Source organism: Nicotiana tabacum, chromosome 22, assembly GCF_000715075.1.
Source record: "Nicotiana tabacum cultivar K326 chromosome 22, ASM71507v2, whole genome shotgun sequence".
Lineage (NCBI taxonomy): Eukaryota > Viridiplantae > Streptophyta > Magnoliopsida > Solanales > Solanaceae > Nicotiana > Nicotiana tabacum.
In genome coordinates this window covers 176146204-176218292 of record NC_134101.1, presented here as the reverse complement: position 1 = coordinate 176218292, position 72089 = coordinate 176146204, and the positions used below count along the sequence as shown (strand labels likewise).

Here is a 72089-nt window from a genome sequence, read left to right as displayed (position 1 = left end):
CACTACCAACACTGATGTGCTTGATACTCCCGGCAGCACTACCCTGACTGACTCTGGCTTCTTCGCATCAATAGACGAACCTTTCCCCACTACCACAAATGGCTTATCATCTAACTTTCCCAACTGTATCACTGCCCTTTCACTGGTCAACGTTTCATTTGGGCTGGCACGAACCATCATTACCATTTGTGAGGGCTTTTTGGGTTTCCCTCCTTTGTGCACTAGTTCGATCATGTGGGCCTCATGATGCACCAGTAACGGGTTTTCATTGATGTTGGGTTCCTCTGGTGCCTGAACCTTGATCCTATTTGTGTCAATAAGATCTTGTATGGCAGTCTTCAACTTCCAACACTTCTCGGTATCATGCCCGGGAGCCCCCAAACAATATTCGCAGCTCACTGAGTGGTCCAGATTTCTGGAAAGGGGATTTGGCAATTTGGGTTCGACAGGACTTAACAAGCCTATCTGCCTCAACTTGTGGAACAGAGTAGTATAGGTTTCTCCCAACGGAGTGAATGTTCTCGGCCTCTGCGTCCTTTCATTCCTGAAAGCCTGATTTCCGCGGAAGCTTGGTCCTGAAGGATTCCTATAGGCCCTTGGTGGTGGATATGTGTTTTGTGGAGGTGGATATGTGTGTTGGGGAGCCGGTGCACGCCATTGCGGGCGAGCCGGAGGCTGGGTGTAAGTTTGAGCGTGATGGACGGCGAAATGTGGCTCTTATGGTGGATAATAGGATTGTGGAGGGTTGTATGGAGTGGGTGAATAATTTGGGTAATTGCGTCTGGGTTGGTAGCGAGGAGAAGGACCTTTTGATCTGGACCAAGTACCTGCTTCGACTGTTGCGACCTCCTCTCTCTTCTTTTTCCCGAGCGCACCCCCGAGCCGTTTTGGATAACCTGAGTTGTGGCCTTGATCGCCGAATAACTCATTATCTTGTTGGACCTAAGTCCCTCTTCAACCATGCCTCCCATTTTTATTACTTCATTAAAAGATTTACCAACTGACGTCACCAGGTGACCAAAGTAAGTTGGCTCCAAAGTTTGTAAGAAGTAGTCCACCATTTCACCTTCCCTCATTGGCGGATCGACTCTCGCTGCTTGTTCCCTCCAACGGAATCCGAATTCCCTGAAGCTCTCTCCAGGCTTTTTCTCAAGTTTTAACAGTGTGAGACAGTCTGGGACGATCTCAAGGTTATACTGGAAGTGACCTGCAAATGCTTGTGCTAGATCGTCCGAGGTATACCACCTGCTAGGATCATGCCTCGTGTACCATTCGAGTGCGGACCCGCTTAGACTTTGACCGAAATAAGCTATCAAGAGCTCATTCTTTCCACCTGCTCCTCTCATCTTACTACAGAAACCTCGTAGATGTGCCATGGGATCACCATGTCCTTCGTATAGATCAAATTTGGGCATTTTAAAACCTGCCGGCAATTGAACATCGGGGAAAGGACACAGGTCTTTGTAGGCTACACTAACTTGGCTGCCCAATCCATGCATACTCCTGAAGGATTGCTCCAGGATTTTCATTTTACGAAGCATTTCATCCTGCTCTGGATTCTTAGCCGGCCTCTCAGTTTCTACCGGGAGTTGGGGGTGAGGGGTGTAAGTGTATGGCTCAGGTGCTTTAAAGGTTGGTTCAGGGGGATAATACTGGTTATCGTGAGCCTGAAACAATGGTTCGCTGGAGGACCTTTGCAGTGTGGCGGGTGGAGGTGCCCCGAAGACAGGGACAGTTGGCGGAGGAGGGTTTTGTTTGGGTGGTGGAGCTTGGGGATTATAAGAAGTTTCCCCTTAATAGTATTGGGCAATGGGGAAGCCCGTTGATGGACCAGTGGGAGGGTGTTCCGGAGTCCGAGCCGGCAAGAGGGTAGAAGTAGGGGGGAGGGTTGGTGATGTTTGTCCCCTAGCCCAGGCTAGGTGCATCCCCGCTATCTCCTGTCTCAACCTGTCTACCTCTTCTTTCATTACTTGTATCTCTGTCTTTTCCTCCTCAACACTTTTGTCTAAACCAGACATACTTTTCAGAATGGGCCTTTTAGATCTTGTGTGGTAGTGGTACTCTGCCAGAACGTCTAACGAGCTAACTGTTTCAAAACTTCTTTCTCTGATATTAACAACAAACTTGTTAGAGTTAGAGTTTAACACATAGTGTAATTTCACATTGGGGAATGCAATGTTCCTAGGCAGTTTCACCATTTCTAACATGTTTTTGCTCTGACTGTATGCGTCATTCCGGCTTATGTCCTTTCTTTATTCACTTTGCCCCTTTTTTTTTCTTTTTTTTAGTGGTGGTCGAATCTTATATGGATTGCCTACGTATCATGTCCCCGCATGAATCAGACCGGGCGTAGTTCTGTCACAAGTAAAATAAAGACACAAAAATTTTCTTCGTGTTTTTTTTTCATTTCATTACCCAAAATATGCTATTACAAGCTACTCATTTGAAAAAGACAATCAAAATACAGACTCCACTATTAACATTGTTCGATATGAAAAGAGAACAGAAGGGTAGACAACGGACTCTTAAAAACAACAAGTGCAGACTTGAATTAGGGATACATTAAAGCCTTGAATCTTGGTGCTCGCGAGGCATCGTTCGGCCTTTCCGCGGGTTTTGGGGCCAGATCTCTTTGCAAACTTTTTAATTCTTCCATAATCCGGTGGACATTACCCATGACTGAGGCAAAAAGGGTGTCGCGGGGCATTTCCTCGCATGCTAAGCACTTCGTGGTGATGTAGTGCCCAATCTCATCGATCCTACCCCTGATTCTATCCCTTTCCATACACAGCTGTTCTATTTGTTGATTCTTCAGTCCCAATACTTGAGTGTTGTCAACGAGCTGATCTTGGAACCTCTCCATTTGTTCTTCCATTCGGGCTATTGAATCATAGCAGCGCTCCCTGTCCGTTCTAGCATCTCGGGCTTGTTTAAAGACCCGATCTCTGAGAGTGGAATTTGTTTCTCTCAATATTGAAATTCTCCCTTCATAATCCCTTCTCACCTGCCATAGGTGCTTTTTCCACACTGCTGCACCTTTTGCCCATCTGGCCCGCATTCTTGCTATGCTAGCCTCGGATCTTTCCAAGTCTTTTCGACTCTCAATGACCTGATTCCTTAACCCTGCTATCAACCTTTTATCGGACCGGCTTCTCCGCTGGTTGTTGGCATCCATTTTCATCTTCCGGATCTGAGCTTTGAGGATCTCGCTTTCTCTGGCTAATTTGTTCTTTTCCCCTTCATCGACAGCAACCTGCACTTTGTTCTCAAATTTTAGATCGTTAATCTGTTGTTTCAGCTTGCCTATTTCTGCCCTGTAGCTCTCTTCTTTACCCAACCAATCCCACTGTTCTTGTGACGCCTGAACGAACTCTTGGAGATGGGGTCTTTTGGCCGGTCTCCCGAACTCGATTTCTTTCCTAAACCAAGCAAGGTATCCCGACGAAACTTCACCCTTGGACCGATCACGTACACATGTATTTGTTGTTAGGTATTGACATTCGCTCCAAATTTGTCGGACGGCTGCTTCAGAAAACTGTCCGCCGGGCCCGATCTCGACTACTTGGCCACTAAGATCTTCATCTTTCGGAACTATTTGGCATCTCCCCAGCTGTCTCAAAACTCGATACGGGGCGTAGGGTTAAATACTACGGAGTCCCAGCAAAAGGAAATGGGGTCCCGTGGCGGGCATATATATGATTTCATTCGTAGGCAACCATCCAAATGTCCATTCTATTCGGCCCGTAGTAATAGAACGGAGGCGGGCTATCCATTCTGTGACCCCCTCTGGTAAGTTGATTCCGTCAATCCTTGTGGAAAATTCCTCTATGCACGTTTTCTCTGTCGATCCATAACTTATAAATTGGGGACGACGACATAGGTGTTTGATCATCCACATCTGCAGCAACACACTGCACCCCTCAAAGAAATTTCCCCCGGCTTTGCAAGCCGTGAGAACGCGGAAGATTTCAGCTACTACCATGGGTACGAGGGTGCTACTGGCCTGAGTGAGTAAAGTACTAACAACCCCAGACACTCGTATGTCAATGTTCCCGTCTTTTCTAGGAAACACCAGGAGTCCTAGAAAGGCTATCATGAACGCAACACACCTATGTTCTTCCCACTTAAGGCGGTTTCCTTTGCTACAGATTTTGTTTTCCGGCTTGTTGAACCCTCCTATGTGGCCATACCTGTTGTATATAAATCGCAAAGTACAAAACCCAGCTGCCAAGTCTAGATTGTGGACCCCCCTGCTTATTTTCAGAGAGTCTAGGAACCTGTGTACGGCTACGGCCCTTGGAGCGATCAGGTATTGGTGTCTCAAAGGAATCTTGGGGCTCCCGATGTACCCGGATATTTCTTCCAATGTTGGGGTAAGTTCAATATCCGAGAAGCGAAATACGTTGTGAGCCGGATCCCAGAATGCGACCAAGGCCTTTATGATGTCCCCTCTAGGATTAATCTTCAGCAACCCAGGAAGGCCTCCCAGGTATAGATTGATTGTATCGCGTCCTGACTCGCCCAAGTCATCCCACCACATGTGCAACTCCAAAGCGCTCTCTCTCTCTCTCTCTCTCTCTCTCTCTCTCTCTCTCTCTCTCTCTCTCTCTCTCTCTCTCTCTCTCTCTCTCTCTCTCTCTCTCTCTCTCTCTCTCTCTCTCTATATATATATATATATATATATATATATATATATATATATATATATATATATATATATATATATATATATATATATATATATTATTTTGTATTTTCCTTCGAGATTTAAAGGAAGATCTGGTTCCGGACACGGCCTTCCAGCACTTCGAAAATGAAGATTTTAAGGCTGTGAGGGTCAACCAACCAAAACTCTAAAGGATAGTCAAAAGTGGCCGTTTATGCAAAGTTAGCCTTCCGGTGTCCCCTTCGAGAATATTCGGCTATTTTTGACAAAACGGCGTGACCTAACTTATTTATGACTCTTTTTTTCAAATTAGAATAAAAGACCCGGTATTGCAAACACGGCCTTTCAGCGCCTCTGGGACGAAGATTTTTAAGGCTATGTGGGTCAACTGGGCCAAATCTAAAAAAATGACCCAAAGGTGGCTGTTTATGCAAAGTCAACCTTTCGGCATCCCTTTTAGGAACATATGGCTATGTTTTGACAAAACAGCGTCACCCGACTTCTCTATGATGAAATTAAAATTTGACATATATTTTTTTTTGGTTATTTTAGCAAAAATGGGAGGTTGGACCCGACGAGGGTTGCCTACGTATCTCACGCCCTGTGAGAATCAAACTGGCGCAGTTCGCCCGCATAAACTAAACTTGTAGACAAGACTCCTTTCTTTTGTTTTTCAAATAAATCAACTAAAAAAGGACAATTTTTTTCATTTTTTTTAAAATTTCGGCAGGGTTTTGACACTACTTGGGCATTGGTTTTATTTTTCTAAAAATAAGTAGTTATCTCCCTACACTGCTATTTTTCTTTTTCTTTCTTTTTTCACAATTTTTCAAAAATTCCGGATTTCAGAAGCCGGTCAGCATGCAGATCTGAAGCAAATAACTGTGCAAAACAAACAGGATGCAGCAGGATGGTCTTTTTTCATTTCAGGTTGCTTGTCCTAGACGGACCCAACCCCTGTGTTGAGTCCCCTAAGCCAAATGCAACATGATGCAAATAAACGTTCCTACTAGGGATCCGGCATGAAGTCAAGTTATTCTAGGTTCAACCTGGGTATATGTTCTAGACTGTGTACCCGAGTGGACAGCTCGAGTCGAGGAGGGGGCTACGTATCGGGAACCAAAAGGCCATCCGGCTTAGTAACTTGTCTGGCCTCTTTCTTATTTCGGGTATTGACACTAACAGAATAGGGAGTCTCGACCAGCAAGCACATCCCCGGAGATAAGAAGAGAAGGGTTTCGGCACAGTTTTATATACAGTTCAGATAATATCAAAGCGGTAAAAGCAGCATTTAGCACATTGGGCGCAAACATGTAACAAAATCAGATAAAACCAAATATAACAATTTATCTAAGCTCGAATTTCTAACCCTGAACCAGAGATTCTGGGTTACGTCCCCAGCAGAGTCGCCAGAGCTGTCACACCTCATTTTGGCCCGCGCCTGCAGGAGCGCAGAGGGAGTTTTTCCAATTAAAGGACAATCGAATGGGATTTGTTCACTTATTTTTCAGAGTCGCCACTTGGGAGATTTAGGGTGTCCCAAGTCACCAGTTTTAATCCCGAATCGAGGAAAAGAATGACTCTATATTATAGTCTGCGTACCAGAAATCCGGATAAGGAATTCTGTTAACCCGGGAGAAGGTGTTAGGCATTCCCGAGTTCCGTGGTTCTAGCACGGTCGCTCAACTGTTATATTCGACTTATTTATCTGATTTTTACAATTATGTACTTAGTGAAATTATGATTCTTTTACCGCTTTTATTATTATTGTTGTTAGTTTTACAAAGAATTGCAACATTGTGAAAACGTATCTCGAACCTCGTCACAATAAATATACCCGAGGCTATCGACATGTCTCGACTCCGTTGAGATTTGGATTTGGGTCACATAAATGCACACCCGTATTTAAGGAAATAATTTTATTAAAGACGCGCCCTAAGCGACTAGCGTAGTGTTATTTTGGGCGAGGCCGTGAAATTTTGCTAAACAGCCTGTCCCGGAGTCTAAGCAACTTCGCAAACACATATAGAGGGCCCCACAGCTTGTGCATTTTTTTGTTTGGCGAGGCTCGTCTCATTTGTTATTTTGTTTTAAAGAATTGCAACGTCATGGAAATGCATTCGAACCACGTCACAATCAATGTACTCGTGATTGGTCGACGCATTTCGACTTCGTTGGAATTTGGATTTGGGTTACATAAATGCACACCCGTATTTAAGAAGGTAAGATTAATTAAGGCGCGTCCTAAAGAGACTAACGTATTGTTATTTTAGGAAGAGGTCGTGAAAATTCGCTAAACGGCCAACTCCGAAGACTAACCAATTATTGTATACGTTTATTGAGGGCCCCGCGATTTGTAATTTATTTGGCGAGGTACGCCTCATTTTATTTTAAAGGTCGTCCTATAATGACTATGTTTTCTATTTCGTTTGTCTCTAAAATAAATGAAGAAAAGGTCCTACTTTATTTACATACTTACGAGTTATTATAGTTTAGTTTCGAACATGATTCGTTAAATCTAAAATGAACGTAGTAAGAGCAGTCCGTTTGATAGTTATGGGCCCAGGCCCAATGTGCGTGGCGTGAAACTGGGCCTGGGCCATCCTTATTCCAATTGGGCCTAGTTAACTTATTTTATATATGTTTGACATTTACAAGGGGCTGAAATGTGAACCCGTGCTATCTAATTAAACAATGTTCCTATAAGTTTCAAAACAAGCCTTTTGTTCCATGAGGTAACTATTAAGTATTTAGAAATAGTCTAAGAGGCCTAACAGGCTTTTGAGATATACTATTTAACAAATAATACTGAAACAACAGAACATGTTTTCTACAACATCAATCCATTTTAACTAAGCATACAAGGGAGGAAGTTTACAACTAAACTACTACAAAACATTGTTCAGTTACACATAGCCCACAACTACATGATTCTAGTAGAAGTCATGAACTATTATATGTATATCGCTTAATGTTCAATATACAACTAAAAGGTATTCAAAACAACTTCAACTCTTCATTTTTCATTCATGCTTCAAATTTCAGCTTACATTGAACTAGTAGATCAGTTGTGTACCTGATATTGGAAAGAAAAAGAAGAAGAAAAGGAGTGATCAGTGCAGCAGTAGCATACACAACAACAACAACAACAATAACAACCAGCAATCAACAGCAACAAGGACCTAGTGACAGATTTTTAAAGCCAAACAACAACCCAGGACACTCAATGAAACAGTAACAGGTCACCCAAGTAGCAGACCCAGCAAAACCAGTTTGAAAAACCCAGCAATATCGAACAATCGACAGGCCAATGAAGCTATAACAGTATTGTATTCAGCAGTAAAGAAAAGACCTCTCTTTTTCAGTTTCTATCTCTCAATATGCTGAAAATAACTGTAAGAAAGCAGCCTAGAACCACAGATCTCTAACTCTGGACTTTTCGATTCAAATTCCAGCCTATCTCACACTCAATATCCTCTGACTTATGAAGATTCAAAACCAGCACGGTTTATTTTTGCTTTTTTAAATTCTGAAATCTTAGTGTCCGGTCCCCTCTTACTTTATTCTAAATGAGCCTATTTATAGGCAAAGTAGGGAAGCACAAGGCTGCCTTGATCCCTTCACACCTTAACTCTGCCCATACCCCTTAACTTCTCATGCCTAAGTGTCTTTTCTTGATGCAAACTATTTGGTTCCCCACACTTGTTCCCTTTGTTTTAATCAATAGTTATGGGGGCTTATAGTATTAATTTAATTCCCATTCCTGTTGTCTGGTTCCCCACTGACAATTATACTAATGTTATCTATTACCACTTGACATGTTCTTAAATTAATTCCAATTAAACTCTATCAAAACAAAATTACCCTTAACCCCCTGAAGATTACTGTTATGCCCTAACTCTTAATAGTCAGTATATAAACCTCTCTAAATTCAACTAATCATTGATTACTAACTATTAGATTATACAGCTGTGACCAATTCAATCCTATCCAAACATACAAACTAATTTCAGGCAGAAGGGATGAGGGAATGAGGTTCATGTGGCATTAAAATGAGCGAGCCAGTTTGGTTCAAAGAAGCAATTGGATATGTTCAACAACTTCAACTCAATCACATAAGAACAGAAAAGAGGCAGAAATGATAAACGCTGGAATGAACAATTCGTGGTTCCCTAGTTTCTTTCAGTGAATTCAATTGACGACATTCATTTACTTGACTATATGAGCTACAACAGATAGCTAACAATCAATAACCAAAATATCTCAAACGGGTTACCAAATTAGCTTAAGTGATTTTACCAGGGAACCTTGATATGAACTAAACTATTCTACGACTCTAAACAGGATAGACACACAACTCACAATAACAATGAGCAACAAACAAACAAAAGCTAATTTGAACCAAACAAAAGGTCTTATGAAGCCGGAGAAAATTGAAAGAAAAATAACAGAAAAATCAAACAAATCAACTAGACATGCAGACAAACACAAATAGAACTCAAACAGAAGGAAAGAAAGGAGAAATTACCTCGGAAGCTTAAGAACCAAAATGACCCATGCTCGAACTGGACTCGACCTCTTTGAGGTCGAACGGACTTTAATCGAAGTGTCCTCGACTGAGAACACCTCGATTAAGGTCTATTAGACCCCAACTCTTTCTTTAAACTGGACAGACCCCCATGGTTTTGAGTTCTAGGGTTTATACGGTCCAATTTGGGGCTCGAAGGTCTCTACCTAAATTCGAACCAAACCAAGCTTGGTTTGGTTACGAGTGAGTCCAGGGGAGTGACTAGTGTGAGTCTGGGGTCGGTTGGTGTAGATCAGGTTTTTGCTCGAACCTTCAAATGAAGATTCGAGACGTTCGGGGAAGATTCGAAGTAAGCTGAGTGTGGATTTGTAGAGGGGGGATCATGGTGGTTTAAGGGTGTTAGTTTCACGGCCAGCGACGTCGTTGCCGCTGGCTTTCAGGCGAAGGGGTGGGGTGGCGGCTAGGGTTTTTCATGGGAACCGGTCTCTGAGTTTGAGAGAGACGAAGGAGTGAGAGAGGGGGGGTTTGGTTTGGGGGGCGTGGGGTGAGAGATTGCAGCTATATACGGGGTAGGCGGTTTGATCCTGGCTGTTGGATCTAGTGAGATCAATGGCCAGGATCTTTTCGTCAATGGGAATGACGTCGTGTGGTTTAATTGTGAGACTGGGTCGGTCTCAAGCGGGAATGGGTCGGGCTATGAGGCGTGTTTGAGATCGTTGGATCAAGGAAGATGAACGGCTCAGATCAAAGCTCCTGAAACGACGTCGTTTCTTTCGTCTGAGAGGCTGGGTCATGGACTGGGTCAATGTATAGCTTTGGGCCTGATTTTCTTCGGTTTGACATGAGCCCAATCCGAATTTCCCTTAATTTTTCAACCTTTTCTTTTCCTTCTTCTAATTTAACAATTAACAAAATTCCTAAAAATGTGAAACAAAAAATTAAACTATTAACTAACACATAACAACAATTAACATACAATTTAGAACATTAAAATAAAATCACACAATGACAACAAATAGCATAAAAATGCATATTTTTGTGATTTTTCTTTTAAAACCAAATTAAGGTTTAATTAATTCCTAAATGCACGATTAAATTGTAAATGCACATGCGACACATATTTTTGTATTTTTCTTAATTAAAGTAGAAATAAACATGCACAGACAAATATGAATAAATCACGGACAAGTCAAAATTATTTTATTTTGAATTTTTTGGGAGTAGTCCTTGTAGGGCAAAAATCACGTGCTCACACGTATCCACACCGAGACCGACCCTTGCTATCAACCCTTTGATCAATGAAACCCGAGAACAAATTGAATAAAAATTACTATGCTGAAATTTTCTCAAAACCTTCAGCTAATAACTAGAAAAATATCTCCCTTCGTTTGCGGCTCTCGTTTGCGGCTCTCGTTTGCGGCTCTTTCAAGAGAACTGTCTCAGATCCACATTATTGTTTGTTATGTGTATATATATATAATAAATCACCAACTCTTTCCCTATTTGGTTAGGGAAAACCAAAGGCGGTGATTTACAAGACCAATTCTCAAGTGGACCTTTCCATAAATTGTTTACTTAAAAACATAAATCCTATTCTCAATAGGATGAGGCGGCAGACGAGTCCTGTAAGAACTTCTATGACAATCCAATTTGGATCTTTAACAAACGAATCTTTTTTAATTATGAGTATCAAATATATCATATATATTTCAACTAAGAGATTTAATTTAATTTTCTATTCCAAATAGAAAACTTCAATTTGTTCACAATATTAATCATACCCTCTGTGCTAGCAAAGAATATAATAATATTTCATTTGGACTAATAACTAAATTTATTTGACTAATTAAATTCCTTAATTTAATTATCAAATAATAAGTTAATTAATACTTTAGCAAAGCTCGTTAGTGTGCGACCCCATAGGTTCAATACTAAACCGGTAGTAAATTGATCACATCAATATACTAATCAAGGGTGGCGTCTAGCAACACTCCTTAACGACCGGATAGCATGAAGTATACAATTTACTCTCAAGAACCAGTAGAAGAATAATGTAGTAATTCCTTCTGTCCTTATAGCTCTGGATCACCCTAGGATATGGTTCAACTGTCAAATCCTAATAGGCGACCAACTATGTGTTCATGTCAAATATAATCGACCATTGAATGACCTAAGAAACTCATTTCTTCTTTCATTCAATTGTCTTGGCCAAGGTCTTAATTTGGTCATTTATAATTCATGATAACATGGAGCTTAAACTCAGTACCAAGAGTTGACAAATTCCATCTTGATCAATCAATAATTTTACAAACATTTAATCGTACCCAATATCCTTTCAACTATCGCCCTAGGGCCATAGGTGTCTAGTATCAAAGCACAATAAATAACTTGTCAATTACTATGACGATCTCAGATCAAAGGAAACGGTTACATCACATTCTTCAAGAGAATATCTTATTGACAGTTTATGGTAATTCTAACCATTAGGAATTATCCAATGAGTCGGTTCAATGATCATATCTCTATATGCATCATCTATCTATGTAATTTAGTTAATGAGATCAACTAATCTTTATCCCATAAAGACGATCACATAAATATTGATCTAACCGGATTACTAATGTCCAAATTAATAATCCTACGATCAAGAACAAATTTAGATTAAATTATAAGAAACTTTACTCTCATTATCATGATCTCCATCACAATGTCAAGTCTCAAAATTTAATCAAGGACCTTATCAAATTAATCAAGCAATTAATAACAATAATAAAAGAATATCAAATGCCATATATATTTTATATCAAATAACGTTCACAAAATTGTGTTCAAATCATCAAATATGATATTAGATCTAGGGTATACCTACTATATCCCTATGTATACATTTAATTTTCATTAAATCACTTTCTCCTTCCATTCCCTGATCATCCAGTGAAATAGATACTTTTGTTTAAAAATAAATAAATAAAAAAAGCACCTAAGGAAAAGAAAGGACTTAGAATATCCCTTTCTAAGTAGAATGCATAAAAACTTTTTATGCTTCTTTCAACTTCTCTATATATGTTTATCATGTTCTGGGAGAAAGCGTCCCCTCTATAAGGCATAACTTAGGTTTTCACAACGTGAGACTTTAAGTGGGCGTTTGGGCATTAGTATGGTAAAATTCCGGGAAAAAGTAAAAAAAAAAAATTTAAGTGAAAATGGTATTGGAAAGTTAGAATTGTGTTTGAACATAAATATAATTTTGGGTTTTTTTTTGGGTGATTTGAAGTGAAAATTTTGAAAAATAGGTTTTGGAGTTTTTCAAAAAATTCTGAAATTCATTTTCATGTGAAAATTGAAAATTTCATGACTAAACACCAATTTTGAAAATAAATAAATATTTTTTGAAAGGTAGGAGGATTCTTCAATTTGTGTGGACATGTAGCAACGCGACAACTTTCCTTTTTTTTATCTTCTTCTTTGATTAGGCAATTAATCTGGCAATACAATCGAATAAGCTATTGTAATGGCAATTACTGTAACCACCCCATTTTATACCCTTTTCGTCATACTTCCTTTTTCTATATTCAATACAGGATTTTGCTAATATTTTTTTTCCTATGGTTCCTCGAATGTTAGTACTAGAACTAGAATGTGCATGGACACAATATTTTGCAGCTAGGCACTGGTTAGTTAACGCAGAGTTATCACCATCCATCAAATATTCATTTGGTACATATACTGGCTTAAATATTAAGTCATGTTATTGGTGGGGGGAGTTATTTGAGGATCAAATTAGGATGTCACTTCAGTCATCTGCATTATGGTTAGTGGTTACACCAAATAGTACTCATCAAAAAGAGAAGTACAAACATCCATTTTTTGGACTGCTATTTAGTATTTAGCCAATATTTATTTTGTCATGAAAATTTAACCAAAAAACCTTAACTTCAGGACTTTGTGTCCTGGAAAATTGAACTGAAAAACTGAAATTCAGAACACACTCACTAATTTCTAAATAGTAAATAGCAACCCTCTAGAATGGCTACCTTGTGTCATTCAATCGCAATTTTAGGAGAGCAAATATTGCATTGCCTGATTAATGATCTTATATTAATAAATTTAAGATATGGAGTTGAAGACTGGAATATAATCTGATTAATTAATATCTTACATGGTGAAACAATTGAAGTGTGCACAAACTAATCTAAACATCATTATTATAAAAAACAGTACATATAATTATTAAATACTTTAAATAATTCTACTTATGATAGGTCCATATAACTACTACAACCAAAGGCGTGGTGGTGAGCCTTACTTAAAATAAAATTCTAGATCCATCATCTCTTGAACTAACTTAATTAAAAAACTTTGATAAGTTAACACAACTAAACTGCGAATGTAAGTAAGAAATTAGTTAGAAGTTGCTGCATAAGGCTATTCTATAGCTGACAATAATAATTGATAAACTCAACGCCATACATAGCTCGTGATTAATGCCTCATATTATGTTAATAAGTACCATACAAATTTAAAGTCAAGATGAATGCCAAGACCATTTTAGCAGACAAAAAGGAGGACAACGTAATGGGATAGTTAGAGATAAGAATGTTGATTATGTCCAAAATTGTGTACCATCCGTTGCTGCTAAGGAATCATCTAATATTTATTTTAAATATGCAAGTATCAGACTCAAAGATTTGTCAACTATAGACCAAATTTTCAATGAGTATAAATTTATGCTCTGATGGTGTATAGATTTTTCACGTCCGTTTACTTGTAACAAGATACAGTTTTTCATAACAAATATAATATGTAACACAGAAAATAAATTACGATACTATATTTAGTGATAATGAAAAATTCTTTACTTTTGTTAGTGTCTATTGATGTGTGGCTATAATTCCATAGTTTCGTACATTATTTGCCTTGTATTCTACATGCTTTAATGATAAATTACACTTTATATGCGCGTAATGGAGTCTATTTTATATGTAGGTGCATCGGAAATGAAAGTAGAGCTAAAGGGATGCTTAAACGTCGAAAATGCGCTCGAGAACGGTGAAAAGGAGAAGCCGGACAAAAGCCAGCTTGACCAGGCTTTATCCAGGTGAGGCCAACTTAAAGCCAGGCCTAACCAAGCTTTATCCAAGCGAGGTCAGCTTAAAGCCAGGCCTAAGCTGGCGTTATCCAGGCGACGCCAGGCCTAAGGCCAGGCCCAATCCGAGTTTTGAAGGTTTTAATTATTTCCGGCTTGACTAGGAGTTGACCTATACGTTTAGGTCTTGTCCTAAACATATAAATAGACCTAAAAACGTCACCTTTGGGGGATTTTAGTCAGACGGAGAAGGGGGGTCGAGTTTGGACACACTTGAGACCTACGGAGGCAAGAACACACTAGGAGCAAGGCGGAAAATTCTTCTACGAGTTTTTCACTTCCTTATTCCTATTTTTATTGTTGGTTATGAATTTGAGTATTGTGTTTTCACATACTTTTATGATTAGTTAATTTATTATCTAGAGTTTTGATAGAACCTATTGGAGGATGAATTCTTGTTATGTTTTAATATAATTTAACCTTTGGTTTTATCTACTTGTTCAATTACGTGCTTATTTCAGTTGATTGAATGGCCATCGATTGACTATGCCTATTTATTATGTATTGCTTGAGAAAGAGTGCATATTTAGGTTGTTGTTGAATAACGTCACTCCCACGGTATATGAGAGATCAATACGACGGGTTTAAAAGCAAGATTAGAGATAACGAAGCTTTGACGTGATCATAGTGAGCGGTGAAAAAGTGCGAGCTAGCGTAATTCGAGAGAATATAACTAGTACATTATTGTAGTTGCTCGAGAGAGAATTACGATAAGTTGAGTGCTCATGATCAGTAGAGAATACTTAGGCGAAATTATAGAAGACGAAGCGGGAAGGATTCCGATAATTGGGAAAATCATAACTCTAAACTTCCTAATCTTTTCTCCAACCCTTAGTATCCCTAGTTTTAATTTACATCTTTAATTTGTTAGTTAATTAGTTAGACATAAAAATCTTAATATTATAACTTAGGAATTATTTGAGCTTGTCTTCCGAGTGATATTGAACAGTTATAGTGAAAGCTTAGTTCTCTGTGGGATTAGACTTCAGACTTTTAGACCGGATTATATTTGCAGCGACCACTTATCCTTTTTAGGACTAGAGTTGGGCGTGATCAAATTTTGGCATCGTTGCCGAGGAACTAACGATGTAGTTGTAGCTGTATATATTGCTAGGGTTCAAGTTTGAACTTTTTTTTTGTTTTTTTTTTTGTATTTTTTTTTATAACTGTTGATTTGAGAAACATGACATCCTGGAATTATGAGAATTTTAATGTTGGTAATTCTACTGTTGATTCCTTGTGTGAATCGTGGCGGAAATCACTTGGGTCAAAATAGTCTAAATATTTTCGAGAGCGAGTTATGTGCACTAACTCAATCTTATGTGTGGGATGTGTGTGATATGTGTGGTGGTCAAGATGATCACTTTCATGGTTGTGCTTATATTTCTTATCTTCCCCAACCCCTTACTTTGATGGTTCTTCTTTTTCTTGTGAAGTTAATAGGAACAAAGAACCTGGGGATGATAACCTGAAAGAGATCAAACATATGCTAAAGTACCTTGTGGAACAAAATGATGAAAGACAGATGCACATACAAAGGCAAGATGCTACTATTCACAATCTGGAGGCACAAGTGAGTCAACTAGTTGAAGCATTTAATGCTCAACAAGCCAATATTGGGGATAGTAGTCAAGAAGAGCATGAATTAGACACTGAAATTGAGGTGCTAATGGAGGAGGTCAGAGTAGAACGCCAACAATCTATCCAACTAGAATTTGAGGATGTCGATGCTCAAGAAGTAACACTAGAGTCAGTCAAGGACATTGAAGATACAAAGTTAGTTGACTCTAGTGTGATTGGTGTTGAGGAGGTCAAAAATCATGAAGTTCATGTATTTGAGCGCATTGGACCTCATTCCAAATACTTCTCTACATTATGTACGGATGGTGAAAAGGTAATGGATCTTTACGAGCATAAAAAAAGAGTCCAAGGAAGAGGTAGATGAGCCTTATATTTTGAAATTCTCAAGGCCGTCTAGGCAAGGTGACACTCCTCTGTCGAGAGCCAAAAAGTGCATGAGACTTTATCTAATTTTTGGCTCGCAAGAATTTGTACCGCCCCAAGAGCATAATCATATGCTTGAATCAAAACTTGGGGTTCAATTCATAAGCTCGAGGTGAAGGCAAAAAGTTATTCACGTCGTGCCGCGATGTTAAATCACGCGCTTATTTGGAGGCAACCCAGCTTTATTTTTTTATTTTTAATTTAGTTTATTTTATTTATTTATTTTTATTATTGTATTATTATTGTAGTGTTGATTCTTGATTTTTAGGAGCATGGAACGCAAAGCCATTGGAATGAGGCAACAACAAACCAGATGGTTGGAACTAAGTGTGAGGTATCTGCACGAAGGATCAAGCTTGGGAGAAGTCTGAGTACCCCATGATATGCTAGTGCTTCGGCCTTTGGCCTACCAAAGAGTTCCTTTTACCCTCTTGTATGTATGGATGTGCATTGGGGACAATGCACAATTTAAAGTGTGGGATGAGGAGATTGTCTAGGTGACTTTTTATGCTATTTTAGTTGTGTTAGTTTAGTTGAATAATTTATTTTTGTAAAATAGAAAAGATGGGACTTTTCCCGACGATGGATCTATTAGACAATTTTCTTGACGGATTTAAGTCTAAAGAAAAAATAAAATAAAAATATTTCTTTTGTTAGGTAGTGTAGCAATTCCCCTTGATTTTTCTTTGTGTTGCGGTTCTTTTCAAGGGTTTTGTTTGAACTGGGTGTAATTAGTTTTTTTAAGGAATAGGAGCCATTGTGTTGTATTTTGAATTGAAGCAATATCTCTTAACTTTGTTATGTCTTGGGAATAGTGATGTTTTGAATTGAAGCAATATCTCTTAACTTTGTTATGCCTTGAGAATATTGAGTACTTTGGTTGTGACGCTTAGGCTCAGTTTTTCGCTCTTGTATAACTACCTTAAATTGTATGATCTTAACTTTGCTTAACTGCGTTGACTAGAGTGTCTTGATGAAACCAATCCTGAGTGAGTTGTGTGCCATGTGTGTGTGAGGTTTGGGTGTTATTCTGTACATTGCATTTGATGCCTATAACTTGCCCCGTGTGTTTGCAAACTGAAATAATGGTTTTGTTCAGTCTTGGAAGTGATATAAGCGTTTTTTGTTGAGCCAGATATGTATATTTTACCGGCCTAATTGTTATGTATCGTAGTTTACCCCTTTGAGTCTGTAATCCTGTTTCTTTGGCAACCACATACAAGCCTTACCCATTTGTTTGAATTAACCATCTATTTAAATCATTGTAACCTCTTATGAGCACTTGAATTGTTTATGAACTGTGTGAAAGTTAAAGTGTGAGGGTGGTTGGTTTGGCTTTTGAGTGGAACTAATTAAATAAGGAGAAAGGTGCACTATTTTAAAAAAGTAAGAGCCACTTGAATTAAAAAATAATAATAAAGAAAAAAAGTAGTTGTATTGTTATGAAGAATATTCCTTGTGATGGTGACTTTTGATGTGATTGTGCTTAAAGAAGTATGAGATAATATACATTGAGGTGAAGGTGGAGTTTGGTTTGATATAAGTATGAGGTTTGAATGTTAAAGTATATGTATTAAAGTTCTTAGGGAGGTGTAGTCACTCTTATATCTAAATGTATCCTACCCGTCCCGCAACCTACATTACAACCAATTAAAGTCTTACTTGATCCTAGACTGATAAGCTCGATTAGTAGAGTAGTATACTATGGGCAAGCCTATGGTGCATCTTTTGTGGCATATGAATGTTATTTCTGACAGTGAGTGAATTCTTTCTATCTTGAGTTCCTAATTGTTCTTAAATTTCATTGTGTGTGGAACTACTCTCTTTTGTTGAGTGAGGGCACGTGATTCATGAAGGAAAGGTAATATCATTAACCTCCATATTAGAGTAAGTGAGTGAGTTGTGAATAATGCATGGTACTTGCGAGTCAAATTTTGAGGTAAAGATGTTACACCCTTGTACTTAGTCTATTTTAAAGATTCTTGGTGTGATGAATTAGGAGAATTGTTTTAAAAGGTCGTGTCTATAAGTGTAGTTTGATTGCTTGAGGACGAGCAAGGTTTAAGTGTGGGGTATTGATGTGTGGCTATAATTCCATAGTTTCGTACATTATTTGCCTTGCATTGTACATGCTTTAATGATAAATTACACTTTGTTTGCGCGTAATGGAGTCTATTTTATATGTAGGTGCATCAGAAATGAAAGTAGAGCTAAAGGGATGCTTAAACGTCGAAAGTGCGCTCGAGAACGGTGAAAATGAGAAGCCGGGCAAAAGCCAACTTGACAAGGTTTTATCCAGGTGAGGCCAGCATAAAGCCAAGCCTAACCAGGTTTTATCCAGGCGAGACCAGCTTAAAGCCAGGCCTAAGCTGGCGTTACCCAGGCGATGCCAGGCCCCGTCCGAGTTTTGAAGGTTTTAATTATTTTCCGGCTTGACTAGGAGTTGACCTACATGTTTAGGTCTTGTCCTAAACATATAAATAGACCTAAAAACGTCACTTTTGGGGGATTTTAGACAGATAGAGAAGGGGAGATCGAGTTTGGACACACTTGAGACCTACGAAGGCAAGAACACACTAGGAGCAAGGCGGAGAATTCTTCTACGTGTTTTTCACTTCCTTCTTCCTATTTTTATTGTTGGTTATGAATTTAATTATTGTGTTTTCACATACTTTTATGATTAGCTAATTTATTATCTAGAGTTTTGATAGAACCTCTTGGAGAATGAATTCTTGTTATATTTTAATATAATTTAACCGTTGGTTTATCTACTTGTTCAACTACGTGCTTATTTCAGTTGATTGAATGACCATCGATTGACTGTGCCTATTTATTATGTATTGCTTGAGAAAGAGTGCATATTTAGGTTGTTGTTGAATAACGTCACTCCCAAGGTATATGAGAGATCAATACGGCGGGTTTAAAAGCAAGATTAGAGATAACGAAGCTTTGACGTGATCATAGTGAGCGGTGAAAAGGTGTGAGCTAGCGTAATTCGAGAGAATATGACTAGTACATTATTGTAGTTGCTCGAGAGAGAATTACGATAAGTCGAGTGCTCATGATCAGTAGACAATACTTAGGCGAAATTATAGAAGACGTAGCAGGAAGGATTCTGACAATTGGAAAAATCATAATTCTAGACCTCCTAATCTTTTCTCCAACCCTTAGTATCCCTAGTTTTTAATTTACATCTTTAATTTGTTAGTTAATTAGTTAGATATAAAAATCTTAATATTATAACTTAGGAATTGTTCGATCTTGTCTTCCGAGTGATATTGAACAGTTATCGTGAAACCTTAGTTCTCTGTGGGATTCAACTCCGGACTTTTAGATCGGATTATATTTGCAGCGACAACTTATCCTTTTTAGGACTAGAGTTGGGCATGATCATCTATAATTTAAATTCAATTTTCACATTGATGCATGTTGGTATTAATAACATGTTTTGCCAAGCTTCTCCAATCCTAGAAGTACCTTTTTTCTTCCAAAGAGTGTTTTTTTTTCAAAGTTGAAGTGTTTGACCAATCTTTTGGAATTAAAAAAAGGTGCTTTTGAGAAGAAGCAGAGAAAATAGCTTCTCTCCAAAAACACTTATTTGAAAATCACTTTTGAGAAAAATACACTTAGAAGTAGTTTTTAAAAGCTTGACCAAATACTAATTGCTGCTCAGAAATGTTTTTCAATTAATTAGCCAAACACAAACTGCTTCTTACCAAAAGTATTTTTGAAAAAAAAAAACACTTATCAAAATAAACTGATTTTTGCAGTTTGGCCAAACAGGTTTATAACCTGGTTTGATGCAGCGGGGTTGGCATGCAAGTATGACGAAAATTTCAAATGTTCCGCGTAACACATTACCTTAATTATGGTTTCACGCGATGTGCAAGAAAGAAAATAAATTCTAATAGTTGACTAAGAAAATAAAAATACCTGATCTTCAAAATTAATTTGGATAGTTTCATTTACCCCTACCGCATATTTCTAAATACTTTTGCAGAAGCTTCTTAGGGTTTTATGTAATTTGTGTATTGAGAGCGAACAAGTTATTTAGAAAGACAATTTGAATATAAATTCAATATAATAAAAATGCAACTTATACCTATAGTCAAACTTTATTTATTTTAACTTTCTCTTAGACAATGCTAAATAGAAAATGAGACTATCAAAATGGATACTTGTAATACTACACCATTATTGAAAGAGGTAGATTTCGATTATTCATACAGAAATGAAATATATCAAATAATTTGTTTTCATATGTCTAAACTTCGATAGATTGAATTATTCAATATTTATCCAAATAAAAAATAATTGATATTTAATGAAATAGTTAACTAAGTAGGCATAAGTTGATCCGAACTAATGTTATAAAAAAGATATTGTAGATTTCCGTAATATATTTTTGGCATCGAGCCATCGACTCTTGCAAAGTTTCACCCAAAGACCATGAAATGAAGAAAATAATAAGGCTTCTAGAAAATACATAGAGTATACCTGTAATACTTTTCTCTTTCAAGTATTTGACAAAATAATCCCAATTTGACCAAATGCGAAGAAAATAAGTAGGAATACAAAATTTAATGTCCTTGTTTAACTTCAAACCGTGTGTAATCAATACCAAAAGAAATTAAATCCGTTTCAAACTTTACAACAAAATTTATTAGTAGCCGCATAAGTTTGGCAGGATCACCGTAGCATAGCATCCGGTGCAATGGATGAGACTGCTCCTCCCTTAACCAGATATTTTGGGTTCGAGCCCTGATACGGAAAAATACTTGGTAGGGAGCACTTCCCCCGAATGGGGCCCTACACGGCGCGAATCCGGATATAATCGCGCTCCAATGCGGGTACCGTACACCGGGTGTAAAATAAAAAAAAAACATAAGTTTGGCAGGGGCAAATCCGTTAATTTCCTTGCAACAGAAGGGACTGTTTTTTAAGAAATTTTCAGCCCCAAAAGCCCCAAAAGCAAAGGCTTTTCTTCACAAGGAAAAATAGGAAGTAGGAAACTTCCCATTCCCAAAAATCAAAATTCATATCATCCCCCGCATCATCACGCTTCCCCTTTTTATCTTTTGCCGTTGCCTCAATTGCTTCATTCACATCATACGCATTTTCCATTTCTCCTATTTCTCTCTCTCGCTTTTTTTCTCTCTCTAGAACTCTACTATACTAGCTAGGGTTTTGGTTTCAGCCAAGAGAAATGGGGCAACAGTCGTTGATCTACAGCTTCGTTGCGCGAGGAACTGTGATCCTCGCTGAATACACTGAGTTTACGGGTAATTTCACAAGTATAGCCTCACAGTGCCTCCAGAAACTTCCTGCTTCCAATAACAAGTTCACCTATAACTGTGATGGCCATACTTTCAACTATCTCGTCGAAGATGGCTTCAGTGAGTTATTTTCCCTCTTTTCACTTCTGATAGTTTTGTTAATTGATTTTCCTGATTCAAGCATCCATGCATCTATGTTCCTTTTTTGCTGTGCGACTATTTCGTTTTCCTTGGATTTTCGTTTGATTGATTTCGGAATAGTGTAATCTGGATCTTAATAGAATATTGAGTAGTAATAATTAAATATTTTGTGGTAATTAGTTTAGTTAATGAAAATTTTTTCGTTGGATCTCATTCATTTCGTTGCTTATTTTAACATCTTTTTTTTATTTTCGTTTCCCTTTTTTCGGTGCTCTCCTTGTTCTGTTGCTGTATCCCATTTTTGGATAGTCAGTCTAGATATCTGTTTAATAGTAATAAGTAATGTAATTTAATTTTGTGGTAATTAGTTTAGCTAATGCATAATTTTGCTTTGGATCTCTTTCATTTCTGTTGCTGTGTTTGATTTCTGAATTGTGCAGTCTAGATTTTCGTAGAATACTGATAAGTAATATATTATATTGGTAATTAGTCTAGTTAATGCTTAACTTTGCTTTAGATCGGTTTGATTTCATGACCTATTAACACTTAAAAAATCACGCATGCCTAATTGGGATGTTGAATATTCCATGTAATTAGCAGAGGATAAGATATGGACTCTTTTGGAAGATCTCTCATTTTTGTGTAAATTTCTTGTATGTCTGTCATTATGTATGTATCATGCTAGTGTCTTCAATATAGCTTATAGTTGCTTCTGTCTTCTGCTTGACAAGATTTGATGACAGTGTACGTTTTATTCATAATATCTTAATTTAGACGGTAAACTGTCTGTTTTGCTCATTTAGGGGATTGTTTTGTATTGTGAAAGTGACTAAACACTGCTTTTAGATTTACCCATAGTAATTGTTATCTGCTGACTAGGTTTCCAGGCCTTAAGCGCTTGTCTATTTGCTTGCAAAATGCATTAATAAGCACACATGACCAACTTAGCAATATAGATGAAGTACTGTGCATTTCACCATAAAACTCAAGCTGAAGTTTATTTTTTTTTCATTTTTCAAATTGAAATGCACAACCTCTATCCTTGCAATTGGGGTTTTTTTTTTGGGGGGGGGGGGGGGAGCTCTTCCTGCACGGCATAAGCCCCTTATTTTGTATGGCATCAAACTAAATTGTTGAAATGTTATTTGTCGATTTAAGGTAGAACGATAAGATTCCCTTTTGTTCGGTCTTTATATTTTTGTTTTCCTCAGATTCCGGTATGGAAGTTCTTCTGTCCATGATAGTTTTTTGTTTTCTTCATATTCTTGTTTCTATGCTCTAACTGTCCATGATTGATTACATGACAAATAATATGTAATGCTCCATTTCTTCCGCCTAATTTTTCATGCTGACATTGTTATACACCCTCTGTACAAACAGCATATTGTGTTGTTGCTGTGGAATCTGTTGGAAGACAGATTCCAATTGCATTTCTAGAGAGAACCAAGGAAGAGTTTACCAAGAAATATGGTGGAGGCAAGGCTGCTACAGCTGTTGCTAACAGCTTAAACAGGGAGTTTGGGTAAATTGCATTTTCTTTTCAGACTCTTTTCCCTTCTCCTTTATTATTGATGTTAGTGTTGAAAGTGATTCACGCCTTCATTCAAAACATTAATTTACAGGCCCAAACTGAAGGAACAAATGCAGTACTGTGTAGACCATCCAGAGGAAATCAGTAAGCTTGCAAAGGTGAAGGCTCAGGTTTCGGAAGTTAAAGGTGTGATGATGGAAAACATTGAAAAGGTAGAGAAGATTGACTTCCATATTGGATTATACTGTTTTAGAGGACATATCTCTGTCGTGGTCCTGGAAGATTTAGAACCCGTAAGTTTATTTGGTTTTCTGATGAAACTTTGTCCTTGTAGGTTCTTGATCGTGGTGAGAAGATTGAACTTTTGGTGGATAAGACTGAGAATCTTCGCTCACAGGTATATAAATGACCATACAATGTCCCGTTACTGAAATATTTGAGTCTTCAGCTGTAGATGGATGAATCTCACAGTTATATATGAATAGAAGCTATAGTCATAAATCAACTTTTTTGCCTAGTTTGATTGATAGCACATGACAAGATGCTATGGCCTACTAGTTTCAGCAAATTCAAAGTGGTTTGAATATATTTACTTAGAATATGAAGGATATGCTAATGATTTAGCTGCATATTTTCTGTTGCAAGAAATTTCTAGTGGTTAATTACCTTTAACAAGAAAAAAAGAAAAAGAAAGTTCTAGTGGTTAAGCTCAGACCATTAATAGCAAACAGTAGCCTGGCAACTACAGTCAGGCAATCATTCGGCTATGTTGTTTTACATTTTATGTTTTGAGGATCGCTTAGTTAAACTATGCTTTCTGTGCAATCCATTAGGTCAACGGCTAGTGGTCTCCTTCCCTTAACTTTATAGGCAACTTGGTAATGGTTTATTTGCTCCACTGGGCTGGACCCTGTGAGCTGTTGTTACATCATTACACCTAATTGTTTCTTTTTTCCTTTACCTTCTTTCTGAACTTGCACTGGTGTTATTGTTTTTCTTTTTTTGTTCCATCTGAGCATGAAATATTCAAGTGAAATTTTTGTCTTGTTGCAGGCACAAGATTTCAGGACACAAGGAACAACAATGAGGAGGAAGATGTGGTTGCAGAACATGAAAATCAAGCTTATAGTCTTGGGAATTATTATTGCCTTGATTCTGATCATAGTTTTGTCAGTATGTGGTGGTTTCAATTGTCATTAGTGTGGTTCCTCATCCTTACTAGGCTGGATGTTGATTGAAAATTGTGACACTTAATCTTTGTAGCAGTGGCATGTCAGTTCCTTATAATTCTTTTTTTCTTTTGTTGTGACATCTTTTGTTCTATGCTCTGTATCATGAGACACTGCCTGTATAGCTTGTAATGCTGAATTCTTTTGAGTATACTATTGAATGAGTCTTCCTCGTTCACCAGGTCACATAGTGATTCTTGATTTTGTTGGTTCTGAATTGGATGGAAAAGACTCTGAAACAAAGGAACCAGAGGAGAAATAATGTGTACTGCGTCTTTCTTTTCCTCCTCTCTATTTGAACGGCTTCATTATTATGCTGTCATTTTTTCTGTGGGGCTCCTTATATGTGTACTAGTTTAAATCTTGTGCTATGATTGGACTTTTAAAAGCTGTTTTGCAGGGAAAGTTAATAATAGTCCACTTAAATTTTAAAGGATTATGCGAGGTCCGCTTGTGATAAATATTAAATTCACTGTGTGATTTCATCATGTTTCTTCTATATTTTGTTGGTTTTTGTGTGGCCGTAAATATGCTTCTGTCGAGTGTGTTGAGAATTCGAAAGCCTTTTAATGATATTTCTGGCTTGTTTTGATTGAGATAGCAATATCTTGTGGGCTTATTCCTCTATCCCTGAGCATGATTGTGTTGAAGTGAAAAAGGTCAAATATACCATTCTACTTGATGTCGTCTACATACAACCTCCGTTATATTATCCGGTCAAATTTACTCCTACTGTTATACTATCCGGCCAAATTTACCCCTATTATCAACAAACTTTTAAAAATTACCCCTTGATCTGTTAAGTAATCCAAAATTTCCCAATTTTCTTTTATTTAAATCACTTGTTGAGTTGTTGTTCTTGCTTCACTATTTTCAAAAATTACTATTGATGTGAATGCTAAAGGTACTAGACTATACAAATTATTCATGGATATTTTTAATTACCAATGCACCTACTTCTCTTCTTGTGATAATGAGTTTGGAATTGGTTTAAAATTTTATTTATTTTTCAACCATATACATACAGTAGAATTCAATAGGTCTATTTATTGTGTATTACATGCATGATGCAGCTGATCATCATGTACATATATATTCAAACATATTTTGTTATTGTCTAGTTAATATAGAGTTCGATCGACTAACTTTAGAGAGCACGATGCGTAGACATTTGATTAAAGCAAAGTTGAATTCGAGAATGTAAAGTTTCCAAGAAACTTCAACTTCTATCACTAATACTTGCAAAATCTTCATACCTTTGGTGTAACGAATTCACGTGGGATGTTGTAAATACTTATGAAATTTAGACAAACTACCTAATTTAGATTCTTCAATTTACTATACTTTGTTTACTTACCGTTTTATTATTTTAATATTTCTTCTCTTATTTTTTTTCCAATAAAGAAAGCAAGTAAATACTAATTAATTCGAAAATAGTGGATCGAAAAAAAAAGTGACTTAATTAAAATAATTTGGGAGATTTTGGGTCACCTGACGGACTAAGGGGTAATTTTTAAAAGTTTGCTGATGATAGGGTTAAATTTGACCGGATAGTATAACGGTGTGGTAAATTTGGCCAGATAATATAACAGAGGTAAATGAAAGTAAAGGGGTATACTTGGCCCTTTTCCCTTGTATGAACCATCTTGTATTGTGGAAAGGTGCCCGGACAGAATTCTAGAGCGAAGATCAGACCGAAGAAATGATTTTATAGCCGAGGACAGGAGGTGATCAGACTTGTCGAAGAATCAGTAAATGATGGTTCTGGTTCTCATCGTCAAAAAAAAAACCAAGACAATAGTAGAGCAGTATGAAAAGACTAGCTAATTGCTCCATATTTTACTTGCAGCTGGAAAGATGATTCTTCCACTTTGAGAAAAGTCATTTTTAGATGGCTTTTACAAACTGCAAAGCTTCTTGCAAACCAGGGACTAGTACTTCACCTCAGTTTTTATATATTTGGTTATCGTATATATTTTTGGTGGCTCCATCTCATATATTTATTTCCATGTTGTCAACGAGCCTGACCTTTCCAAACCATGCTGCTACACAGAATACAACTGGTCTCTTGATTGTTTCCACCGGCTCTAAACTTTCTTGCTCCACAATCTGATGCAGAGAAGGTGTCAGCAATGAGGTAAACAAGATAACCAGACCAAGAAATGATTTGGAAACAACTTTTTTTGTATTCATAACCTTTTTATGTTGCTAAGTGAAAACATTATGGAACACTGCACAGATACGCTTCTGAGACGCTAACCATGCAAAATATTGCTTTATATATCTACTAGTTTAAGAGGAGGGTAAAGGAAACAGTAGTATGACTTTTATGTCATTGGAATTTCAGTGGTGGAAAGGCAATTGGAGAGCTTTATGGTCACACGTCTTGACAAGTCAATAGTACTCGTGTATTTTCCGATTGGCAAATATAACTTACAGCTAGAGGACATTGAAAGCACAATTGTCAAGATCATACCATTCTTCCTAAAGTGATTGAGTTCCCAGTTGGTATTCTATTGTTTATATCCATATGAAAGTTATTATTATTATGTAAGTTCTCACTTCAGCATAATCAACCCTTCCATCGGCTTCATCTATGATTTGAATAGCTGAATTTATCAGCTCTCCGCAGTTGACCTGTCCCTTTCCTGCCTCAACTTTGGCTTTAGACAGTGCTCGGCTAATAGACAAAGCCTGTGGAATAGTATAAAAAGCAAAAAAATTTCAATTAGCACAAATGCCAGACAATAATAATGAGAGAGCCTTAGCAAGAAATCAGTTTTTGCGTATGCATTGTCCCATACATCTTGATTCTGAATAAGCTAATGTTTGCCATAATTCATGTTCCTTCATCATGCTAAGAGATACTAATAATAGAAGAAGCACCTTTTGTCTGTCCTCAGGCGAAAGTTTCACATTGCGGGAACTCATTGCAAGGCCATCATGCTCTCGTACTATGTCAGAACCAATTACCTTTATCCCAAAATCAAGATCTCGAACCTGAAACAGAATTACTTTGAGACTATCAATTTAAAATCACATCAGACTTCAGCTCTGAAGTATAATGCTTGATTAAGACTAGCAAAGAAACAGAATCCAAACAACATCTCAACAACATTCCCCAATAAGCAGCTTTACTTTCAGCAGGCAGATATGGCCATATTGGATTGCTTTATCCACACAAGGAAGAAACTTATCTGCACTTGTGTTTTCACCAAAACTATATTATGCGTAACATGTGTCGTTTAGCATAAAATTGTTGTTCCTCTGTACTTGTAAATAATGATTCTGGAAATTAGAACGTTAGCTTATAAACGTAAATATAAATAAAAAACAGAAATTAATTCGAGCCCACTGAATTCACAGTGTTTCCTTAAGGAATTTAATCCCCTCCTAGTACCCAAGGTTATAGATTATTTCCTCCCAGGATAGAACGAATTACACACTAGTGTAGCGGTACTTCAAACCCCAGTGTTTCAACGAATACAAAGTTCGGCAACAAATCACACTTATGGATGCTTTGTTTGTAGTTAAAAACAATGCAGAATAAGGAGGACAACTCAGAAGTCGAATGGAAATTCTGAGAGGAAGGAATGCAAAGTATAGCCAATGTTGAATTCTTACTGAAGAGAATATCAAATTGCAATTCGTTTTTCCAGTGTATACGCAGTGTATACAGAGTGTATATCCAGTATATGCAGAGTGTATATCCAGTGTATACAGAGTGTATATTAAGTGTATACAGAGTGTTTCAAGTGTTTTTTTCGATGTGTTCTTCTTTCTCTCCAACTTATGCTCTATTTATAGCAGTTATTTGAGAGAAATCCGCCCCTTCCATGGTGCAACAAGCACTAGATCATGGAGAAAGCACTTACATGGTGGTATATACACTTGCTTGGTGGGAGGAACACTTGCACCATTGTGGGAGGTGCACTAGGCTGCATTGTTGCTTAGTGTTGCAACACAATACACGGATTGGAAAACATCCGTTACAAACACGGATTATATCACGTTAATATTCACTATTAACAAATAAATTTGGTCCAAAAAATTAATCAATCGATCGATCATTTGACCAAATCCGAATCCAAATCTCATTTCCCATTCACTCTAATTTTAAGACTATTTCATCTTAAACAAAAACTCAACAATCCCCCACATGAATGGGGAATGGCTATATCATGGAAGTATGCATGAAAAACTTGTGTGATTTGCAAACAAGAATTAATTGCATCTGGATAAGTAGGTTTCCCTTTGAACTTTCCGTAGTGAACTTATGTCGGATATACTCGGTCAATCGGTAGATTTGATATCTTTGAACCGTCGAACTTTAGTGTATACCTAGACAACCATAAGTCACACAATCAATCCCTTAACCGTCTTTGGTTCTCATTGTTGTGTTCGTTTCAGCCATGAACACTGCCTGGTTTCATAAGTGCGTAGAGAATTGGCCTTGCAAAATTCTCCTTGAAGCGGCTAACACTTCACACATACATAGGTGATTCCTAAACGTGTCATCTCATAGATACACTATTTGATATACCCTGTATCAAATTTAGAAATCATTAAAAAGCCTTAATGCTTTATCCTTGGTACTGAACATTGTCTCATCACGAGAATGGACTAAAACAAATTTTGTTGACAATGTTGAACCGTCATTAATGACTTTGTTTGATCTCCTTGAACCTAGATCTTGGGATCTCCAGTCTTCTAGGTAGAGTTACCGCCACAATGACTTGTTCTTGGCCATAGTCCCATTCCCCTCGATGATTTCTCAACTACCTCTCTAGTTAGGCCTTTTGTAAGTGGATCTGACACATTATCACTTGACTTTACATAGTCAATCATGATAATTCCTCTAGAGAGAAGTTGCCTAACGGTTTTATGTCTTCGTCGTATATGACGAGATTTACCGTTATACATAACGCTCCCAGCCCTTCCAATTGCCGCTTGGCTATCACAGTGTATGCATATTGGTGCCAACGGTTTGGGCCAAAATGGAATATCTTCCAAGAAATTCCGGAGCCATTCAGCTTCTTCACCGGCTTTATCTAAGGCTATGAACTCAGCCTCCATTGTAGAGCGGGCAATACATGTTTGTTTGGACGACTTCCAAGATACCGCTCCTCCACCAATAGTGAATACATATCCACTTGTGGACTTCGAATCAGTTGAACCGGTGATCCAATTTGCATCACAATATCCTTCAATCACCGCAGGATATTTACTGTAGTGCAAATCAAAGTTTTGGGTATGTTCTAAGTATCCCAAAACTCGTTTCATTGCCATCCAGTGAGATTGGCTTGGATTGCTCGTGTATCGACTTAGTTTACTTATAGCACAAGCTATATCTGGTCGTGTACAATTCATGATGTACATTAAGCATCCCAACACACGAGCATAATCCAATTGTGATATGCTTTGGCCTTTGTTCTTTGCTAGTGCAAGATTCACGTCAATTGGAGTCTTTGCAACTTTAAAGCCCAAGTGCTTGAATTTTTCAAGTACTGTCTTAATATAATGAGATTGTGACAATGCCAGGCCTTGAGGAGTCTTTTGGATCTTAATCCCCAGAATTAAATCTGCAATTCCCAAGTCCTTCATATCAAACTTGCTAGTTAGCATACGCTTAGTAGCATTTATGTTGGCAATGTTATTACTCATTATCAGCATATCATCCACATATAGGCAAACAATGACTATGTGATTTGGAACATTTTTAATGTACACACATTTATCACATTCATTTATCTTAAAACCATTTGACAACATTGTTTGGTCAAATTTCGCATGCCATTGTTTGGGTGCTTGTTTTAGTCCGTAAAGGGACTTAACAAGTCTACATACCTTATTTTCTTTACCAGGAACCACAAACCCTTCAGGTTGTTCCATGTAAATTTCTTCCTCCAACTCTCCATTTAAGAAGGCCGTTTTAACATCCATTTGATGAATTTCAAGACCATACACTGCAGCTAATGCTACTAACATCCGTATGGACGTAATCCTTGTAACTGGGGAGTATGTATCAAAGTAGTCAAGACCTTCTCGTTGTCTATACCCTTTGACAACAAGTCTTGCCTTGAATTTATCAATAGTGCCATCATCTTTCATTTTTCTCTTAAAAATCCATTTAGAACCCAAAGGTTTATTTCCAGGAGGAAGATCAACCAATTCCCATGTATGGTTGTTCAATATGGATTCTATTTCACTATTGACTGCCTCTTTCCAGAACAATGATTCCGAAGAAGACATAGCTTCTTTAAATGTTCGAGGCTCATTTTCCAATAAGAAAGTCACAAAATCTGGTCCAAACGAAGTAGACGTTCTTTGACGTTTACTACGTCTTGGATCCCCCTGATTAAATGTACTTTCTTTTGTTTCTTCCCGAGGTCGTTTAGATACTTCACCAATCGACTCGCATTCCTTTTTATACGGATATATATTTTCAAAGAACTCAGCATTATCTGATTCTATAACCGTATTATTATGAATGTCGGGATTTTCTGATTTATGAACCAGAAATCGATATGCTTTACTATTAGTTGCATATCCTATGAAAACACAATCAACTGTTTTCGGTCCTATTTTTACCCTTTTGGGTTTAGGAACTTGCACCTTTGCCAAACACCCCCACACTTTAAAATAATTCAAGTTGGGCTTCCTTCTTTTCCATTTTTCATATGGAATGGATTGTGTTTTACTATGGGGTACTCGATTTAGTATTCGGCTGGCCGTAAGAATGGCTTCCCCCCACAAGTTCTGTGGCAAACCAGAACTTATCAACAATGCGTTCATCATCTCCTTTAATGAACGATTCTTTCTTTCCGCAATCCCATTGGATTGGGGAGTGTAAGGGGCTGTTGTTTGATGAATAATTCCATATTCTAAACATATTTGTTCAAAAGGAGATTCATATTCACCACCCCTATCACTTCTTATCATTTTGATTTTCTTGTTAAGTTGCGTTTCAACTTCATTTTTGTATTGCTTGAATGCGTCTATTGCTTCATCTTTACTATTAAGTAAGTAAACATAGCAATATCGAGTACTATCGTCAATAAAAGTTATGAAATACTTCTTTCCACCGCGAGATGGTATTGACTTCATGTCACAAATATCTGTGTGAATTAAGTCTAAAAGATTTGAATTCCTTTCAACCGACTTATAAGGATGTTTAACATACTTAGATTCCACACATATTTGACATTTTGATTTTTCGCATTCAAACTTAGGCAATACTTCCAAGTTTATCATTTTTCGCAAGGTTTTATAATTGACATGACCTAAACGTACATGCCATAAATCATTTGACTCAAGTAAGTAAGAAGAAGCTGAAGTTTTATTATTAGTTTCAACAACTATTACATTCAGCTTGAAAAGGCCCTCAGTAAGGTAACCTTTTCCTACAAACATTTCATTCTTACTAATCACTACCTTGTCAGATACAAAAACGCACTTGAAACCGTGCTTTACAAGAAGTCCAGTAGAGACTAAGTTCTTCCTAATCTCGGGAACATGAAGGACGTTGTTCAAAGTCATGACCTTGCCAGAAGTCATCTTGAGAAATATCTTACCGTATCCTTCAATTTTTGCTGTAGCAGCATTTCCCATAGAGAGCGTCTCTTCGGGTCCAGCAGAAGCATATGTAGAAAATGCTTCCCTCACAGCACAAACATGGCGAGTGGCTCCAGAATCAATCCACCACTCCTTTGGGTTTCCTACCAGGTTGCATTCAGAAAGCATGGCACACAAGTCATCAACATCATCATGTTTTTCTACCATGTTTGCTTGACCCCTTTGCTTGTCTTTCTTCCGAGCACGACACTCCGTAGATTTGTGTCCGGTTTTCCCACAGTTGTAGCAGTTTCCACTGAACCGCTTCTTGCTTGGGTTGTATTTCGGACCAGAAGCCTTCTTTCTCTTTTTGTTATCTTCAACAATATTTGCTCCCATTATTGTTGAATTTTCACGGCCTCTTCTCTCAGCAGCTTTGTTGTCCTATTCGATTCTCAATCGAACAATGAGATCTTCAAGGGACATCTCCTTTCGTTTGTGTTTCAAATAATTTTTGAAGTCCTTCCACAATGGAGGCAACTTCTCAATTATTGCTGCTACTTGGAATGCTTCATTGATGACAAGACCTTCAGCAAGTAGATCATGAATAATCACTTGCAATTCCTGGACTTGGGTAATAACAGACTTGCTATCTACCATTTTGTAGTCCAAAAATTTTGCGGCGACGAATTTCTTCATCCCGGCATCTTCAGTTTTGTACTTCTTTTCAAGTGCATTCCACAATTCTTTTGACGTCTCCACGCCACTGTATACATTATACAGATTATCCTCCAGCCCGCTAAGAATATAATTCCTGCACAAGAAGTCAGAATGCTTCCATGCCTCAATCACGAGAAAGCTATCATTCTCTGGAGTTTCATCTGGAAGATCAGGAACATCTTCCTTGATGAACTTCTGTAGACATAACGTAGTCAAGTAGAAGAACATCTTTTGCTGCCAGCGCTTGAAATCCATCCCGGAAAATTTTCCGGGTTTCTCTGCCGGTGCCAACGCCGGAGTTCGACTTGTCGATGCGTTGGCAGTCATCATCGGAACAGCTTGATTTCCGTCATTCGCCATTTTTACTGTAAAAATGACACAATCAAACGTTTAATAAACGTTTAAAACTGGAGTGAAAAATCACGTAGATTTTAATCTCCAACAAAATGCCACGAAGGTTTTAAAACTGGAGTAAAAATCACGTAGATTTTAATCTCCAACAAACCGCAACGAAGGCTTAACTCTCCAAACGGGAGTACACAAAAAACCACAAAGGTTGGAAACAAGGTTATAGTTTCCAGAATAATAAAAGTAACACAAATACAGAAATTAAATTATTAAATTATTAAATTCCTTAAGATTGTTGTTCCTCTGTACTTGTAAATAATGATTCTGGAAATTAGAACGTTAGCTTATAAACGTAAATATAAATAAAAAACAGAAATTAATTCGAGCCCACTGAATTCACAGTGTTTCCTTAAGGAATTTAATCCCCTCCTAGTACCCAAGGTTATAGATTATTTCCTCCCAGGATAGAACGAATTACACACTGGTGTAGCGGTACTTCAAACCCCAGTGTTTCAACGAATACAAAGTTCGGCAACAAATCACACTTATGGATGCTTTGTTTGTAGTTAAAAACAATGCAGAATAAGGAGGACAACTCAGAAGTCGAATGGAAATTCTGAGAGGAAGGAATGCAAAGTATAGCCAATGTTGAATTCTTACTGAAGAGAATATCAAATTGCAATTCGTTTTTCCAGTGTATACGCAGTGTATACAGAGTGTATATCCAGTATATGCAGAGTGTATATCCAGTGTATACAGAGTGTATATTAAGTGTATACAGAGTGTTTCAAGTGTTTTTTTCGATGTGTTCTTCTTTCTCTCCAACTTATGCTCTATTTATAGCAGTTATTTGAGAGAAATCCGCCCCTTCCATGGTGCAACAAGCACTAGATCATGGAGAAAGCACTTACATGGTGGTATATACACTTGCTTGGTGGGAGGAACACTTGCACCATTGTGGGAGGTGCACTAGGCTGCATTGTTGCTTAGTGTTGCAACACAATACACGGATTGGAAAACATCCGTTACAAACACGGATTATATCACGTTAATATTCACTATTAACAAATAAATTTGGTCCAAAAAATTAATCAATCGATCGATCATTTGACCAAATCCGAATCCAAATCTCATTTCCCATTCACTCTAATTTTAAGACTATTTCATCTTAAACAAAAACTCAACAAAATTTTGATCACTTAACTACTGTTAAATAATGTACTAGCTCAATTTGTGAGCATCGCTTTTCTTAGAGTTAAATTTCGTTAATTTGATGCAAACGCCGAGCGCAACTAAGATCATCTACAAACCAATCCAACATTTTTAAACAAAACAAGATGAACTCTTTTTTAGTAAGCTTACCATTCTCTGAATAATCCTCCATTGTTGATAATCCTTCTTGCCAAAGACAGCAACATCAGGCTCAACAATATTGAACAACTTGGTAACAATAGTAGCAACCCCTCTAAAAAAAACAGGCCTACTCTTCCCACACAATCCTTTTTCCAAATTTTCAACTCTAACCCAAGTTTCATGCCCCATCCCTTTATCTTCAACACAAGATAACACCTTTAAACCCTCATTCTCTTTTTCATTAATCCTCTCAGCTGACCTAATTAGTCCCATTTCAGAATTCCCATAGTCATACAAATTCTTGGGGTGGAATACAACATCAACGCCATTAGCAACAGACTTGAGTTTCTGAATATCGCCTTGAAAATCAGAAGGGTATGTGGAAAGATCTTCATTGGGTGAAAATTGACCTGGATTTACATAAATGGACACAACTATAAGGTCAGTATGTTTTTGTGCTTCTTGGACTAGAGAAAGGTGACCCTCGTGAAGGTAACCCATAGTGGGGACAAAGCCAATTGTATGGTTTAGGGATCTCATGGTTCTTGTCCATTTTCTCATCTCTTCCTTGTCTGTGATGATAACTGGTTCTTTACCTGCCATTTTCAATTAAGATTGTGGAGGATTTTTGCTTGATTGTGTTTATTGGAGCTATCCACTTGGAGTAATTGACCAAGATTTTGACCGATTCTATGTATGAGTATGGGATTGTTTGGGAAGGCTATAAGATGGACAGCCACCAATAGGTCTAGGCCTCTAGGGTGAGCAAGTTTCAGGTGAAAAAAGTGCTTTTATGTCAACGATTGAACTATCATAAAAAGTGGACCGACCATTTAGCATTAGACCGAGATAGAGATCACACTGTGATAAGGTAGGATGTGCCTGGCGGCTAATAGATTCGCATCATAAAGTCATAAATATTTATATGTTCGATACATATAATTGTTCACGACGAATTGAGAATATGAAAATTAAACAGCGGCAATCACAAACAAATATAATGAAAGGTAATTTATTAATACAAAGATTGTGAGGTAATTTATTAATACAAAGATTGTGAGTGTACAAAGAAAACCGACAAACCTCACCAAACCGATAATTCGAGTCAAATCGAGAAAAAAAATTCGATTATGATTTGGTGTTAGAAAAAAAACTTGACCATAATTGGTTTGGTTTGGATATAACTAAAAAAAGTCAAACCGAAACCAAATCAACCCGACGTTATATGTATACAAGTTTTAAAAATAATTTATATATAAAAATAATTATTGTAATATAATTTATAAATATAATTTAAACTCTTTAATAGTTCTTTCTTTTGATATATTATTTCAAGCTTAGACTTATAACTTTTGAATGGTCAAATATGTTTTATAGCCCTACAAACTCAAATAAAGCCCAAAGCAATATCAAATTAATACTAGTGCTAACCAAAAAAAGTTCAATTCAATACTAGAAATGACAATAGTATTGGATATTTACTTTTTTAGTTTTGCATTGATTTAGATAGTGAAATGTGTAACTCACTTTTAATATTATTTAGTCATGTAATTAATACTTAGTACTTACTAGTCGTACTTACTTTAACATGACTTAGTAAATTTAGATTATGTTTATTTTTATTATGGCTTATTAATTAGCAATATTTATCTTATGCGATTTGTTGAGTATTTTAGTATAATCATGACTCATCTTACATTATTTTATCTCGAGGAGAAAGAAAAACTCTTTTCTATTGTCTGGGAATACGCAAACAAATTACCCAACGAATAATAGGTACCCACACCCCAGGCAGAGTTAGTGAGCCGTGTAATAGGCGACCATTTCGCGCGGGGGGCACTTGAGTCAGCCGCCGGCGCCCGACAACGTCTTGACCCCCATCCAATTTTTGGGCCAATTCCCCCTTCGTACTACCAAAAAATGAGATTCTTGCCGAATCCGAGTTTGTTGCTCCAACCATTACCAAACTAATACTTATTCCGTTTAGTACTTCAGGTGCTTATGTTGCGTATAATGTTTCTTGTTTGCACATGTGTATTGTCTAATCTATGAGAATCAAGCTTTTCCCCTTCCGTAAGCGCAACAGCTAGGGGAGTTTAAGGACTCATTTCCAAGGCTAGAAGCCTAGACTAGACTATAAAGGAGATTGCTTTGGTCTTCAGTCAGCTCTACTAGATGCAGTTGCCCAGGAATCCAATGCACTAACTCCTGGAAGCTCCATTCATGCCCACCTACCGACCGAAGAAGACGCTACCGATCCCTGAATCGAGGTAACATCTTATATAGTTTTATCCGACTAGGACATAAGAAATATTAGAGCACAAATTATAATTTATGCTATGAAGATTTTGTCGGGAAAAAATTCGAAAAACCTGAGAAAAATCGTGATTAAAAAGCCCGACTTTTGTTGGTTTGGTTTGATTTACAAATTTAATCATCCGAGACAATTAGTTTATTTGGTAATTGAAAAATTCGAACCAACTCGCCCCATGTACACCCCTTGCGCATAATTTGTGTATCCTTTAATTCTTTTCTCCGAATCGAAATAGTGTGTTTCTCGAGTAACGATGATGTCGACTACTTCGTGGTGTATATGCATTTTACGTCCGAGAAAGTCATGTAAAACTTGAGTTGGGGTAAATAATTTATACATCGTCTGACCAGAAAGATCCTTTAGAAGAAGCAATATGCACTTTCCACAAAGGTCGAAAAAGTAATGAACGTATTGCATTGTGATTTTGGAAATATCTAAAATGGTTAAAGAAGGGTATGTTTGAGAGAGTTGAAACTCTAACACCCCCACTTAGTGGTTTATTATAGTCAATGGTCAAGTGGTGTGCTAAGACGATTATAATTTCTGTATTTTAACCAGAAATTTCAAAGGAGGGCCTTTTGATAAGTAGTATTTTATCCAATTTAGCTGATTTAATCGAGCCAGTAAATTTCGAAAAACAAGTATTTTAACCAACAACAAAGAGCAGAGCAATTCATTTCCCCAAACTTTGTCCAAAGATCTCATTTACATCACAATTTACACAGATCACATCTCTTAGCTTATTTATTTTCACCTAAGTCGAATGGCTAAATATATTTCAATCCTACCTAAATCATTTGAATATTGAAAATCATCAGCAAGCCAATTGATCTTTGAAAGTAGAGATCTCCTCAAATATTGGTAGTCTTCTTGATCTTGAAGGGGTCCATTCATTAATCAGCTGTTCAAGCCCATTAACAAAATCATCATCCAAATTTAGGCCCGGAACGTTTTGCAAGAATGGCCTCGAGTCCAATTCCAGCACCAATTCCTCCACTCGGTTCCTTGTCTTTGGATCATCAGAACCTGCATAATTGCCTCTCCAAACATTTTCAAGAATATCTCGGCCCTCATCATACCGGGCTTGCTTGATTAGGCAATGGGCCAGATTACAGGCCTTGTTGCTGTCTGCATCAATCATTTGGGCTTTCTTGTATACAACTTCCGCTGCCATAAAATTCCCATTTTGCATATATGCCCAGCCCAAATTTCCCTGTAACATTTTTTAATTGTTGACTTAAACTAAAAATAGCCAGTGGAGGTATAATACATACATAATTTATGTATTATATGTGTATAATTATATATAATCTATATATATGATTAGAAAAAGTAAACAATGAATATAATCGGCTATTAGTGTAAAGATCCCTAATGTAAAAGAAGGTAAACATGTTACAGCTTGTGGATTATGTTCTCAGTATGAGCATCCCTTCTTTTATAGCAGTACATATATTTTGTATTTTCTTTTTATTTTGAACATTCTACTAAAGAATACTCCTATTTTAAAGTTGGATTTTAGCCTCTCTTATTTTCAGGTAACTAATTAATCCCACTTTCTATGGGTAATTATCTTATAGGTATGCTGATAATATAAAATTTCTTCTCACACTGTCACCGTATAAATGCTTTAACTCTTTTACCTATGTGCAATTGTGCGTGCATGCTTTGTCATTTAAGTCAGGGGAATATTTTAGATTAAAGAAAATAGTAAAAGGTAGTACTAGTATAGTTACCAGAACTCTGGCTGTCTCTTGCCCGACAGAAACCTGAAACTTCTTTCCATGAGAGCGAGCAGTTTTTGTAGGTTTACCATTGAAGACCTGCCCTTGGTATATCTGTCTCAACTTTTGTTTCAACAGCGCTATTTGTTCATCTACTTTTCCACATTTCTGTATACATGTGAAATATATTACAATTAGTCCATATAATATTATAATATAGTTGGTGTAATACATCTCATGTCTATGAGCAAACTCCAGTCTTGTATATCAATTGTCACATGAACCTTTTTAGCATAACCAATGATTTCTTGCATATGATTACTTTTGGGAGAATTGTTAGTCACCCTAATTTGAGGAATCCCCAATTTGAGGCGTTACAAATGTAAAAATTACATTGGTTATCCCTTTTCTAAATGGAAAATATGGGTGATTAACTGTTTTTTTTGAACCATTGTGCCACCCCTATACGTATCCATGTGTATTAGTATAAGCCTATGAGGTGACAATAGAATTTAACTGAAATAGTGATTGGAAATTTGAAACACACTTTGTGAACCGTCCAAAATTAGCTTTCATGCACGGATGCACCATGTTAGTGAAATGTTCAATCTCCGTATATATTTACTTCCCTTATCCCCTTTTCCTATGTAAATTCATTTTTTGGTTTTATTGTCCAATATTCAAAACTCGACCCGATTAATTTAGATTCTCATCGAGTAGAAAGTTAAATTCTCATTGTTCGAAAGTTGTTCTTCATTCTCAAAACTCGAGCATATATATATATATACCTTGAGAAGATCGAGGAGGACATTATCGAGGGACTCTTGAGCTTGTTGGGAGCAGAGAGATCTGAAAGAGTTGATGGCTTCGATAGCCTCTTCAGTTCGATGAAGTTGCTTCATGACCACACACATGTCTTTAAGGGCACTATCCACTCTGTCTCCTCCATTTATTGCTTTCCAAAACCATACTATTGCTGCTTCTGGCTCCTTCTCCACCAGCTGAAAAGGATATTGTATAGTTTTACGACGTTATTATTGTTTAATTTGTCCATAAATGAGAAAACGATTAATGGATGAAAGAAATGAAAAAGGTAAGAAAAAGAACAAAACGACACGTAGAAGAGGAAAAGTGCCATCTCCATCACATGGTTCACGTATTAGAGCTAGCATGCACACAAGTTAATAAAACGAAACACTTTTTGCTTCAAGAAGTAGTCCAAACCTAAAATGTCGTGATACTAGGAAGAGACGTCAAAACTCAAAACATCCATATATAGGGGAATTGGGATGGTTTTGAGAATTTTTAAATTATAAGCTAAGGTAACTAATTGTGGTCGAATGCATGTATTGTAATTATCCATATTATTTAAAAGTATAGGTTCTCTAATATTAGAAGTTCTCTGTATTCTATCGACGTATAAATCTCTAACCAGATTAATAACTCCTAGCAGACATTGGATCTAAAGAGAACATATTAAGGAAGGGTAAAACTTAATTAGTCCCAACTTTATATGGATCTTTTCTTTCATTTAATTTGCTCTCTATATTTTCACTATGTCCTAATAATTCCAATATATATATATATATATATATATATATATATATATATATATATATATATATATATATATATATATATATATATATATATATATATATATATATATATATATATATATATATATATATATATATATATATATATATATATATATATATATATATATATATATATATATATATATATATATATATATATATATATATATATATATATATATATATGTATCTTCCCAAACAGATAAGATTTCTGACCAGTGTCTACCAATAGATCTATCAAATGTATCTTACTATAAAGCACCAGATCTGACCAAGCTTGGTTGTCAAGTACTTTTCATCCATGAAAAGGCAGCTATAGCCTATATTAGTTGAGCTAATTATGAAATTTTAGCCTTACTTCAGACCTAATTAACTTAGTTTTGAAGGTTGGGTGGAAATTGTTTTAGCCGGGCCTATAATATTCATTCCGGATAAACCGAGTACTCTAAACCATGAATTTGCATTATCTAGCTTGAAATATATTTATAGCAGCAACAAATCAAGCAAAGTATTTTCTTCTTCTTTTTTTTACACCTTTTCACTTTCCCATTTCATTTTTGTTGGACCATCACCAATATTTTATAAAATAAACTTAGCTCGTTGATCGGAAATGATTAATTTCCAATATATCAAGAAACCAGTTTGTAAGTTTATTAAAGATGTTTAGTTCTGCAAACATAAGTAGAGTAATAAGATATTTAAGGGTAAATAATTAAGGAAAAGAAAGGAAGCAAATTATAGCAAGAAAAAAAACCTGAGCATGCTTGGCCCTAACATAAGGGCCATCACCTGAAGGAACCTTATGAACAACATGAAAGAGCTCCTTGTTCTCTTTATTCTTCATCATTTCCATCTTTCTAATACAAAGGGAATTAAGGGAGTATAAAATTAGTTGTTATAATAAGATGAATGAATATGAATCTGGAGACGAGATTCAGAAAGAGAGAGAGAGAGATATGCAGTTGTAGAAATGTACTTATATGAATATGAGCGGAACAGCAACTAGTAGTGCATCATTGGAGGGAACTAAAGCTAAAGGTTGAACCTGGACGAATATCCGTCTCTATTAGTTAGCTAACTAATAATTTTCTCTACTAGGTGTAGTATCAAGTGCCCACGTAAGATATGTCCCACCTGCTTCCACATTTCTTTTATCTTCTCCCTCCCCCCTCATTAATTTATCCTCTCTTCCCCCCTTTCATTGGGTGGTGGCAACTGGCAAGAGTTGAACTTCTATGCACAAATAATATTTTAAAAAATATTAAAAATAATGTAATTGCTAAATTAATAACATTAAAATAAAATAAAAAACATAATACAATGGGTTAAATTACACTTATAATATGAAAAAAACTCTCTTCACACTTGTTTGCCCGTAAAACGGTACAATTAAATTTATACGTGGTTTATAGACAAGTGAATCGGTTTGATCCCAAAATGATAAATAAATTAGACAAGAATATAAGACTTAGCATTGAAATCGAGATAAAACAGTAGCAATCATGATTCTGGGAGCAGAGCTTTCGGAGGCAGTAGTAACAATATTATTAAGCAAGAAGATAAATATTATTGAGCTTTTGAACAAAGTGTGGTATTAGCTTGTTAGAAAATTTGTGTCCTTACAATGGTTGTTGAGTTCTCTATTTATAATGGTGCCTAGAGAACAAGGTCCTAGTATCAAGCCCTTCTTAAATAACGATTATGAGAGCCATTGAATAATGTATAACGTAGACAGTGAATGCCATATTCTTTGTAACGGACTATGTACTTAATGCTATAGAATATTCTCCATTAAATGCTAGCGGGTGACAAGTATTTATTTCTCCTTCATGAACACCACTCCCTTCGGGAACAAACAAGATCATTGCCTTCAGATATGGTAGACTTCTATCTTCGGCTCCATGTGTTGATTTATCATGCGAGCATTTAATATAAATATATTTTACCCTATACAGATAGTCCTCCTGCTTTCCGGTGGCATAACTTTATGTCACCGGGAAGTTGGTAAAGATACCTTTCTTGGTAGTAAATTCCCTGACCCCTTCTGAAAAGTTTCTGACGGTTGATTAGAAGCACGACTCTCCATATTTAATGCTCCGAACACGCATCATCCCATGATTCAGTAACACTTTTGCCGGTTATTGAGGTAATTACGGCCATGATTTTAGTCGTCTATTCCTTTAATTATACGCATCAACATTCTCCTTTTACACTTCATAATTTTCCAAACTCTTTCAAACTCTCTTTACTCAACTCATACTCGTTTTCCACTTCCTTTAACCTTCTTCTTCAGAGAAAAAAACCCTTATTCTCTTCTGATAACAATGGCCTCTTCTTCCAAAAATTCCATATCTTCAAAAAATAAAGAAAGTGTTGATAATGCTCCTCCTCCCATGATGAGCACTATCATTCCTTCAAAGCTTATTATGACTAAGGACTTGGAAGATAAGTACCCTTCTGCTAACCCCGAACATGGGTTGTTGGCGTGTATCCTTCTTCCATCTGTCATTCTAGCATCCCTGCTGTGAAGGAAGATTGTGGTTTTCAGGATTTGAACATCATTGCTCCTGACTTGGCGGAGCGATTAACTTTCTATAAGAAGAATTTTACGTATGTTTATATGTATTCCTTTACTTTGGACCCGTTCTTCTTTACTTTGGGCTCCTTCTCATTGAGCGGAGGGCTTGAATCCGTTATTTTGGAGTTTTGCCTTCGTTACCAAGTCTTCTTGGCATAGGTGAGCTCTTCTATATGGAGGACTGTTGCTTGTCTTCAGTGCCTATGCCAGGAGACAGGAGAAGAGCTGCCCCCAGCTCCACTGATGAACCTTTATCCCCCCCCCCCCAAAAAAAAAGATTTTCCATGGGGGAATGATAAACTTTAGCAAATGTGGTTACCATGCTTTGCTCAACAACATGGATGATGACAACGATCGCGGGTGGATGGAGCAGTTCATTGTAGTTTCCCCAGGGATATCACCCCGGCCACGACTCTATCCTTTCCAGAAGTATGGAACCGTACTCATAAGTTCATCGCTTATCTTTTCTTCCAGTTAAAGGTCGTCCCATGCTGTTATTGATCCTTGTTCTTTCACTATTTCAGCAACTCGGTGGACACCACCAAGGGTTGAAGGCTTGGACCAACGGGTTTAGAAAATTCTAGACATCACTACATCCAAGACCCGCACGTGGAAAAAGTTGGCCCTTAAATACGGGTAGAAGGCCAAAAATTATGGTAGGCAGAACTCATCTTGTTTTTACCTTTCGTAAAGGAAATTTGGTTAACCTTTCTCTCCCGTTGAGTTCAGGTCTACCACATGGGCTTGTTACCGTCCCCGAGGATGATGTTTTGGCTAATCCGATCAATGCAGCAAGTTTGCTATAGGAGGTTTTTACCTGAACAGGTATCACCGAACTGCTTCCAGTGCAAGTGCTTCTTCTCGGAGTCCTCGACCGGAGAACAAGCAAGCAAAGAGGCGTCGTTCCTCCGCAGCCGAGGGTAGAAATAAAAAGACAAAGAGTGCTACTCTTGAGCCAACCGTGGGCACAGTGGTGATGAGCATCATGCCCGAGCCAGCCATAGACACCGTGGTGATCGACGATGATGGAGGAGCCAGTAATGATGAGGCTTCTCTACATAGAAGACGACAACCTTCATTAGCTCAACATAATGGTCAATCTGTTGAGTTAGTTACTCCAACTAGGGATGATGTCCCGACACTCAGAGGGGAGTTTGATATAGTGAAAGATGCTAACTCTCGCTTCCGAGTCCCAGTCGTTGTTTTGGTACCATGATATTGGGTACCGGGTATTTTCCGCCTTCAGTTGGTGAGCAACCAACAACCAGCACTGCTTTTGCCGCAGCTGCTTCGCAATCTACAAAGCCAACAGCTTCACCACCTTCTTCTCAAACACTGCCTTCGTCACCAACAACTGCTACATCATCTCCACCGGCCACTATCGTTTGAAAGGAAGATGTCCCTCTTCCCCAGTCCCCAGTTTATAGGAATTTAGAACATAACCATTCTGCCCCCTCCGATGATCAACAAAGGAGGAGGAGTGTTGCCCTCTCAGTTTCTACCGGATGTCATCTGTTGTCCCGTCCAATGGAACTTGCTAATTATCTGAAGCCTCTAGCTTCGAAAAGGGCCAGGAATAAAATACAATCTCTCTTGGGAGAGTATTTGATGAATAATGCCATGCATAACGCAGGGATGGTACGATCTTTGTTCTTTCTGTTATTCTTTCTATCGTTGTAGTAGAAGGGTTTTTAGTTTGTACTTCAATTTTGGAGGCTAACTTCCTTGCTTCCGACGGTCTTCAGTGATTAATACTTGACAAAGAAAAACTTACCTCTGCACGGGATCAATGGTTGGCTGAGCGAGATCAAATTGTTGCCCCCATTCCGAAATTAGAAGTACGAGCTGCTGAGGCTGCTGAATTGGAGGCTCGATTGTAGCAAAACAAGCAAGAGGTAGTGACCCTTAGCTAGAAGACTGCCATTTAAAGGTACAATTTGAAGAAGCCAGGGCAAAGTGGGTTGAGGTCCACAATACCGTTCTTACTGCATCCGATCGCGAGGCTACTGATATCTAGGGATTTTGACTCATTTTATGGTCCTTCTTGCTTCCGCTTTGATTATAAATTCATACAAAATAGTCCCAAAAGATTCATAAGTTATGCTTGATTGCATGTTTGATCAACAAAGTGACAAGATGTCAAAGATCAACTCAAAAGGAGTGAAACTTGCACAAGCACCAAAGACAAGACAAACTCAGGAAAAACAGGCCTAGTGCGGCTGCACTACACTTTGTGCCGTCCGCACTAGAGAGGTTCAGAGATTCAGCATTTCAGGCTTCGAAGCAATGCGGCTGTACTACACTTTGTGCGGTCCGCAGTGGATCTCTGCAGCTGCGCTCCCATTCTGTGCGATCCACAGAGACAAGGTTCAGAGAGATGCCAAGTTCAGAGGTCCAAGCCTATGCTGTCCGTGGTCGAGTTTGTGCGGACCGCGCTAGAAGCCTCCACGGCCGCAGTCCATTTTGTGTGGTCCGCGGAGCCTGGGTTCAGAGAGTCAAGATTGCAAGTTCAAGAGCCTAGTGCGGCCGCACTAACCCGTAGGGGCAATTTTGTCCAGTTTTTTTAGCTTAGTATAAATAGAACCTTTTTCCATTTTTAGGGTATCAGATATTATCAGACTTTAGCTGCGCTCGTGAGAAGACTTTTCTTATCCATTTAGGGCATTTTTACTTAGTTTTTATTATTGAATCTTTGTATTTACCTTAGCAATTAATTAATATGTCTTTATCTTCATCTATTTCTCTGTTTTTCTCTTCATATGAGTATCTAGACCCATTAGCTAGGGTTGTGGCTCAACCCTAGTATGAGTAATTGATGGGTGTTGTGATTTAAGGTTAGATTGACTATGGGTGTTTGTTATTTGTGTCAATTTCATGGTTTAATCTATGAATTAGTGGTTGCAAACACTAGTTTGTGCTAAGTTGACTTGGGTTCTTCTTGAGAAAGAGAGCCTAAGTCTCCGAAATGGACCCAACAAGGAATTGGGATGGACTCAAGAGAATTGATAGTCCCAATTAAAGGGTTAAACCTCGAGAGAGTAATACCTGACTTGAACCCCAGTTGCTTGAGCAAATTTGCCTACCCTATTGGTCTTGAGAAAGTCAATTGGGCAAAATTACTCCCTCTACCGAGAGGTGTGGGAGTGAGTAAAATTGTGCAACGGTTATCGCATATTCCCCAATCATGTCAATCATGCCTTAGGTTCAATTACCCGTCAATTGGCCGCCTAGGAGGATGCCACTACCCTAGTGCCTTTTAAACTATTAGATACAACTTGTAGCAATTTACTCGTAGTTAATCTAGTAGCAATTATAATTTGTAGTTTGATAATAGTAGAATATAAATAAAACCCAAAAATGATTAGAAGTGATATTTGGAACAAATACGCAATTCCAACCTAAATAGATACTCGACTCCATTCCTAGCTCTTTGTGGAAATCAATCCTGACCCACAAATCGGGTAAAAGCTATTGCGACCCTCTTTTCCTGCTTTTTAGTAGTGTGGAGTAGGCTGCGATCAAATTTTTGGCGCCGTTGCCGGGGAGCTAACGATTTTGGCTATCTATTTAGTTAGTTTTGTGTATTGTTCTTCTTTCCTTCTTTGTTACTTACTTGTTTGTGTCACTACTCAGGCACCAACATGGCTTTAAACAACGCTAATGACCCTGTTGGAAACGTGATGGCAGGGGAGGAGGTAGATGATCTTGGCAAGATGAGGTGCCTCTTGCACCTCAAGGACAACGTATAGGCCGCAATGCCAGTGCGAATCCAAATGACAATATTCCAGACCCTCCTCGGCCACCTCCAAGAGTGGCTTCCAAAGTACTTCCGAACTAGGGTTATGCAAGTGCTATTGTCCCACCCAGAATCTGGGCGGGCAACTTTCAGATAACCAATGTGATGTTGACCTTACTTGATCAGCGTGGGTACTTCATGGGCGCTGCAAATCAAAATGCCTACAAACATCTCAAAGGGTTCATAGATACATGTTGGGGGAGCAAGCAGACGAATGTATCCGAGGATGCACTGAGATTGAGACTTTTCCCGTTCTCACTTCGGGGGAAGGCATTAGACTGGCTCGAGAGACTTCCCAACCATTCCATCACAATTTGGGATGAGTTGGCGGATAAGTTTATTGCCAAATTCTTCTCTCCTAGTCATATGGCGGCACTTCGAGATGAAATATTAGCCTTCAAGCAAGAGCCAACAGAACCTTTGCATGAGATTTGGGAGCGGTATAGAACGATGGTGAATGAGTTCCCAAATAATGATATGACCAAGGACATGATCCAACAAACCTTCTACCGGGGTATAAAAACTACAAATCAATGCATTGTTAACCAATTGGCCGGGGCAATTTTATGAAGCTTCAGCATGGCAGAGTAGAGCAAATGTGCCTCAAGGTGACCCTACGGTTATCCATTTGCACAAGAAATTACATGATCACGGGCAAGCGATATCTGAGCTTACTACTACTATGAACCAATTGGCTAAGGCGCAGTTGCAACAAGTTTAGAATCCTCGCCAAGTGAATGCCATAGAGGGTGTTAGTATGCTTGTCAACAAGAGAAGGCAAAGGAGGTAACAAAATCAAGGTAATTCTGAGCAATATGATGATACATGTGATGGGTTTGAAAATGATGGTTATGATGATCAAATTGAAGAGGTACAATATGTCAACAACTATCAAGGCAATAGAGGCAACTCTTCAAACCAACAATGGCGACCCCAAGGAAATTGGGGCAATCAACAACAAGGTGGTGGTAATTGGAACAACAACAACCAAAACAACAATTGGGGTAATAAAAACAATAACCAAGGCAATTGGAATGGAAATAACAACAATTGGGGCAACAATAACAATCAAGGCAGGTGGAACAATAATGGAAACCAAGGCAACTAGGGGCAAAGCTTTCAAAGACCCCCAATGTACCAACAACAGAACAATCCACCCCCTTTCCCTTCTCAAGGTCTTAGTTCTTATGGTAATGATATGGGTAGAATTGAAATGATGTTCGAGCAGATGATAAAGAAGAATGCGGATTCTAATGTACATTTAGCTTCTCACAACACCTCTATCTGAAACTTGGAGGTGCAATTAGGCCAAATCTCTCAGTCATTGAATACTCTCCCGAAGGGTGCTCTACCAAGTGATACGGTAATGAAACCAAAAGGTAGGAACAATCATGTCATGGCGGTCATAACAAGAAGTGGGACAGATGGTGATGTGAATGCCTCTAAGCAAAAGCAAGTCGTGGATGATGATGTTGAGTTACAAGATGACGAATTCCCTTTGGTAGTTGAAGATGTGGTTAATGAAAATGTGAACAATGAAGTGAGGATTAATATTTAAGAAGTCGAGGTGGAAACCCAAAATGATGTGAACTCGTCTAGGGAACACATAATTGACATGCCGGAGCCGGTTGTGCCAAAAGCTAAGGCTCCTTTGCCAAGTCAACCTCTACCTTATCCTCAAAGGCTCGCGAAGCAGAATAATGATAATCAGTTTAAAAAGTTCATTGACATGATGAAGAGCTTATCTATTAATGTGCCTTTGGTGGAGGCACTTGAACAAATGCCGGGTTATGCAAAATTCATGAAAGACTTGGTTACAAAGAAGCGTTCTATGGATTGTGAAACTATAAAGATGACTCACCAAGTTAGTGCTATAGTGCATTCAATGGCCCCGAAGCTTGAAGATCCCGGTGCTTTCACCATTCCTTGCACCATTGGGAGTGCGGATTTTGCCAAGGCTCTATGTGACTTGGGAGCTAGTATCAATTTAATGCCCTACTCGATTTTCAAAACTTTGGGTATCGGGCAACCTAGGCCAACCTCAATGAGACTTCAAATGGTGGATCGATCGATGAAGCGACCTTTGGGCATTATGATGACGTGCTTGTCCGAGTGGACAAATTCATATTGCTAGCCGACTTTGTGATTCTGGATTGTGAGGTGGACTATGAGGTTCCTATTATCTTGGGAAGGCCTTTCCTTGCAACGGGGAAGGCACTGGTTGATGTTGAAGCGGGTGAGCTCACTTTCTGAGTGGGAGATGAAAAGGTCGTTTTCCACGTTTGCAAGTCTATGAAGCAACCCAATAGCACCGAGGTGTGCTCATTTGTAGACCTTGTCACAACTGTGATTGTGGATGATACCAGTGCTATGATCAACATGGAGGATCCTCTTGAGGCCGTGCTATTAAATCTTGATGTCTATGAGGATGCAAGTAGAGTGGAGTGCGTGAATGCCTTACATGGGATGGGCTCTTATTCTTATGAGCCTAGAAAATTGTTTTTGGATCTTAAAAAATGGAAAACTCCACCAACAAAACCATCAATTGAGGAGCCACACGGTGTTGGAGTTGAAACCACTTCCTCCACACTCCAGGTATGAATTATTGGGCTCAAACTCTACTTTACCAGTTATTCTTTCTTCTTGGCTTACTAACATGCAAGTTGAGGCCACTTTGGTGGTTCTTCAAAAGCGGAAAAGGGCAATTGGATGGACTCTAACTGACATTCGGGGAATATGCCCCGCATTTTGTATGCACAAAATTATCGTGGAGGATGATACAAAGCCTTCCTTGGAGCATTAAAGAAGATTGAATGAGGCTATACAAGAAGTGGTGAAGAAAGAAGTGATCAAATGGTTGGATGCCGGGGTTGTGTACCCCATTTCTGATAGCTCATGGACTTCTCCGGTGCAGTGTGTACCGAAGAAGGGTGGTATGATTGTGGTGACCAATGACAACAATGAACTTATTCCTACTCGGACAGTCACATGTTGGAGGGTTTGTATGGACTACCGGAAGCTAAACAAGGTGACCTGAAAGGACCATTTCTCATTGCCATTCCTTGACCAAATGCTTGATCGTCTCGCGGGGCATGTTTTTTATTGCTTTTTGGATGGGTACTCGGGGTATAATCAAATCTTAATTGCCCCAAAGGACCAAGAGAATACCACCTTTACTTGTCCATATGGAACCTTCGCTTTCTCTTAGATGCCGTTCGGATTGTGTAATGCTCCGGCGACATTCCAAAGATAGATGATGGCTATTTTCACCTACATGGTGGAAGATATATTGGAGGTCTTCATGGATGATTTCAGTGTGGTTGGTGATTCCTTTGAAGAATGTTTGAGAAATTTGGATAGGGTATTGGCCCAATGTGAAGACACAAACCTCGTACTCAATTGGGAAAAATGTCATTTCATGGTTGAAGAGGGTATAGTGTTGGGTCACAAAATTTCAAAGTGAGGGATTGAAGTTGAAAAAGCCAAGATAGAGGTGATTTCAACGCTTCCGCCCCCTACTTCTGTCAAAGGGGTGAGGAGTTTTCTTGGGCACGCGGGGTTCTACCGAAGGTTTATAAAAGATTTTTCAAAGGTGGTAAACCCCTTGTGCAAGCTACTAGAAAAGGATGTAAAGTTTGTGTTCGATGAGGGATGTATGCAAGCATTTGAGCTTCTCAAGCTTAAGTTGACCACTACCCCAATTATTACCGCACCAAATTGGAGCTTGCCTTTCGAGCTCATGTGTGATGCAAGTGACGCTGCGGTTGAGGCTATCTTGGGTCAAAAGGTTAACAAGATGTTTCATCCGGTGTACTACGCAAGCAAGACCATGAATGAGGCTCAAGGAACTATACAGTTACCGAAAAAGAGTTGTTGGCTATAGTATTTGCAATGGAAAAATTTCGGCTGTATCTTATGAGGGCCAAGGTCATAGTGCACACCGATCATGCCTCTCTTAGGTACTTGATGACAAAGAAAGACTCCAAGGCAAGATTGATGCGATGGGTGTTACTACTTCAAGAGTTTGATCTAGAAATTATGGACCAGAAAGGTAGTGAGAACCAAGTGGCGGACCACTTGTCCCGTTTGGAGGAGGAGGGGAGGCCTTGTGATGGCCTTGAGATCAATGATTCATTTTCCGACGAACAACTCCTTGCGGTGTCAATGAATGATATGCCATGGTTTGCCGATGTTGCCAATTACCTTGTGACTGGAGTAATCCCATGTGAGCTCTCTTCTAACCAAAGGAAGAAGCTCAAGCAGGATAGTTTGGATTTCTATTGGGATGAGCCATACTTGTTCAAGATTTGCACGGATGGTGTGATTCGTAGATGTATCCCGGAGGAAGAACAATTAAGTATCTTAGAGGCTTGCCATTCTTCACCCTATGGTGGCCATCACGATGGGGTGAGGACCGCCTCCAAAGTTCTTAGTTGTGGATTCTATTGGCCAACCTTGTTCAAAGACGCGTGTGATTTTGTGAAGAGACATGACGATTGCCAAAGAGCGGGTGGAATTTCAAAAAGGGATGATATGCCTCTCAATACCATTCTTGAAGTGGATATCTTTGATGTTTGGGGCATCGATTTCATGGGGCCATTTGTTATCTCTTGTGGGAATACTTACATTCTCGTGGCGGTTGACTATGTCTCAAAATGGTTTGAAGCCGTGGCTTTGCCTAACAATAAAGCCCAGAGTGTTGTTGCATTTCTTAAGAAGAGCATTTTCACAAGGTTTGGCACTCCCCGTGCGATTATTAGTGATGGGGGATCTCATTTTTGCAATAAAGCTTTCGACACGTTGCTTTCTAAGTACGGTGTCAATCACAAAGTTTCTACCCCCTATTACCCTCAAGCAAGTGGTCAAGTGGAAGTCTCCAATCGGGAAATTAGAAGCATATTGTCAAACACAGTCAATGCAAATAGAACCGATTGGTCGAAGAAGTTGGATGACGCTCTATGAGCTTATCAGACGGCTTACAAAACTCCGATTGGGATGTATTCATATCGATTGGTGTTTGGGAAAGTATGTCATCTTCCAGTTGAGTAAGAGCACAAGGCCATGTGGGCTTTGAGGAAGTTGAATCTTGAATGGGATGTTGCAGCCAATCTTCGTGTAGAGCAGCTCAATGAACTCGATGAATTTAGATTCCATGCCTACTCCAGTTTGTCCTTGTATAAAGACAAGATGAAGTACCTTTATGACAAATATGCTCGTGGAAAGGAGTTCAACGTAGGTGATTTGGTTCGCTTGTTCAACTCCCCGTTATGTCTGTTTCCGGGAAAGCTCAAATCCAAATGGAGTGGACCGTTTGAAGTTGTGTTTGTGAACCCTTTTGGTGTTTTTGATTTGAAAAATAAAAATGGTGAAGTCTTCAGAATTAACGGGCACCAGGTCAAGCATTATCTTGGGAAAATTGATGACAGCCACATGGTGTCACTTCTTCACTTCAAATGATGTGATGGTAACCTGCGTTGTGCCGCAACGTTAAATCAGGCGCTTCTTGGGAGGCAACCCATGTGTTTTTCTTCTTGTTGTTTTCTTTGATTTTCTTTGTAGTATAGAATTGATTTTTGGGTTAACTGGTTGTGAGATGTTGCAGGGATTGTGTTGATGCAGTGCCAGACATAATGAAGAAATTGTTCAGGCTTTAAAGTTGTCAGTGCAGCCGCACTACACTTTGTGCGGTCCGCACTGGTGAAGGCAAAAGTGATACCTCTCTGAAGTTGGCCACTTTGGCCACACTACACTTTGTGCGGTCCGCAGTGGACCACTGCAGCCGCGGTCTGTTTTGTGCGGATCGCAGTGGGATAATTGGCCAAGATTGATCACAATAGCTCAGTACGGACCGCGGTCCATTTTGTGCGGTCCGCACTGGTAGGTGAGAATGGGCCCGAAGGGTTTTTCTATAAATAGACCCTAAGGGCCTCCTTTTACCCTTTTCGAAAAATTGAACCTCAGAGACTCTAAATACTGTTCCTCTTCTTCTTTGATCGTAATTGCTTGATTGGCACTGTTTAACTTCACTTCATCTCATAATCAGGTAACTTTACACTCATTTCTTCTTTGTTTAATTTTGTAATTTTGTTTAAATTCCATTTTTCTTAACTTCTGTTCTTCTTCCTCCTGTAATTAGTTCGATTTCTAGGTTAGATTAGTTTAAATGTTGATTCCTATGAACTTAGTAGTTTAATGGACTGGGTAATCGATTAGGGCCTCTAATTAGGTGGAAATTTGACCTTAAAAGCAAAATTTCAAGCCCTAACTTAGTGCCACTTCTGGGCACCCTGTGCGGACTGCGGTCATTTTTGTGTGGTCCGCAGTGACCCAGTGCGGTCCGTAGTACCACTTTGTACGGACCGCTCTGATGAACTTCTGAAAGATAACCCTTGGGCAGTGCGACCGCACTACATTTTGTGCGGTCCGCACTGGGCCAGTACGACCGCGGTACCATTTTGTGCGGGCCGCACTATCAAGATTCATAGGGTGGGTATTCTGAACTCCACCCCTGTGCATACCGCACTACCATTTTGTGCGGACCGCACTGTACCCTACGTGGCCACACTCTATTTTGTGCGGTCCGCATTGGGCAGCCTCTGAGGACTGTCTGCAACACTTTGATTCTGTTCTGCAATTTGTTCTGCTGCAATAACTTGAACTGCCTTGATTGATACTAACAAATACATTAAATGATATTTACAGACAATGGTAAAACAAAGAGGCAAGGGATCAAAACAACTCGGCAGAGGTGAATCTTCCTGGGTTGGAAATCAGAAAATGGTCAAACTCACTCCCCAAGCTAGGCAAAACATCAAGAACATGAGGAAGGCCATAAAAGCGGCTGACAGAGCCATTGACATGTCGGGGAGTGAGTACGAGCCCTCTCGGGAGATCTCTTCGGACTCAGTCCCAGAATACATCATGTATCCGGAGAGGGCCAAACATAGAGACACCCCTCCCTCATCACCCACTGCCCAAGCACCAGGGCATGTTTCTATTGAGTCGTCTGAGTGCTCAGCAGCCGGCAGTGGTGAATATTCCACCTCCCCAATAGCTTCATTATCCGGGGAGGGTGCAGGCGGAGGTGATGAAGAGGTACAGGGAGATGAGGAAGTAGCTGGAGGTGGTGAGACTCAGGTGGGAGGTATTGCCAGAACAAGAAAACCTGATGTCTGGGAGGATAGATTCGTGAGCGAGGTGGCGTACCACAAATTTTGGGAGTGGTGGCCGGTGAGAAAGTTGATACCGGAGCAAAGTTTCATTGACACAGATCTAGTACCCCACAACCCCAACGTGCAGAGACAGTTCACAACTAGGGAGCACTTCTTGGATAACTATGTGGACGCCAATGAACATTTGATCAAAGAGTTTTATTGTAATGTAGCCCACATCAAAAAGGGCTCCAAAGTGACCAAAGTTCGTAATTTGAAAGTTTTGTTCGATGGGAAGTTAATTAATGAATATCTGGGCTTTGATGAGGAGCATGAGACTCTATATATGGCTAAAATGGAGATGGGCGAGGAGGTCCATCCATGGTTAGCTCAGTACCTGGCAATTCCAGGTACCGTTCCTGATTGGTTGACAGTTTGGGTCAGAATATTGCGGAGGACCCTAAACTTTGAGCGAAGGGTTGGGAGACCTTTGTTTGTAGCCGGTTGAACCCGACCACTCATGACCAGACCCTTCCTCTCTACCGGGCTGTTTTGGTTGCTTCCATTATGGCGGGGTACCCCATCAACGTGGGGAATGTGATGTCCAGAGTTATCACCATTATGGGAGCAGAGCATGACCGAAACTACCCTTTCCCCAGCTTCCTCACTGAGTACTTCACAGATCTAGAGGTGGAGCCGAGGCCATATGACACCAAGGTCAAGGCGACAGCCCCATTTTCCTGGTATAGCTTGAAGGGGAATGACAACCCCAAGGACAAGAACTACAAAGCCCCTGCTTCTGCCCCAACTGGCTAGTCTGAAGAGCCAGTTGTGGTAGAGGTCCCTACTGAGCCTACCTCCACTTCTGCTGACTTACCCCCTGGACCTTCCACATCTTCAACCATTCCTCTTGGCCCTTCCACATCAGCAGGCACAAAGATCCCATTTACCCGGGCTCATCCCATTACTGCCTACCGGCTGAGCCAGGCCCTGCTGAGTATAAACAACTGGATGCAGACTGCCTCATCCAAGTTGTCCACATTGACTACTACTGTAGAGGCTCAATCGGTACCTCAGCCAGCTCAGGTCCCACAGTCGATAGAGGATGCTTTGAAGGAGAAACTTGAGAACCAGAAGAAAATCCTCACCACTCAGGATGCATTGGCCAACGCAGTTGATTCACACAGCAAGGCTCTCAAGGAGCTTGCTCGGGAGCACAAAAAGCTTAGGAAGACATGTGCCTCCAAGGAGTCCGTGAAGGAGCTGCGGGCAGATGTTGATAGATTGAAGGCAGACCAGCTGCCTTTGGACCTGTTGCTTGATGATCCAGTCACAACAGCTCATCCACAGCCGGAGCAGACCCAAAGGCCTCCGAAGAGGATGAGGATTCCTAGAGCAGATGATGCCATCATCCAGTTGGCGGACCTACCGGAGACTTCCTCCAGTTAGCCATCGGATGTACCAGTTCCACAGCCTGTCGAGGTCCAGGCCCCGGTCCCAGTAGCAGCAGAGCAGACCACCGGGAACTAGTCTGAGGTTCCCGAGCACAGAGAGGACCCAGGGATCACCCATGATCCTATGCAGACATACACGACTTAGGGAGTCTTCTATATCTTTTTTCTCTATATTTTTTGTGCTTAGTTAGACTAGTTGGCATTGGGGACAATGCCAACTTTCATTTGAGGGGGAGAGTCCTACATTTTTTTTGGATGACTGTATATATTGATATTTTTTTATGCTTTCTTGATTTTTCACATTTGGTCTGTATATAATTTGATATTTAGTTACTTTTATCGCACTTTTTATCTTTCTTTGGGTCTGTATATAAAGTTATATCACATTGTATATATTCATCCCATTCGTTGTATATTCAAATCCCATCTTGTATATATTCATTCTAGTTTCCGCAAAATTTTTCGTTTTTAGCTTCTTATTTATGTTCTTAGCTTTTTGTCTTGTTTTGGACGTTTTCAATAAATATTTGGTTTTCTTAATGCCACGGTTCTTTCCAAAGGTGGAGTGTTGTGTGAACCGGGTGGCTCTTCCCAATGATGGATGGCGTGACAACCTTCTTAAGGGTTTGAGTCTGTTTTTCTTTTAGTAGTTTGTAGTTAAGGGTACCTCAAGCAAAGCTTCACTTAGGCCTAGCATATTTGCCTTTGATCCCATGGTCAAAGACAAACTGTTGTGTTTAGAATGGTGAAAGTTGTGACCTTGAGACTCTTGTGATGACCGATAATCATCAAGTGGTTTTTCGGGACCATTGTGTGCTCAAATTGTATCTAAGGTCGTTGTGGGCCCCCGACTCTATGTCTTTAGCAATTCCTTAGCTTTTGTGGTGAGTCATTGAATTGCAAGTCCAAGTCCCGAGCCATTGGTCTAGAACTTGCCCTGAATGTTTGTTGAGGCAAAATCTTAAGTGAATTTTGACTTGAGGCATGATTATAGGCTCTCTTTGATCCAAATGATAGTTTGAAAAAATCCATAGCCTACCAATGATATGATCCCTAGTTAACCCTTTTGAGCCTTAGACTTTCATCTTTCAAGAACCATGATATAAGCCTATATCCATTGTAAAAGATACCCTCTCTTGGCACCTGATCTTTCCTTTAGCACATGGCAAAAGTATAAGTTTGGGGGGAGAGACAAGGATGGCAACAAAGTGGTAAAGGCAATGAAAAAGAAAGAAAAGCAAAAGACAAAAAGAATGATCAATGTGAAAAAGAATAGAGAGGGATTCAAGAAAAGCAAAGAATGAAAGGTGTGGAAAAGTTGAAAAAGGAGAAAAGGTTTGAAAAGCATAAGAAAGAGTGACAATGTGTCTTTCTAACCCCTTAGAAAAGAAGTGAAATGAATCAAAGAGTTAAGAGAATGTTTGCCAAATGACTCAAAAGAAGTGCTTAAGGGAAGATGGAACTCACTTAGATCAAAACATTTCCTACCCTGAACCAAAAACCTTCACAATAACTCCACAAAAGCCCTATATGATCTTGAGTTGAATGAAGCTTACATTAGTGGATACTCACATAAGGGGAAAGCATATGGTACTTAGAGCTGGACTTGTGACTTTTTCTTGAGAGAGATGAGCAAATTTCCATTAACCTCGGTTTATGTGCCAATATTTTAAAAAGGTGAGGTTTTCTTAGGGAGAGTTGAGGATGTGTGAGTTTGGGTTCCACAATGACCAAAGTAATTGAGAGAGTTCTTTGATGTGTTGAGTCAACTCTTGATGCTCTTGTGTCGCACTTGATCCATGGTTTTTCAAAGGTTAAATGTTGTTAATGATTCATTTTTATTGAGGGCAATTGTTAGTCCCAATTGATACTAGTTGAGGTTGCTTTAGGAAAGTTGAAAATTTCTTGGATTTTCCCTTAAGGGATGAGTCTTATTTTGTTTGCTTGAGGACAAGCAAAAGCTTAAGTTTGGGGGAGTTGAGAACTAGGGATTTTGACGCATTTTATGCTCCTTCTTGCTTGCGCTTTGATTATAAATTCATACAAAATAGTCCCAAAAGGCTCATAAGTTGTGCTTGATTGCAGGTTTGATCAATAAAGTGACAAGATGTCAAAGATCAGCTCAAAAGGAGTGAAACTTGCACAAGTACCAAAGACAAGACAAACTCAGGAAAAAAAGGCCTAGTGCAACCGCACTACACTTTGTGCGGTCCGCACTAGAGAGGTTCAGAGACTCAACATTTCAGGATTCGAAGAAATGCGGCCGCACTACACTTTGTGCGGTCCGCGGTGGACCTCTACGGCCGCACTCCCATTCTGTATGGTCCGCAGAGACAAGGTTCAGAGAGATGCCAAGTTGATAGGTTCAAGCCTGTGCGGTCCGCGGTCGAGTTTGTGCGAACCGCGCTAGAAGCCTCCGCAACCGCAGTCCATTTTGTGCGGTCCGCGGATCCTGGGTTCAGAGAGTCAAGATTTCAAGTTCAAGAGCCTAGTGCGGTCGCACGCCATTTTGTGCGGTCCACACTAACCCCACAGGGGCACTTTTGTCCAGTTTTTCCAGCTTAGTATAAATAGAACCTTTTTCCATTTTTAGGGCATCAGATATTATCAGACGTTAGTTGCACTCGTGAGAAGACTTTTCTTAGCCATTTTGAGAATTTTTACTTAGTTTTTATCATTGAATCTTTGTATTTACCTTAGCAAATAATTAATATGTCTTTATCTTCATCTATTTCTCTATTTTTCTCTTCAAGCATGAGTAGCTAGACCCATTAGCTAGGGTTGTGGATCAATCCTAGTATGGATAATTGATGGGTGTTGTGATTTAAGGTTAGATTGACTTTGGTGTTTGTTATTCGGGTCAATTTCATGGTTTAATCTATGAATTAGTGGTTGCAAACACTAGTTTGTGCTAAGTTGACTTGGGTTCTTCTTGAGAAAGAGAGCCTAAGTCTCCTAAATGGACCCAAAGGAATTGGGATGGACTCAAGAGAATTGATAGTCCCAATTAAAGGGTTAAACCTCGAGAGAGTAATACCCGACTTGAACCCCAGTTGCTTGAACAAATTTGCCTACCCTATTGGTCTTGAGAAAGTCAATTGGGCAAAATCACTCTCTCTACTAAGAGGTGTGAGAGTGGGTAAAATTGTACAACAATTATCGTATATTTCCCAATCATGTCAATCATGCCTTAGGTTCAATTACACGTCAATTAGCCACCTAGGAGGATGCCACTACCCTAGTGCCTTTTAAACTATTAGATACAACTTGTAGCAATTTACTCGTAGTTAATCTAGTAGCAATTATATTTTGTAGTTTGATAATAGTAGAATATAAAGAAAACCCAAAAATGATTAGAAGTGATACTTGGAACAAATACCCAATTCCAACCTAAATAGATACTCGATTCCATTCCTAGCTCTCTATGGAAATCGATCCCGACCCACAAATCGGGTAAAAGGTATTGCGACGCTCTCTTCCTGCTTTTTAGTAGTGTGGAGTAGGCTGCGATCAACTGCCTCTACTGAAAGATTGAACAATTTTGAGGTAGCCTTGAACTCCAATGTTGAAGAAGTTTCTGCCGTCGAGGAGAAGTATTCCCGGTAGGAAGAGATGTATAAGAAAGTTAAAGAGTATAATAGAGTTTTAACTCTACTATTCGTAAACTCGATGTCTGCCTCCCGGCTGCTAGATCCGAGCGAGATAACCTTTCAACCGAGATTGACCATCTAAAGAAGAACTTCAGCGCCGAGTGGCTTCCTTCATTGTTGAAAAAATATATTTTATGTATGGTATGAGGAGAAAACCTTTGGAAGAGGCCAAAGCGGGCGTCATTGACTTTGATATCGAAATTGCTAAAGCCCGTGAGCTAGAGTTAACTGCCCCATGGGGTCTTCTGGTGCAGCCTGATGCTATCGACTCTTATGGTTCCGGTTACGAGTTCTTGGGAACTAAAGAAGAACCAGAAGGTGATGAACCGGAAGGTGATGATGGTGAAGGCCAAGATATCAAGCTGGCGACAGATCCGCCTACTTCTTTGTGGGGTGCAAATGTTTCTCTTCTTCCGGATTTCGGGGATGTAGTAGTTTAGATTTTTACTTTCTTTTCTCTTTCATGCCTTTGTATTTATGCTACTTGGCATGTTTGCTGTGAATAGAAGTATTTTTTTCCGTTTAAGTATTTTAAATGTTTTCTTCTTTGCATACTTTTTGTTTAAGTATTGCACAAGTTTTTCTCTTTGTGTTAAATTATGCAAGGATTCAAGTGTATTTTCCTCGAGAGCATTTGGATTCCAGGCATAAGCTATTCCATAATCAACCTTTTACCCTGAGGGTTTCATAAGAGATGGCCCTCTTATGTTTACGGTGCTCTTGAAGAGGACGTATCTTGTTCATTACAACACTAGCATTTGAAGTACTTGTTTAACTTTCAAATGATTAATTCATCGATAGGACAAGAAACAAGATACAAAATAAAAGAAATTTACTTTATTCCTTTCATTTTCAAAAGTATGTAAGCATTTTTTCTGCTAAAAAGAAATTGCCATTACATGTGGCTAACTTGTACAACTTGTTTCCACGGGGCTGGCCGCGTATTCCCTAGTTTTGATGATACAACTTTGTTTCTGGGTTCCGTGTTCCCAGTCGATGTGGCAGTCATTGCTGTCGTATTCTCATATCATTCCCCCCAATGTTTGAATGCAAAGAATGCAAATTTGAACACTAGAAATTTTGCACCTTTGAAGACTTTATTAGTGAATGGTTAGATAATCTCCATTTTTATAGTAAACTTCACTTCCCCTTAGGAGCTTTTGCTATCGAGCCAAAGATTATCTAACAATCCCCCAGTGGCTTGCACTTATGAACGGTCATGTAATCTTTTCCCGACAACAAACTTTACTTCCTGGTAGGATCTTTGCTACCGAGCAAAAGACTATTTAACTGCTCCGTAGTGGCTCGATGCTTATACACCTTGTCATTTAAAGGTCCTATTTCTGCTGACGAAGCTTCTTCGTAGTATGCTTTCCGTTGTTGCCTCGTTAAAAACCTTGCTAGAAATACCTAATTGGGACAAAACCTGGGCAAAAGAGGAAAAAAGTGCAGCACATACTTTCACTATAGGCAAGGCTCATCAGCAATAATATCTTTTTAGGTGTGCCACATTCCAGTTGCTCATCAACTTTATTCTGTCTTTATTTTCCAATTCGTATGACCCTTTCCTAGTAATAGCTGAAACTCGGTAGGGGCCTTCCTATGTTGGACATAACTTTCCTGGGTTGAGCTCCCGAGTGTTCTGAGTTACTTTCCTTAAAACCATGTCTCATACTTTGAAATAATGGAGATTGGCTCTTCGATTGTAATATATTTCCATTCTTTGCTTTTGGGCTGCCATCCTTATATGCGCCAAGTCCCTGCGTTCATCGAGCAGCTCCAGTTTGACCAACATTGCTTCTTTGTTTGTTTCTTCGTCCGCCCAAAAATACCTCAAGGTAGGTTTCCCTACTTCCGTTGGGATCAAGGCTTTTGCTCCGTATACAAGAGAGAAAGGAGTTTCTCCCGTGCTTGATTTGGCCACGGTACGCCCATAGTACTCCTGGTAGCTCTTGGGGACATTTTCCTTTGTCTGCTTCCAATATCTTTTTGAGATTTCAGATAATCACCTTGTTTGTTGATTCTACTTGACATTTGCGCTCGGATGATAGGGTGATGATGTGATCCTTTTGGTTTTTAAGTCCTTTAGGAATTTTGTGACCTTTGCGCCTAAACATTATGGCCCGTTGTCGCAGGCTATCTCTCTTGGTATTCCAAATCTTCAAATTATATTCTCTCACAAGAAATCTACCACTTTGCATTCGCCGATTTTCTAGTAAGGACTTGCTTCAACTCACTTAGAAAAATAGTCAGTTAAAATCAAAAGAAATCTTACCTTACTGGGGCCCAGTGGCAGCGAACTGACTATATTCATTCCCCACTTCATGAATGACCATGGTGACAAAACCGAGTGTAGTGGCTCTACTGGATGATGTACAGTGCGAAGCATTGACATTTATCGTATTTTTGAACATAAGCCTTGCCATCTTGCTCCATTCGGGGCCAGTAGTATCCTGCCCTTATTAATTTTAGAACTAAAGAATCTGGGCCTAAGTGATTTCTACAGATTCCTTCATGGACTTCTCGCATGATAGTTGTCTTCGAAATCCCCCAAACATCAGTCCAACGGGCCTTGGAAAGATCTTCTATACAATTGACCTTTCTTGAAGCTGTATCGAGCTGCTTTAGTGTGTAGTGCTCGAGATGCCTTGGGCTCTTTGTGTCACGACCCAAAATAGAGGACCATGACTGCACCCGGGCCATACTGCCGAGCACCACCGCACATTTTATCTAACCTTTCTTATTATCTATAAGAGCCAATGAGATTAATTTAAATTGTCGACATGAATCCTAAACAACCAACAATAACATATAATGGCATGAACATATATAACATGGGTCGACAAGGCTGTCATGAAGCTATATATAAGGTACGAGCTGCCATGAGAAACTATATAACAAAAATTAGTCGACAAGGCAATCCAAACTATACATGAGTCGACACCTATCTATGAGCCTCTAAAGGAACATAAGTTCTGCAACATTGCCGAAACAAGGCCCCGACATACCCATAATGTCTATAACGAAAATGCATACCAAGACCACAACAAGTCTAAAGAAGGGATCTCGCCAATAACCACTGAACTAGGAAGCCTACTGTGATGGGGAGCTGCGTCTACCTGTCTATCAGGACCTGCAGCTTGACATGAGCGTCCACAAATAAAAAGGACATCAGTACGAATAAAGTATTGCATATGTAAGGCAGAAAAATATAAGTAAGAATAGTAATGTAAACAGGGATAGAGAAGATACAACCTGTAACATTTGAGTACCTCTGAGGGCTACTGATATGAAATGCATGATACATGTATACATAAACTTTTAAAAACATATGCCTCTGTGGGCATCATCATCATATCGTACCCGACCATAATAGACTCGTAAAAACATACCCGACCATTATAAGGCTCGGTAGAATCGTACCTGGCCACGTGGAGCTCGGTAAAACCCAACTGATCAGTGGTTGCACAATAGGTGCAGTACCCGACCAACTATAGCGTGACTCGATAGAATCGTACCCGGCTACGTAGAGCTCGGTAAAACCCAAGTGATTAGTGGTTGCACAATAGGTGTCATACCCGACCGACTATAGTGAGGCTCAGTAGAGTAAAATAGGTACACACACGCACACACACACACACACACACACACACACACACACATATATATATATAATGCATATTGGACTCATTGGAATCACATTGTGAACCTTTTGGAGTAACGTAAGGTCGGTAACCTCCGTACGCGTTATTGGGACTAATCTTCATTATGGATCTTATAAGAATCAGGAAGTACCAACAACATTGATAACATAAAAATAAGAGAAGCAACACCAACATCATCGTTCCATAAGAAGAGAAATAATGTAGGTACTGCTAGCTTCTAAAAGTGGAGTATCTTTGGAAGCTCGTTCCTTACATTATGTACAATCTGAGTGGTGCAAAAGAAGGAAAGGGATAGCCTCACATACCTTGCATATACTTTCCAATCTCAAGCTATTCAAATTTCACGACTCCTTAGTCTACAATAAGAGAAATGACACTATTGTTATCGTTTAAGTGTCATAACTATTATGTATCAACCGCAACCTATTTTATGATGAAACGGACAGAACCTTCCCAATTTATATGACTTCCCAAAAGTTAAAACGATTACCAAACAGCCCAAACAACATCAATAATAATCATATAGAGCCTCCCAAAACAGTCCACCAACCAATAACATTACTAAAAAGCCTTTTGATATATAACTCACAAGTTCTAGCTTCAATGACTTAGTCGCAACTTGGATAATCTTAAATAATACATGTAGAGTAAGAGGTTACTTACCTTTAAATAGATATAACAACTCCAATTTGACCCTAATTCCCCATGAAATATCCTTCCAATGCTGCCACAAGAACAAGGAAGCAAAACTAGCAATCAATTTGGGGTTTTCGGCACTAGAATCACTTTGTAAGACTTGAAATAACCTAGAGTTGATATTAAAAACTTGAGGGAGTAATTTACAGAACATAAACCACTTAAAAAAACCTCCTACACGAGCTTGAACCACACAAAAATCAGCAACAATAAGAAGAACAAGAAACTTACTAGCACCACGGGATTCCCGATACTTGATTTGTGTTGTTTGCCCTTGGTTTGGGTTGGATCATGATACAGTCTTGAGAGAGTGTTTTAAGGTGTCTAGGGGATGAAGAGAATGAAAAATAACGAGTTAAAACGGGGTTAAGGGCTCTGATATATATCAATATATCTCAACCGCCTAAGTGGGTCCCATAGAGAGCTGGTTGGTGTAATCTCGCAAAAATGTGAATATCTCTCTTCTCCGTTATCATACAACTTAATGTGTTGGAAAATAGACTCATATGTATTCAATTTGGTGGGTATATCACCCCGTAATTCCAAGTTAAATTGGGATAAAAGCTTACTAACATTTGACCTAAAGCTTAAGTAGTATTATGAACGTAAGTTGCAACAACTTTTGTTTCATAACTCGTTTGAATATGAACATTATATGATTCAAATACCGTAAAATACGACCTCTTGAGAATATTAAGCACCTCTAGTTTACCTGAAAATACGAGTTACAACATCCTTGGTTTGATTAACTTCTAATACTTGTTAACCACTCTTATACACCCTTGTATAGTTTAAGACCAATAAGACTAACTTCTTATCATCTCAAAGGTAATATTTTCTTGGATTTACGTCGACTAACTTACGGAGTGAAGTAACGTACATGAATATGGGTTGTAATACACTCCCCCATTAGGAACATTCGTCCTTGAATGTAAGGGTTTATGGGGAGTCTAACTCATCGTGGATTCCGACGGAAATTTCCGGCTGAGTTTCCCCTATAAAATGGACACTAGAACTTTCAAACAGTTAAACCCAACATATGGCCTCACAAGGCTATACAAAGTATTATGGATATATACATTATCTGCATATCACCATTTTGTATTAAGGAAGAGTATTCTCAAGCTATTGCTTACCTCATAGAGCCGTTTTACCTTCTAATGCGTCCTGCGTTCCCCCGACATCCTCGTTATCTTCAATCCGGAACATGTAAGGGTATTTAGACTTCATATCCTCTTCTGCTTCCCATGGCATTTATTCCATATTCTTGTTCCTCCACAATACTTTGACGGAAGCTATATCCTTTGTTCTCAGCTTGCGGACTTGTCGATCTAATATAGCCACTAGTCTTCTTCATATGATAGATCCTCTATAACTTGTACATCTTTGAGAGGGACGACCCGAGAAGGGTCTACAATACATTTCCTCAACATAGATATATGGAATACCAGGTGGAAAAATTCCAATTCAGATGGCAATTCTAACTCATAAGCAACCTGTCTAATTCGTCGAAGAATTTTGTACGACCCGATATACCACAGACTCAGCTTACCCTTCTTCCCAAAATGCATAATACCCTTCATTGGTGAGATCCTCAGGAAAACCCAATCACCAACCTCAAAATCCAGATCACGATGTCGGACATCGGAATAAGACTTTTTCCTGCTTTGTGTCATCCTTAGTCGTTCTTGTATCACTTTCACCTTCTCAATGGCTTAGTGAATCAAATATGGCCCATATAATTCTGTTTTACCGACTTCAAACCATCCAACTAGTGATCTACATCTCCTCCCGTATAGTTCCTCGTACGGAGCCATTTTAATACTGGAGTGGTAGCTATTATTGTAGGCAAATTCTATGAGTGAAAGATGGTCATCCCAATTCCCCTTAAAATCTAGAACACATGCTCGTAGCATATCTTTAAGTGTCTGAATGGTACATTCAGATTGTCTGTCAGTCTTAGCATGGAATGTAGTGCTGAGATTCACTTATGTTCCTAAACCTATCTGAAAAAACCTCCAAAATTTAGCCGTAAATTGAGCTCCTCGGTCTGATATAATAGATACCAGAACACCATGAAGCCTAACAATCTCGTTGATATACAACTTCGCATAATCTTCAGCCGTGTAAGTTGTCTTAACTGGCAGAAAATGAGCATATTTTGTAAGTCGATCAACTATTACCTAGATGGAATCAAACTTATGATAAGAGTGAGGTAATCCAATAATAAAGTCCATATTAATCACCTCCTATTTCCAGGTCAGTATCTCTATATTCTGAATCAATCCACCGGGTTCTGATGCTCGATCTTTACTTGTTGATAATTGGGACACTGGGCTACAAATTCTGCAATGAACTTTTTCATGCTATCCCACCAATACTTCTCCGTAACATCATCATACATATTTGTCAAGCTGGGATGGATGAATATCGAGACTGATGAATCCCAATCATAATATTTTCTCGCAACCCTGCCACATTAGGCGCACATAATCGACCTTGATGTCTCAGTGCCCCATCTCCTTTGATATTGAAAGCCGTAATTTTACACTGCTGAATGCTCTTTCTCAATCGTAATAAGGTAGGATATTCATATTGCTGTGCTTTTACCTTGGCTACCAAAGATGATTCTGATTTATTCTGTACAGTAACACCTCTGTCATCAGAGTCTAACAATCTGATTCTCATATTGGCTAGTTGGTGAAGCTCTTTAGTCAACCCCCGTCTACCTGCCTCAATGTGTACTAAGCTTCCCATTGACTTATGACTGAGAGCGTCTTCCACAATATTTGTTTTACCGGGATAGTACAATATCTCGACATCGTAATCTTTTAGTAATTCAAGCCACCTACGCTGCCTCAAATTCGATTCCTTCTGCTTGAAGATGTGTTGTAAACTCTCGTTATCTATGTAGATATCAACATGGATGCCATATAAGTAGTGCCGCCATATCTTCAAAGTATATATTACTATAGCCAATTCCAAATCACGAGTCGAGTAATTCTTTTCATGCTTCTTCAATTGTCTTGATGTATAAGCAATCACCTTCCCACGTTGCATCAATACGCATCCCAAAACTATACCTATCACAATATACCATATTACCTTATGTTCCTTCTGGGAGAGTGAGCACTAGTGCAGATGTCAATCGATTCTTTAGCTCCTGAAAACTATGTCACACACGTCAGCCCACTGGAACTTGGTAGCTTTCTGTGTTAACTTAGTCAATGGTGCTGATATAGAGGAAAACCCTTCTACAAATTGCCTATAATATCCTACTAGCCCTAGGAAGCTATGGACTTCTGGCGGTGTTGTAGGTCACAAAAAATTCTTTACTACATCGATCTTCTTAGTATGGATACTAATACCCTTGTCAGATTTCAGATATCCAAGAAATGCTACTAAGTTTAGCCAGGATTCATATTTGGGGAGCTTAGCATATAACTTACGATCCTAAAGGGTCTATAATACAATCCGCAAGTGGCCCGCATGTTGTGCCTTCAAATGAGAATACACCAGAATATCATCAATGAATACAATCACGAACACATCAAGGTAGGGCCTGAATACACTATTCAAGAGATCCATAAAAGCTCCTGGGGCATTTATTAGCCCGAAAGACATCACCAAGAACTCAAAGTGTCCATACCTTTTTCGGAAGGCCGTCTTTGGAATATCCTTCTTCTTAACCTCACCTGATGATACCCTGAACGTAAGTCAATCTTGGAGAAATACTTGGCGCATTGGAGTTGGTCAAACATGTCGTCAATCCTCGGAAGTGGATACTTGTTCTTTATAGTAAACTTATTCAACTATCGATAATCGATACACATCCTTAATGACCCGTATTTCTTCCACCCATACAAGACTGGCACACCCCAAGGTTAAGTGCTAGGCCTAATAAAGCCCTTATCCAGCAAGTCCTTCAACTGGTCCTTCAACTCTCGCAAATCTGCGGGGGACATCCTGTATGAAGGGATAGAGATCAGTTGAGTGTCAGGCAACACATCAATGCTAAACTCAATCTCCCTCTCAGGAGGAAGGCCTGGGAGTTCATCTGGGAGAACGTCTGGAAATTCATTGACCATGGGAATTGATTGTAGAGTAGGCGTCTTCGTCTCCGCATCCCTAAAGCAGGCGAGATAATAAATATAACCTTTTGAGATCATTTTCCTTGCCTTAAGATAGGAAATAAACCTACCTTTCGGCATAGCAATGTTCCCCTTCCATTCAATGACGTGTTCACTAGGAAACTAAAACTTAACCATTTTCGTATGACAACTAACATTTGCATAGCATGAGGCCAACTAGTTCATTCCCAGTATCACATCAAAATCAACCATTTCTAACTCAAATAAATTCCCCGAGGTTTCTCGACTACAAATCATCAATGTGCAACCTCTATATACCCTTCTAGAAATCATAGAATCTCCTATTGGAGTAGATACCGCAAGTCGTTTACTTATCAATTCAGGTTCAACGCCAAACGTATTAGCCACCAAGGGTGTAACATATGATAATGTAGATCTCGGATCAATCAGTGCATATACATCATAAGAAAATACATACAATATACCTGTAACAACATTCAGAGACGACTCGAGATCCTGTCAACCTAGTAGAGCATAGTTTTGATTTTGAGCACCACTCAAACTTGGCACTACACCGCACCTCTACCTCTACCATGACCTGTCGATTGCTAAAAATTCCATGCTGGAGGTCAAACTGATAAGGAAGAACCAGACATAGATCCAGACGGCTGAGCCATACCACCACCACCTCCTCTGTTAGGATAATCCTGCATCATATGGCCAAGCTGTCCACAAGAATAGCACGCATCAGAGCCTCGATGGCATAGTCCAAAGTGGGCCTTGCTGTACTGATCACAATGAGGTGTTAGGGGTCTCGTCTGACTAGTATCCCTATGATATTTTGATCCTGATGCTCGCGAACTCTGACTTGGACTAGAATAGGTAAATCGATCATACCGAGGCCTCTGAAATTGTGGAGGAGCACCAGCTATAGGTGGCACCAAGCTCCTCAAAGACTAGGGCATGCTACTACCTCTGAAGTCATCAGAATACCCTGTGAATCTCTCCCTCTTATGATGGCCCCTATCCTGCTCCCTATCTGCCGTTTGCTAGCGCTTACGATCCTTTAGTGTCTGGGCTATGCCTGAATACGGGATATATCCATGCCCTCTACCAAGGAGGCTGTCGTGCAATCATTTATCAGATGTGGTTCCAACCCATTCACGAATAATTTCACCCTATCGCTCATCTCGGCCACCATATGGTGAGAATACATTGCTAAAGAATCAAGCTGTATACTATACTTTTGCACGCTTATATTACCTTGCCGATGGTTCAAGAACTTATCAGCTTTGGCTCTTTCGTATCTCAACTGGAAAGTAGTGACGAAGAAAGGCCTCAAAAAATTCCTTCCACACAGCTAGAAAAGCGTTCAGACCCTCGGATCTACCCCAACAATCATACTAGAAAACTGCTAAATCCCGTAATCGATAAGAAGCCAACTGTACTGCCTCCGTATCACAAGAATACATAACCCACAGTGTACGATGAACCTGATCAATAAAAGTTTGCGGGTCCTCCTTGGGGTCTAATCCGGTAAATACTAGAGGGTCTTGATTAATAAAATCACAAACTCTCGCACTAACCAGTTTATCAACAGCACCGGTATTTTGCCTCTAAGCTTGAGCAACTACCAAGCTAGTCAACAACTACACTGCACTCCACATACCCTGGTCTGTAGTGATAGACGAAGGAATTGGAGGTGCTGGGTGCCTCCTAATATCCTCTGGAGGAGATGGAGTAGATGAGGTATGAGACAACATCTCACTCTGAGCCTCCCCTTGGCATATTCTAGCTGGAGGCACCTGACGAGTACCCTCTCCCGCAGCTGCATCAAGCAGTATACTAATCGCTTGCTTCCTAGTTGAAGGAATCGCTGAAAGAAAACAAGGTGAATATTAGAGACGAATACTTACGACTCAACTCTACGCACGATCTAGGTTCAGGAAGAAGGTAACAACCCTAGATGTCATGTAGCCTCCTGTTTATAAATGTGGAGTAATACATATTCATAATCAAGACTCTACTAGACATAGATCATAGACAACCCCCAGGAAAGACTTGCTCTGATACCAAGTTTGTCACGACCCAAACTGGAGGGCCATGACTGGCACCCGAACATACCTGCCGAGCACCACCGTACATATTATTTAACCTTTCTTATTATATATAAGAATCGACGAGATCAATATAAATGGTAGACATGAATCCTAAACAACCAACAATGATAGATAATGACATGAACATAAATAACATGTGTCACTGTCATGAATCTATATATAAGGTACGAGCTTCCATGAGAGATTATACAACAAAAATCAATCACAAGGCAATCTAAACTGTACATGAGTCGACACCTGTCGATGGGCCTCTAAAGGAACATAAGTGCTGCAACATTGCCAGAACAAGGCCCCAATATACCCATAATGTCTATAACAAAAATGCATACCAAGACCACGACAAGTCTGGAGAAGGGATCTCGCCAATAACCGCTGAACTGGGCAGCCTAGCGTGGTGGGGGAGCTTCGTCTACCTGTCTATCAGGACCTGCAGCACGACATGCAGCATCCACAAATAAAAAGGACGCTAGTACGAATAAAGTACTAAGTATGTAAGGCAGGAAAGCATAAGTAAGAACAATAATGTAAACAAGGATAGAGAATATAAAACCTGTATTATCTGAGTACCTCTGTGGACTACTGACATGAAATGCACGATACATATATATATATATATATATATATATATATATATACACATACATACATACATACATACATACATACATACATACATACATACACATATATATACATAAACTTTTAAAAACATATGCCTCTGTGGGCATCATCATCATCATATCGTGTGCGACCATAATAAGCTCGGTAAAAACATACCTGGCCATCATAAGTCTCGGTAGAATCATACCCGACCATGTGGATCTCGGTAAAACGCAATTGATCAGTGGTTGCACAATAGGTGTTGTACCCGGCTGAATATAGGGCGGCTCGGTAGAGTAAAATAGGTACATATATATAATGCATATTGGACTCATTGGAATCACATTCTGAACCTTTCGGAGTGACATAAGGTCGGTAACCTCCGTACGCATTAATACAACTAACTCTTCATCATGGATCTTATAAGAATCAAGAAGTACCAACAACATTGATAACATAATAATAAGAGAAGCAACACCAACATCAATCATTATATAAGAAGAGAAATAATGTAGGTACTGCTAGCTTCTAAGAGTGGAGTATCTTTGGAAGCTCGTTCATTATATTATGTACAATCAGAGTCGTGCAAAAGAAGGAAAGGGATAGCCTCACATACCTTGTATATGCTTCCCAACCCCAAGCTATGCAAATGTCACGACTCTTTAGTCTATAATAAGAGAAATGACACTATAGTTATCGTTTAAGCGTCATTTCTATTATGTATCGACCGCAACCTATTTTACGATAAAACAGACAACACCTTCCCTATTTATATGACTTCCCACAAGTTAAAACAATCACCAAATAGCCCAAACAACATCAATAATAATCATATTGAGCCTCCCAAAATAGTCCACCAACCAACAACATTACTAACAAGCCTTTTGATATATATTTCACAAGTTCTAGATTCAACGACTTAGCTGCAACTTAGATAATCTTAAATACATGTAGAGTAAGAGGTTCCTTACCTTTAAATAGAAATAAAATCTCCATTTTCACCTTAATTTACCACGAAATATCCCTCCAATGTCGTCACAAGAACAAGGAAATGAAACAAGCAATCAATTCGGGGTTTTCTGCACTAGAATCACTTTGTATGACTTGAAATCACCTAGGGTTGATGTTAAAAATTTGAGGGAGTAATTTATGGAACATAAACAACTTAAAACAACCTCCCACACGATCTGGAACCACACAAAAATCAGCAACAACAAGAAGAGCAAGAAACTTACTAGCATCACTGTATTCCCGACACTTGATTTGTGTTATTTGCTCTTCATTGGGTCTTGAATCATGAGAGAACCTTGAGAGAGTGTTTTAATGTGTCTTGGGTCGGAAGAGAATAAAAAATAACAAGTTAAAACGGGGTTAAAGGGTCTGATATATATATATATATATATATATATATATATATATATATATATATATATATATATCAAGTGCCTAAGTGGGCCCCATAGAGGTGCTGCTTGCGTGGTCTCGCAAAAATACGAATGTCTCCCTACTCCGATGTTGTATCGTCATATAGCTTAATGTGTTGAAAACTAGACTCATAGATCTTCAATTTGGTAGGTAGATCACCCCATAATTCAAAGTAAATTGGTAGAAAAGTTTAGTAACATTTGACCTAAAGCTTAAGTAAAATTATGAATGTAAGTTGCGACAACTTTTGTCGACTTTTGTTTCATAAATCGTTTGACTTCAAGACTTATGATACAAATATTTTATGATTCAAATACCTTAAAATGTGACCTCTTGAGAATATTAAGCACCTCTACTTTTACCCAAAAATACGGGTTACAACATCCTTGATTCGTTTAACTTCTACTACTTGTTAACCATTCTTATACACTCTTGTATCGTTTAAGACCAAAATGACTAACTTCTTATCATCTCAAAAAAAATCTCTTCTCGGATTTATGTCGACTAACTTACAACGTTAAGTAATGTATGCGGATATGGATTGTAACTCTTCGGGGAATTTTCGTGCTCGAAATAGTCTATGATCTCATTTCTACAGTCCCTAACCAAATTGGTCGCATTTACCTCGTAATAGCTATCTGCATCCAATATTGATGCATAAGCTGCACGACCGTATCGGAGTTGGATCCTTTCATTTTTGTGGGCGATCCCAGATTGTCCAGTGTATC

At 38.9% G+C, this 72089-nt stretch overlaps 3 protein-coding genes across 4 annotated transcripts; 1 reads left to right on the top strand and 2 right to left on the bottom strand.

Annotated features, from left to right (window-relative positions):
• Positions 1-21285: 21285 nt before the first annotated feature.
• Positions 21286-24707, top strand: LOC107815155 (vesicle-associated membrane protein 722). The gene is made up of 5 exons (XM_075243722.1): positions 21286-21740; positions 23142-23283; positions 23384-23504; positions 23627-23689; positions 24346-24707. The coding sequence occupies exons 1-5, from the start codon at positions 21551-21553 to the stop codon at positions 24490-24492; spliced, it is 663 nt and encodes a 220-aa protein (XP_075099823.1). The 5' UTR covers positions 21286-21550; the 3' UTR covers positions 24493-24707.
• A 1549-nt stretch (positions 24708-26256) lies between these two features.
• LOC107815156 (pantoate--beta-alanine ligase) lies at positions 26257-35385 on the bottom strand. 2 transcript variants are annotated; one of them, XM_075243721.1, is made up of 4 exons: positions 34506-35385; positions 27408-27521; positions 26998-27215; positions 26257-26630 (listed from the first exon to the last, which is right to left on the bottom strand). In XM_075243721.1, exons 1-3 carry the CDS (start codon positions 35097-35099, stop codon positions 27042-27044), a joined length of 882 nt encoding a protein of 293 aa, XP_075099822.1. In that variant the 5' UTR covers positions 35100-35385; the 3' UTR covers positions 26257-26630; positions 26998-27041. The 2 variants fall into 2 exon arrangements, with proteins under 2 accessions (XP_075099822.1, XP_075099821.1); XM_075243720.1 differs by having other exon boundaries at positions 27084-27215; positions 34506-35384.
• A 2069-nt stretch (positions 35386-37454) lies between these two features.
• LOC107830937 (protein SULFUR DEFICIENCY-INDUCED 1) lies at positions 37455-41109 on the bottom strand. Its single transcript, XM_016658631.2, has 4 exons — positions 40890-41109; positions 39323-39535; positions 38547-38702; positions 37455-38023 (listed from the first exon to the last, which is right to left on the bottom strand). Exons 1-4 carry the CDS (start codon positions 40986-40988, stop codon positions 37625-37627), a joined length of 867 nt encoding a protein of 288 aa, XP_016514117.1. The 5' UTR covers positions 40989-41109; the 3' UTR covers positions 37455-37624.
• Positions 41110-72089: the final 30980 nt, after the last annotated feature.

What these genes read in the sequence shown, in the direction of transcription:
- LOC107830937 (XM_016658631.2), bottom strand. Translation starts at nt 40,988, where the DNA reads ATGGAAATGATGAAGAATAAAGAGAACAAGGAGCTCTTTCATGTTGTT. An exon ending in TTAGGGCCAAGCATGCTCAG is followed by an intron (nt 39,536 to 40,889) that starts GTTTTTTTTCTT and finishes TATCCTTTTCAG; the next exon opens with CTGGTGGAGAAGGAGCCAGA. An exon ending in TCCTCCTCGATCTTCTCAAG is followed by an intron (nt 38,703 to 39,322) that starts GTATATATATAT and finishes ACATGTATACAG; the next exon opens with AAATGTGGAAAAGTAGATGA.
- LOC107815156 (XM_075243720.1), bottom strand. Translation starts at nt 35,099, where the DNA reads ATGGCAGGTAAAGAACCAGTTATCATCACAGACAAGGAAGAGATGAGA. An exon ending in GGAGGATTATTCAGAGAATG is followed by an intron (nt 27,522 to 34,505) that starts GTAAGCTTACTA and finishes ATTCTGTTTCAG; the next exon opens with GTTCGAGATCTTGATTTTGG. An exon ending in GAAGGGTTGATTATGCTGAA is followed by an intron (nt 26,631 to 27,083) that starts GTGAGAACTTAC and finishes TCTCTGCATCAG; the next exon opens with ATTGTGGAGCAAGAAAGTTT.
- LOC107815155 (XM_075243722.1), top strand. Translation starts at nt 21,551, where the DNA reads ATGGGGCAACAGTCGTTGATCTACAGCTTCGTTGCGCGAGGAACTGTG. An exon ending in TCTCGTCGAAGATGGCTTCA is followed by an intron (nt 21,741 to 23,141) that starts GTGAGTTATTTT and finishes CTGTACAAACAG; the next exon opens with CATATTGTGTTGTTGCTGTG. An exon ending in AGCTTAAACAGGGAGTTTGG is followed by an intron (nt 23,284 to 23,383) that starts GTAAATTGCATT and finishes ATTAATTTACAG; the next exon opens with GCCCAAACTGAAGGAACAAA.